General features: G+C 41.2%; 4 protein-coding genes across 4 annotated transcripts; 1 reads left to right on the top strand and 3 right to left on the bottom strand.

Annotated features, from left to right (window-relative positions):
• Nucleotides 1-303: 303 nt before the first annotated feature.
• On the bottom strand, nt 304-20629 carry LOC139454487 (bromodomain-containing protein 7-like). Its single transcript, XM_071236230.1, has 15 exons — nt 20529-20629; nt 17978-18180; nt 17255-17508; nt 15707-15851; nt 15264-15374; nt 14423-14583; nt 11786-11903; nt 9427-9499; nt 8663-8773; nt 8218-8353; nt 7277-7388; nt 6188-6244; nt 5323-5407; nt 3669-3824; nt 304-2997 (listed from the first exon to the last, which is right to left on the bottom strand). Exons 1-15 carry the CDS (start codon nt 20581-20583, stop codon nt 2696-2698), a joined length of 2079 nt encoding a protein of 692 aa, XP_071092331.1. The 5' UTR covers nt 20584-20629; the 3' UTR covers nt 304-2695.
• A 2459-nt stretch (nt 20630-23088) lies between these two features.
• Nucleotides 23089-32091, top strand: LOC139451917 (solute carrier family 52, riboflavin transporter, member 3-B-like). The gene is made up of 3 exons (XM_071233204.1): nt 23089-23264; nt 25945-27230; nt 31124-32091. The coding sequence occupies exons 2-3, from the start codon at nt 25968-25970 to the stop codon at nt 31319-31321; spliced, it is 1461 nt and encodes a 486-aa protein (XP_071089305.1). The 5' UTR covers nt 23089-23264; nt 25945-25967; the 3' UTR covers nt 31322-32091.
• Nucleotides 32092-48868: 16777 nt separating this feature from the next.
• Nucleotides 48869-53920, bottom strand: LOC139451928 (riboflavin transporter 2-like). Its single transcript, XM_071233215.1, has 3 exons — nt 52942-53920; nt 50326-50600; nt 48869-49123 (listed from the first exon to the last, which is right to left on the bottom strand). The coding sequence occupies exons 1-3, from the start codon at nt 53918-53920 to the stop codon at nt 48926-48928; spliced, it is 1452 nt and encodes a 483-aa protein (XP_071089316.1). The 3' UTR covers nt 48869-48925.
• A 12001-nt stretch (nt 53921-65921) lies between these two features.
• Nucleotides 65922-68032, bottom strand: LOC139451939 (riboflavin transporter 2-like). Its single transcript, XM_071233226.1, has 3 exons — nt 67156-68032; nt 66570-66844; nt 65922-66189 (listed from the first exon to the last, which is right to left on the bottom strand). The coding sequence occupies exons 1-3, from the start codon at nt 68030-68032 to the stop codon at nt 65992-65994; spliced, it is 1350 nt and encodes a 449-aa protein (XP_071089327.1). The 3' UTR covers nt 65922-65991.
• Between the last annotated feature and the right edge of the window lie 4057 nt (nt 68033-72089).

A 72089-nucleotide genomic window follows, 5' to 3' on the forward strand; every position in this document is an offset into this window, starting at 1 on the left:
ACTATCATGGGACTTGTGTGTTTGTTCTTTAAAGCCGAACACATCAATTTTCACGACTTCACCTGTAAATAAACAACTGGACCAGACAATCCAGGGAGAAACAATACACACTGTTTGGGTACGAAGACACAATCAACCAAATTCTTCACTTGTTCCTATATTTGTGGACTGACATCAGTTCAAATTCTTGTAATGTCTTCCTTCCCATGTTAACTTCAGAAACACACAAGTCTCAATATGTTCAAGTATGTTTAATATGCTGATTCCAGAAATGTACACGATACATGGTCAGTGAGGATGACCAGGACAATGACCAGGACAATGACATATGACCTATATAAATACAGATGTAGCGCCACAATGAACATGGAATGAGACTGTACACATACATGGGCAAGTGGTGCAGACAATGATGGATGAACGTGAGTGAGTGAGTTGGGTTTAACGCCGCTTTTAACAGTATTCCAGTTGCATTGCAGCGTGTCAGCTTAATGTGGGAGGAAAGCCCGAAGTGATGCAGGTCTTAAGACGTTTACCACTTCGGTGAAACCCCCGAGCATGGGTATGGTGCTGACAAACCTAGAAACATAATTGGGGCGAACCGGCATTCGAACCCACAATCATAGGTTTCTGGCGTGTCCAAGGGACGCAACTCTGCACAGTGAATCGCAGCGCTTTAGACGACTGGGCCACCCGTGCCCCCGAATGAACATGAAGGGTAAATGCCGTTCCAGCTCCATATTGGCACAAGGTACAGGCAAGGCAATGTTAATGTAAAGAAGTTCCACAGTCTCCTTACAGTTTGTCCTTGCAATGCCATTGTCACAAGTACACAAGCTATGACTGTTGTAGCAACATGAATGCCTCTTGAAATGAGACCCAGATGTAATACCGACCAGTTGCTGCAGCCTGAGAGGGGATCAGGTTCCTCTGTTGTGAGAGGAAAGCCGAAGTGATGCAGGTTGTAGATATTTACCACTTTGGTGATCCCCATGGGAAAGTAGGTACATAGCTGACAAAGACCATAATCAGAGTGAAATGATACTTCTATCTCCCTAGCAGCATATCCTGGCACAACTAAGGGATGCAACTCTGCACAGCAAATTGCAGTGCCAAAGCCCACTGGGCTCCCTTCTGCCCCACACTCCTAACAGGGCCATATGCAACCAACAGGCCGAGGAAGGCAGCTTCTTGGAGCATGGATGTTTGAATGGTGTGTGGATAAAAACAAACCTCTCACCAGCCTTAAACATGAGATTACCGGTAGCCTGTGAATACCCTCTCATTCCACTGACAACCTCACAATTAGTCCTGAGTTTCAGAATGGTTCCTTTCTGTGACACTGACCAATTGTCATCCAAAATGTCCACAGATGTTTTTTTTCAATTTTGGTAATATGAAACAATCCCCTATCAAATGCTGAATGAAATTGACCCAACACAAAATTGACCCAATTTGCCTCAAGATAAATTGCTGTAGTCTGTGCCAAAACCTTTCGAGACAATGGGACAAAAATCAGTACAGTAAATCAAAACATCAGTTTATGGACTAGTATTCAGTGATCTTACTCGACTAAAAGAAATGATAGCAGACTTGGACTTTGGAATAGTGGCTAAAGTCACAGACAGACACTCATCTTCTTTGTTTGTTTCATTATTTGTTGTTTAGCGCCTCAGCAATATTCCAGCTATATGACGGCGGTCTGTAAATAATCCAGTCTGGACCAGACAATCCAGTGATTGATATCATGAGCATCGATCTAAGCACATTGGGATACGATGACATGCATCAGCCAAGTCAGCAAGCCTGACTCCCTGATCCCGTTAGTTGCCTCTTACGAGAAGCATAGTCACCTTTCACAGCAAGCATGGGTTGCTGAAGACCTATTCTACCCCGGATCTTCACGGGAAGACATTATTGTTATACAAACCACATATATCATAGTGTGTGCTGGACTGTCTGTGTAAATGTTTCAGCTTCAGGGAACTCATCTCTATCAGTGTATCAATAAGAAGTTCATTTTATTGTGAAAGTAACACTGCGACATTGCTGTGTAAACTTATCTCACTTTGATCAGATCACTACATAAACATCCCCAGAACACAAATGTATATATGTTTTCCACTTGCTCGGAACATGAGCCTGTGTTTTGAGACTTGAGGAACAGAGGCAGATATCCAATTATTGTCAGTACAAGAGCTTTGTCAAGTTATCATTGTTGTTTGTGTGTTGTTTAACACCACTCTCAGCAATATTTCAGCTATATGATGGCAGTCTGCATATAAGTCTGGACCAGACAATCCAGTGACTGATATCATGATTTTGTTTATTTGTTTGTTGTTTAACGCCGCACTCAGCAATATTCCAGCTATATGATGGCAGTCTGTAAATAACAGTCTCGACCAGACAATCCAGTGATTGGCATCATGAGCATCAATCCACAAAATTGGGATACGATGACATGCATCAACAAAGTCAGTGAGACTGACATCATGAGCATCAATCTACTCAATTGTCAGCGAGCTGATCCCACTTCCAGTTACTTGCCTCCAAGATAATCATTTAGGCATTAAGCTTATAATTCATCAGAAACATTTTCTGTACATTGAAGAAACACACGCAATGATAAAATGCCTCCTGTAACTTCCTGTAAGTGATGCTATTTCTTTATTGTCCACGTGCACACACAGTCTCCCTAAGATGATGTCTCAATGCCTGCTGGAGATACTGAGTTGACTGCGGAGCCTTGCTGCAGAAACTCATGTAAATCTGTGTCGATGGTATTGTTATCATTGCCCTCATTGGCTGCCTGTGGCTGAGCAGCTTCACTGTCCACAACTTCCATTGGCTGGCTGCTAATTCCCTGGTTCGGAGTTGGAAAGGGGACAACTGGTTGCATGGTAATTCCCAGAGCTGAGCGCATGGCCTTTATACTGACGATGTCCTTCGGGGCAGCCTCACGGGCTAAGGCCTTCAGTTCCTTCGATACTTTCTCGGCTGAAAAAGCAAAGGAATATGAGTGAGGTGAGATGAGGTTTAACGTCGCGTCCAAGATTATTGCACTTATATAATGACATGCATGCACGTGTGTGTGTGGGGGGGGGTGGGTGGGTGGGTGTGTCTGCTTGTACTAGTCCAGACTGATGTTGATTTATAGCGCTAGCCCACTAAGATACCGTGCCGCAGTTTAACATGAATACCCCACTCAGACACAGTATACTGACTCCGAGCCGACCAGTCCTTGTTTAAGTCCCTTAATGCTGAGCACCAGGCAGGGTAACAACAAGTTTCATTTTTTGTGTCTTTTGGTATGATGCAGTTGGGGATCGAACCCCTGACCCTCTGCTCTCCGGGCAGATGCTCTACCACTAGACCATGGAGGCGGTCAATAAATACAAGTGAGCATTGTATATATACACATGAATATCATAAAACATAACTCGCAATAAAGCATTTAAAAAATATCCATCAAATTTTGATTAAATGAATGTTGTAAGCCCCCAGCATTGGTGATGGTATCACACTATCCCCCAGACACAAAGCCTGACTACCCAATCAATTAAGATGCCTCTAACGACCAGCAAAGTTCCTGGGTAGCAATTCTAACTCAGATTCCCACGGGGTACAAGTTGTGGAAACATCCACGTCTAGCATTGCTCTGTGCTCACCCAGCTCAGCCTCTCTGTCAGACGGCCCGAGAAGAAGTCCCAGATGTGCAGGCGGCTTCTGACTCAGCCTCTCCTTCTGCGTCTGCTGGAGGTCTGTGATGAGGCCGGCCGTCTGGTCCAAGCGTGCCTGCAGCTTCTCATTGCCAATCTCCTTCTCTGGAAGAAATATTGGAAGTTTGAATATTCAGTAACAATCAGTTCCTGTATCTTACACCATACTCACTGTGACGGATTTCACAGTTCAATCTTTTAGAAAACCTATGTGACCCGATAGATATCTCATGGTTACTACAGTCTGTGCCAAAAACATTTAACTCTACTAGCTCCAACTTGGCAGTTAGCATCATTTAAGTACATTGGTGTAACCATATGGTATTTTATTAGATGAACTTACTCATGTTGCTAGACCAAAGAGATTTTGACTAGGCTCGGGCATCGAACAAGTGGCTAAAGTCTATTACTACTATTACTTTGGGAAAAAGGTTGTAAATGTTTCTTATTATCCTAAGAAATCTGCGAGGTATTCGTCAGTGGATGAATGTTGTTTTACGCCACAGTCGGCAATATTCCAGCTACATTGTGGTTGGCTGTCAATAATGAACCAGGCAAACAAGTGGTTGACAGCATGAGCACGGATCCATCCAAACATGACACACAGTCATCCAGGTCACACATTAAGCCCTCACTGGGGACCCAACTCTGTCCCTGTGTCAGTGCATGGGTGTGTAATAACTCTTCTTCATCAGACTTAATGTTGGATGATGTTATGCCCTTTTTCTACCACAACATATCAATATATCGGTTTATCACAAGACAAACAAAGCAGAAAATATCTACCACTGAAGCAGATACTGCTATCTTAGAAATTTGGGTCACCAGATCAGTTCATTTTCTTGGAAATCCAGCATGTGCTAAAGATTTGTTTTCAGATTTGTTGATGATACAGATGAATGTCCAATAAATCAGTGATAAAATCATGGCATGTATCTCCTACAGAATTATTGACTAACAAAGGATCACATGTCAACATGGGACCCCATCACATGGCTTTACTAGTTACTGTATTCGACGTAATAAGCGCCCCACTCTAATAAGCGCCCACAGCAATATTTGCTATTATATTGGCTAGTGAACAATCCCAATTAGCACCCCTTGTGATTGATCAATGTACACAAGACTTATTTATTCGCGTATAATAGGCACTCGTGTGTTATATGCACCCTTAATTATGGGGAATAAAATTCTGGAAAAATATATCTGTCGTACATAAACATTTCAGGCTGTCAGCATAAACCACCAAATTTATCTATCAACTCTGGTTTTTTCACCAAAATAATATTCTAATAAGAGCCCCCTATTTCTAATTTTGAGAGCACCCAGGGCGCTAGTCCTGCACCATGACCGTGGAATATATTTATTTTATGAAAAAATAATAATCTAGAAATGCATACAAAAGCAAGTCTAGCCAGCTCAAGCTAGCTCTATGCCACAGCATAGGGAATTTTTTTATTTTTAGAGTCAAGAAGGATATTGTGTAATATAAGATTTCAGAGACTAAATGTTAGTCTACCAGGTGAGAAATGAACCCAGGACATGTCCATGTTGGGCAGCACTGTGTCTACTGAGCTACCCCTAGGTCATACAGCTCACTCACCAAAGTAGTCCACAAAAGAGACATCAAGTCCAAGGTCACCCAGGCTCCTAAGGGAGTTGAAATCAATGTTCTTTTTAACTTTAGCCTGGAAGGAAAACAAGAAGCCATTCAGATGGTGGTTGTTGAACACTCTCATAGTTACCATCACCATATGCTAAATTCTTTTCACAAAATGTCAACAGTTATGGTTTAAGTCATGACTAAACACACCAATTTGGTTGACAAAACTTCTAAACATCACAACACAAGTCAATTTTAATAAAGGACACAAATTGAATCTTCATTTCTAATTTTTACATTTTATAAAGTAAAATGTATTCCCTTTGGTTAAGAAAGTTGGTTGGTTTGACGGCGGTCTGTAAATAATCGAGTCTGGACCAGACAATCTAGTGATTAATATCATGAGCATCGATTGGGATCAATGACATGCATAAAACGATTCAGCGAGCCTGACCACCCAATCCCCTTAGTCGCCTCTTAAGACAAGCATAGTCACCTTTTTAAGGCAAGAATGGGTTGCTGAAGACCTATTCTACCCCAGATCTTCACAGGTCTGTTTGCTCTCATTAGACACGATATGATATAATTGAAATACTGTTCAAAGCGGGGTTAAACCCAACTCACTCACTCACTCTTCAGATGGTGGCTGTGCCTGTATTTGACAAAGTACGCAATTGGGATCGATGACATGCAACAACCAAGTCAGCGAGTCTGACCACCGATCCCGTTAGTCGCCTTTTACGACAAGCATAGTCGCCTTTTACGGCAAGCATGGGTTGCTGAAGACCTATTCTATCCCGGATCTTCACGGGTTCCAGGTAAGTGTATGGCTGGCAGTCCCGTCACTTAAAAAGCATTGACTTACCTCTTTCTCCTTCTGTTTCTCTTCTTCAGCCTTCTTGTCAGCTTCCACTTTCTTCTTCTGGAGAAAACAATAACTGAGTTAGTAATGTACCATCCACCGGAATGAATACACCCCAACATCACCATTTCAGATCATTTAAAAAACAAAATTTAAAATTCTGACACACGTAGAACAAAACAATACAAAAGTCTTTGACTGACTTGACTGAGAAGTTGGCAGAGCATGAAGACATGAAACCATTTTAGATGAGGTGAGGTGAAATGGGGTTTAACATCGCTTCCAAGATTATTGCAGTCTTATAGCGATGGCATGCCCTGTGTGTGTGTGTGTGTGTGTGTGTGTGTGTGTGGCTGCTTGTACTAGTCTGGACTGATGCTGATTTATAGTGCTATCCCACTGAGATACCATGCCGCAGTTTAACATGAATACCCCTTTTAGACACAGTATACTCCAAGCCGACCAGTCGTTGTTTTAGCCCCTTAATGCTGAGCGCCAGACAGGGTAACAACAAGTACCATCTTTTACCGTCTTTTGGTATGACGCGGCTGGGGATCGAATCCTGGACCTTCCACTCTCCGGGTGGAGGCTCCTTTTTAGGATAACAACCTCTTTATCGTTTGTAATAATTTCAGGACTACTTCTTGCCCCCTTCATCAGGAGCAGAAGTAGGGGTGGACAGCTACAAGCAGTCTTGACTGATACACAAGAAAGAAGTTCTCCATAAAAAAAGTTTCATGTCACAATTTCATGCACATCATACTCATATTACGTCTCATAAATCATAATTGTGTAATTAAAATATATTTCCAAAAATATTACAATACTTGAATAAATTACATAAAAAATAGCTTGTAGATGCATCATTTCCAGAGTGTCTCTGACTATGCTTTGTTTGTTTGTTTGTTTGTTGTTTTACGCCAAAGTCAGCAATAATCCAGCTATATGACGATGATCTGTAAATAATCGAGTCTGGACCTGACAATCCAGTGATTGAGCATCGACAATGCAATTGGAACAGGATTACATGCATCAACAAAGTCATCAGCCTGACCACCCGATCCCCTAGTCGCTGTAGTAGAGAGAGCCCACCTGTTCCAGGAGCCTCCTCGTCTTGCTGTGTTCCCCCTTGGTGAGGACGTCTAGGAGGACATCCACCATCTTCACACCGTAGTCCTCCGCACTCTCCACAAAACTCATTACACTGAAAACAACAGGATTGTGAATGAAGTCAGCTTAGGCAGTCTACAACCTTATTCATTAAGTGTGTGTGGCTGCTTGTACTAGTCCAGACTAATGCCGATTTTATAGTGCTAGCCCACTGAGATACCATGCTGCAGATTTACATGGATACCCCACTCGGACACAGTATACAGATGCCGAGCTGACCAGTCCTTGTTTTATCCAATTATTGCTGAGTGAGTGAGTTGGGTTTGACACCACTTTCAACAGTATTTCAGCCCCCTAACAGCGATAGATTTAACAACAAATTTGTATGGAGCCAGCAGAGTTTGTTCCTGTTAAAAGTTACTGGCGCTTCTCAAAAGTAACAGGCCTACAACTAAATAGTGGATGCCTAGAAGTGGCCAAACCTGAGATTGCATAGCCACCTAGCTTGGCATTGAAAATGTTAGAACTCTTTACCCCTAAAACGTTATTTCCCGGACTCTGAGATCAAATCTTCTTCCATTTGCCTCATTTCGTGGTGATTTATGACCAAATAAATAAGTTGTACACAAGATTACAAAATCAGTCGTCATTTTACAAAGATGATCCAATCAAAAAAATTAAACACACAGAGAAGGAGTAAAGTTTTGAGAACCAGACGGGCCATCTACTTTACATGTCAGCAAGCCCTTCATAATTTTAACTGGCCATGGGCCAATGAGCCAGTACGTAAATCGCCCCCTGCCGAACAGGCCAAGGATCACTAGTAAGGAGAATCATGTATCTGGACCTACTATCAGCGTATCCTGGCACAGATAAGGAACACAACTCTGACAACACAATAACTGATGCAGTTGTCTAATTACCTCTTGGCATACTGTGCGCCAGTATCATCTCCGTACGTAGACAGCAGGAGGTCGGACTCCTCCTTCGACACGCTGGAAAACGCTGAGTCGTACTGAGGGGCATAGCTACTGAAGGGCCCGTAGTTGAGGTAGGTAACTGAAGAGCAAGGTGGACATGATTACGCCAAACATTCCTAACTATCTAACAGTTACAACAAAAACATGAGCAGAGACGTAGCATTTAGAGGTATATCTTGGATGAGTTTTACCACAAGAGGGATGGATTATTCACTAGACCAAATAAATGAATCAGGCATCAAAACGAAAATACCATTTTTCCAAGCTGTAAAAGTTAACACAGAGAAACGAAAGTAACATCAAGGGAGATAACTTTACCAAATTATCTCCCTTATTGTGGGTTGCACAGATCGACAGCCAGGCTCTTCCTATAATACATGTGTTGTACCTGGTGATATTTTGTTTCTCTTGTCTTCCTTAAAGCCGGCCAGATTGCCAGATCCTGTGGTCAGTTTCCCGGTCAGTTCCCCCAGGGCTACAATCTTCTCTGTTTCACTCACTGTAACATAGTACAAACATACACACATTACAAATAATTACTCTGTACCATGTTGACGAGGTCAAAATGTGAAAACAATTACCCAAGGACCCGACCTTGAGGGGGTCTGACCGCCAAAGGGGTCGTGTCAGAGGGTCCTTGTTTTTGCATATTTACCTCGTCACGGGTATTCTTTCGTTATGTTACACCGAAATTCACTATAAAGATTATGAAGTCTTTAAACCATTACAGTAACTTAGCTGCGAATCATGAATTTTCATAACAGACGCCATCTTGTTTTCTAGCAGACGAGTCAATATTCATCATGTGACAAGTCAATACTGATCATGTGATGAATCAGTATTCAAGGTCAGTGTTGAAAATGTCATTGAAATGTATTGTTTCGTCACGTGGTACGGATTAACAACTGGAATTGCCAGATTCTTAATAGAGGTTTGTTGCTCAATTTCACCCTTTAATCATTTTCCAAGAAAATGATGACAGGCTGAATATGATTGCATCTGGACAGGACAAACCAGTAGATTAAACACAATGATCTACGCTGTCAGGGTGCACCATGCCTGACCACCAGATCCATGAAGTCACCTGGCACCAATTCTGACCCAGAACCCACACTGGGGTTTTCCTAACGTTTCTATGTTCTGCTGACGTACCTTTGCCATCATTGTCTGGGTTGACCACTGTGAGAGTTGTAGCTCCATCCTTCCTTCTCCTCAGGAATCCAAACTGTTCAACATGAAAATTGTCGACTTAGCATTCTGGGGGTAATATAGACAATAAAAAACTTCTTTCACTTCACCTGTCAATCAAACCGTGTGACTGACCAATCAGAAAGATTGGTGATACAAATTCCACCATTCAGACCTTTATCACAATGACATATATTATTCCTATAAGGGCAATCTGTTTTTCGGAAAATTGTAATTTTCACATTATATTGTATATTAATATACTGATCCCATTTCACACATTGCAATGCTTCATGCTTCTTTCGATCCTATGTGGAAACACGATCCAAAAAGGTTTCCAGCTTCTTAAAACAAATCACCCGAACACATCCCAGCATCACCATGGTCACCACCCAAACACACGAGTCAACCACTGTGATCCTGTGCATAGCAACCCACACAGCCTGATCACGTGCTTACTCCTGCCACATCATTCTCTTTTACAGAGCTAACAATCAATTCTACAAGACAGACCACACCACTCCCACAGACATAAGGGTGAGCAAGCATGGTATCTCTTTAAATGCTTTGTCTAAGCTATCAATCACGCCCGAGGGATTGAAGCATGCTAAGACGAGAAGAGGATCGACTGACAATATCAACAAGAGGATCTTCGAACCAATGCCAGGCTGCAAATGCTCAAAGCAGTGAGCGGTACATGGGTACAATGTGTGAAGCCCATTTCTGGTGTCCCCCACCGTGATAATGCTGGAATATTGCTAAAAGCGGCGTAAAACCGTACTCACTCACTCACTCCACTGGGTACTCAGTCTGGGAACCTGAATAATGACAATAAACAAAGGAAGGATGTTCCAATGATGATTCTGAATGCACAGGATACAGAGTACTGGGCTGCAGAAGCAGGTATGGTATCATCTGTCTGTATTGGTGTGTAGATGGAAATGAAATGAAATGATGTTCCCAGGAGGTAGACAGAGAGACCTCCATAGTAGCACACATCAAGGAAGCATTTCCTTAGTAGAAGTAGAGTACCCGTCGGTCAATCCGGGGTGAAGTCGGGAACTGTTACCGTCGACTTGGGAGCGACTGTGTCCTGAGACGAAGTGGCCAGTTGGGTGACAAATTAAACAACATGTGGATGGGTTGGGGACCATAAGCGACCACAGCTGACGATGGGGAAGCACTAGGAGGGTCAACAGTAAGGGCTGTCAAAGCTGGCTTGGGCAAGCCGTCCTTAGAAAGAACCATGCGGACGGCCCAGGCTATTGGTTGCTTCAATGAAGGCATGGACAAAGGCACACTGGGGGCAAACGGCTGGTCCGAATTGGCAGGAATGTTGTCAGTGAGAAAGGTGTCCATGATACCATCATCTTCAACTGACAAGGAGAGTATGGTGGATACTTGAGGTGATTTCATGACTGGAACTCTGATAGAGATGAACACACTGACATGCTGAAGTGGTCCTTGAAGTAGTTCCACTGTGAGATCGATCAGTAGATCCCTAATACCTTCGATCTCTTGAGTTTCGATTTCAGGAATGTCGATCCTTTGATCTAGAGAGTTAGAACTGTTTGGTTGATGTTGATAAAACGATAATACTTTGTTTGTTGTTTAACGCTGCACTCAGCAATGTTCCAGCTTTATGACGGCGGTCTGTAAATAATCCAGTCTGGATCAGACAATTCAGTGATTGACATTATCATGATTATGAGCATCAATCCACAGAACTGGGATATGATGACATGCATCAACCAAGTCAGCGAGCTTGACCACCCGATCCCGTAAGTCGACTCTTACGACAAGCATAGGTGCCTTAAAGCAAGCATGGGTTGCTGAAGACCTATTCTACCCCGGATCTTCACGGTCTATAAAACGATAATACAATTTTAATGGAAACTTAATCCTGGTAGAGACGGTAACCAGTCAGATAACAGTGCAAGCCTCAAAAGCCCTCAAGCAGACTATAACCAGGAGTCTCACAGATTTCGGGCACAAGAGAGTAAAAACCCTAGGTTACCATACAGTGAAATCTTGGTAGTCCAGAACCTGTTAATCTGGAAACCCCACCTTTGGAACACATACATGTATACAAGGTGATATTACACTGTAACCATGATTTGTTAATCCAGAAATTGTGTAATCTGGACGAACAACACTGTCTAGATTATAAGGGTTTCACTAAACATGTGTTGCCTCCAACTTACATTTTGCAGTTTGCTTGGATGGAAATACTTCATAGATCAACAGTTGAAAGATGGAAAAAGATTAAAAGAACAACCTGTTGAGTACATCAGCTATCCCATGCCAGTGTTACTATGGTTACCTTGCTCTTGTCTTTCCGTAGCGTGAGTTCCTCCTTCACCTCCTTGGCTGCAGCCTGGGCCTGGGCGAGGATCTGCTCCGGCGACATGTTGTCAGGGATGGCTTCAAACCGAGTCAAGCTGCAATGTCAAGCAAAATAATCATACCAACTTCCGCTTGAACATTCAGCAGCATTAGAAATTGGCACTAGTCCTGTAGTCCTTGCCAAACTGCCCAATCGTTAAGATATCACAAGGACCAGTAGACTTTGCAAGTTGGATGGGTTTGGGTATATGTTATCATCATAGGGACTAGTGGACTAAACGTGTTAGTTTCTACCACTGTTCAGGTGAGGTGAAATGGGGTTTAACGTCGCGTCCAAGATTATTGCACTTATATAGCATACGTGCATGTATGTGTGTGTGTCTGTGTGGCTGCTTGTACTAGTCTGGACTGATGCCGATTTATAGTGCTAGCTCACTCAGATACCATGCCGCAGTTTAACATGAATACCCCACTCAGACACAGTATTCTGACTCCGAGCCGACCAGTCCTTGTTTTAGTCCCTTAATGCCGAGCGCCAGACAGGGTAACAACAAGTACCATCTTTTAACGTCTTTTGGTATGATGCAGTCAGGGATCGAACCCCGGACCTTCCGCTCTCCGGGCGGATGCTCTACCACTAGACCACGGAGGTGGTCTACCACTGTTCAGTGTTAACACTGCCACAGAGTGGATTCATTTCACCTTTCCATTCAAAATTCCACTAGCCTCTTCAGCAAAGTCTGTAAAGACTAGACTTCCCCCAATAGAAACTCATGCTCCCAGTGCTTTTCAGCGGTTTCTAAATAGATAATGGCATATTTTGAATTGATTGCTATTCTGTTGTTTGTTTGTTTGTTGTTTAATGTAGCACTCAGCATATTCCAGCTCTATGATGGCAGTCTGTAAATAAGCCAGTCTGGCCTTTTACGGCAACAATGGGTTGCTGAAGACCTATTCTACCCCGGATTTTCACAGGTTTGCTACTCTGTATCTTGATCACATTGTAGTGTCACCCTCCAAGGGAGAGTGTTCCATTATGGCAAGAATGGGTTGCTGAAGACCTATTCTACCCCAGATCTTCACAGGTTTGCTATTCTGTATCTTGATCACATTGTAGTGTCACCCTCCAAGGGAGAGTGTTCCATTATGGCAACAATGGGTTGCTGAAGACCTATTCTACCCCAGATCTTAACAGGTTTGCTATTCTGTATCTTAATCACATTGTAGTGTCACCCTTCAAAGGACAGTGTTCCATTATGGCAACAATGGGTTGCTGAAGACCTATTCTACACCAGATCTTCACAGGTTTGCTATTCTGTATCTTAATCACATTGTAGTGTCACCCTTCAAGGGAGAGTGTTCCATTATGGCAACAATGGGTTGCTGAAGACCTATTCTACCCCAGATCTTCACAGGTTTGCTATTCTGTATCTTGATCACATTGTAGTGTCACCCTCCAAGGGAGAGTGTTCCATTATGGCAACAATGGGTTGCTGAAGACCTATTCTACCCCAGATCTTCACAGGTCTGCTATTCTGTATCTTAATCACATAGTAGTGACACCCTTCAAGGGAGAGTGTTCCATTATGGCAACAATGGGTTGCTGAAGACCTATTCTACCCCGGATGTTCACAGGTCTGCTTTTCTGTATCTTAATCACATTGTAGTGTCACCCTCCAAGGGAGAGTGTTCCATTATGGCAACAATGGGTTGCTGAAGACCTATTCTACCCCGGATGTTCACAGGTCTGCTATTCTGTATCTTAATCACATAGTAGTGTCACCCTCCAAGGGAGAGTGTTCCATTATGGCAAGAATGAGTTGCTGAAGACCTATTCTACCCCAGATCTTCACAGGTTTGCTATTCTGTATCTTGATCACATTGTAGTGTCACCCTCCAAGGGAGAGTGTTCCATTATGGCAACAATGGGTTGCTGAAGACCTATTCTACCCCAGATCTTCACAGGTCTGCTATTCTGTATCTTAATCACATAGTAGTGACACCCTTCAAGGGAGAGTGTTCCATTATGGCAACAATGGGTTGCTGAAGACCTATTCTACCCCGGATGTTCACAGGTCTGCTTTTCTGTATCTTAATCACATTGTAGTGTCACCCTTCAAGGGAGAGTGTTCCATTATGGCAACAATGGGTTGCTGAAGACCTATTCTACCCCGGATGTTCACAGGTCTGCTTTTCTGTATCTTAATCACATTGTAGTGTCACCCTCCAAGGGAGAGTGTTCCATTATGGCAACAATGGGTTGCTGAAGACCTATTCTACCCCAGATCTTCACAGGTCTGCTATTCTGTATCTTAATCACATAGTAGTGTCACCCTTCAAGGGAGAGTGTTCCATTATGGCAACAATGGGTTGCTGAAGACCTATTCTACCCCGGATCTTCACAGGTCTGCTATTCTGTATCTTAATTACATTGTAGTGTCACCCTTCAATGGACAGTGTTCTGACAGAACTTAACACGCTGTCATCCCTACACAGACATTCTCTATCTCAATTACATCGCTGTCTCAGCCTTCAAGTGGGCATACGCTGTGATAAAATGCAAATACTCTGATGCAAATACTCTGTCATCCCTGTACAGACAGTCTAGGCTCACCTCTTTGACTTCTGTATTTTCTTCAGCTCCTTCCTCCTCTGTTCTTCCTCATCGATCACCGTCACCATCTCGGCAACAGCGCCGTTCTCATGAAAGCCAATCTCCTCCAAGGTGATGTTTGCCATGAAGCTCTGGGTCTTCTTCATGTTGAGTATCTTCTCCTGGAACACAGAGACACGTCCAACTCACTCAACACTCTAGCAGCAAATAAATTTGTATTTGTTCTTGTTTGGTTGTTGTTGACTGTGCAATATTCCAGTTATATGACGGCCGTGTGTAAATAAACAAGTCTAGACCAGACGATCCAGTGATTGACATCACAAGCATCAAACTACTGGGATACGATGACATGCATCAACCAAGTCAGCGAGCCTGAGCAACCAATCCCATTAGTCGCCTCTTACGACAATCATGGGTTGCTGAAGATCGATTTTAACCCAGATATTCACAGTTAATTTTAACATAACAACAAAGCCATCTACTGCCATGTTCATTGAAGCCAGGGACTTTGGACCCATGACCAAGCTCATTGCAATCATTCCGCCATGCGTTATGTGTGGGACTCAAGTCTGACCCAGTGTTTAAGCACACATGGCAGTTGAAGCATCTTCCTGAGACAAGGGAGTTAATGGACTGTAAAAAATAGATTTTTCTTTGAGCAACAATTGTAGTCCCTCTATCATCAGCTCAATGAGGTAACATTGTGGAGGCTACAAGACTAGATCACTGTTGTTACCTTGCTTATAGGCTTCAAGCTACACTGTAGTAGCGGGGACCTACTCTACATGAATGTCAATGAGGTAACAATGTGGAGGTAAGAAGACTAAATCACTGTTGTTACCTTGCTGAGAAGCTTCAAGCCAGACTGCATTAGCCTCTTGGCTTCCTTGTAGTAGATTGTTTCCGGACGGTTGTATGTCATCGCATTGTTGCACATCGTAATGAAATCTTTCTGAAATTCCAAACAAATTAAACATAATCCAAGACAACAGCATTTTCAAGGGTGGATATTCTGTACCATTTTAGCAGGAAATGACAGTAAAACTTTATAAATTCCAATGACTTTGATTTACTGATAAGCAACAAAGGAACAATAAAAAGGAAACTGCTTGAATGATTAGTTTGACATTATTGTGTTACATACAATGTTACAATATCTCTAGATATATGAAAATATGAGACCTCTTCATAAAGTTCAATTATGGACAAAATAATTATCGCCCCCTCCCCCACCCCCAATTTGCCTGCCAAAATTGTGGGATGACAGATTAATCCCTGCGTTACCTTGTACTCCATGACATTGCGGTACTCGTCATCTTCAATCTTGGTGAGTATGGTGCTGAAGTCCATGGGGTAGGAGATGATGCTGGAGTAGCCGGGGGCAATTGCATCTGTGACTGGGTAGGCAAAGAAACCATTCAAGTCCTTCCTGAAACACCAATCACTGTCTGGTTTAATCTGTCTCCTTAATCCATACATTGTTTGACACCATGATGCATGTCCAGGTCCCAGCAACCAACTTGGCGGCACTATTGGCTCCATGCTCATTGGACATGGATAAGTTGATACAGTCAAGTCAGCGGTATAAACTAACAGTTTCAGTCCACTAGTCCTTATAATGATAACATGTAGCAAAACCCTTAAGAATGGCAAATTTCTACTCGTCCTTACGATACCTTAACTATTTGGCAGTTTGGCCAAGACTACAGGACTAGTGCCAATTTCTAACACTGTAAGTCTCGTTAATCCGACACTGGTTAATCCGACAATTGGCTTTATCCGACACAAATGATGGGAACCGATTAAATCAGTGCTATTTAGACCCGTTAATCCGACAGTCTCGCACTCTGATTCCGACACACCTAATTTGCAACAAATTGCTGAGATCATTTATTAATCAGTCTCATTAACCGACACGGTGATCAGCGTACTCTGTGGTCATCTGCCCACAAGTACACAGCCCTGTGTTGTGATGCAAGACGAGTCGGCGAGGAGCAGCATATTTCAACGGCAGCTGAGATAAACTTGCTTAACAATAAACAATTACTGCTTTAAATAAACAAAACAGGATGATTCACATGCGTAGATTACCCCAATCTCTTAAACATCGGATAGAAGTTCTCGCAACTGCTGAGGACATCCAATTACAGGTCACGTCAGAACGACCTTTCGCGAACTTTGATCGACCAATGAAATTACTAACAGGAAGTTGACATAAGTCACTAAGAAAGCAGCTTTCTTAAACATTGCAGCACTAGTTTGAAATTGGCGACTTTCATTCTAGGCTATGTTTTAAAATGCATTTTGAATCAGTCATACAGTTTGTAACAGTAGTTTTGTGTTAAACTTTGGAGGTTGCATGATTAGAAAACATATTCCGCTAACAATATAACATAACAAAATAAATATTTCCATTTTCCTTTTGTTTTATTACAAAATGTTTGAATCATTATCTATCGTGTAGTTGTCCGATTTTCAATCACGAACTTTGCTACTACCTAATTTCGTATATACTCGTTTATCCAACATAATCAAATGCAACCAATAATGTCGGATTAACGTGACTTGACAATATAAGTTTTATAGACCACACAGCTTAGATTTTAGGAGGTTTTATTGTGTATGGTATATAAATGCATTGATACCTCAACTTGGGTTTCATTAGCCCCTGGTGTAGTGGTTCTAACTGTGGTTCATGAAAAGAACATAGCATGCTTAGGGAAGTATAACATATATATCAACTCCTTTCATCATCCCAAGTTGTTATCAGATTTCTGTACAAACTGTTGGGGAATCCTGACACCTGAAGGCAGCATGTTCAACATCTCTTACCCCTGCAATTTCTTCTGTATGTAGTGCAGACACTGTCTAAGTATAGCATTGCTGTCCTCGCCCTGTACTGTACACTGCCGGGGCTCACGGGATACATCCTGCTCCTCCACCTCCATCTTGACTGGCTCCACCACCTGGGGCGGAGGTACGACAATGTGAGGCTGTTTCTCGGGGGGTTCCTCCGGTGGCAAGACTGTGGTGCTCTCATCTCCTCCCACGTACGTCTCTGCCTTCCTCTTGCTGCTGCTGCCCTCCTATGTACATACCAGAGAGTGTATTGGCTTCAGCCATAATAAATACATATATCAGTCAGTGATCATAGGATCATGTTATTGTTGTTTGGATTAATTGGAGCAACGGTTGTAAGACTGAGGGAGAGCGAGAGAGAGAGAGGGAAGAGAGAGGGGTAGCGTAGGGTAGCGTAGGGTAGGGTAGGGTAGGGTAGGGTAGGGTAGGGTAGGGTAGGGTAGGGTAGGGTAGGGTAGGGTAGGGTAGGGGTAGGGTAGGGTAGGGTAGGGTGGGATGGGGGCTTTTAGGGGTAGCGCTGACACCCTTTTTCAGACACCTGATATGTCATCCTATGTCCAGATGTCAGCCCCTTCATCATATATATACATCTCCATTCATTATAACTGTATTATCATATCAAAACATTTTATTGATGTGTACATCTATAACATAGGATAGTGTCTCAATTGTGAGAGCTATCATGAGTGATCATACCCCATCATGCTTGTGCCTGTCCTTGTCCTTATCCTTATCTCTATCCTTATCCTTCTTCTTTTTCTTCTTCTTATGCTTGTGTTTCTTCTCCTCGTGGTGGGGTGAGTGTGTGTACACATCCTGTATTGTCTCTGTGGGCTGCGAACCTCCAACTTTCAACACAAGCTTCAAGGGCTTCTCTACAACCTCCTGAGTGTAACCCTCTGAAACAGACACAGAATAATAATAGCTATATCTACTTTTTCCACTATAAAACAAAATGTCTCTTAGACAACATTTTAAATAGATTTTGATATAATTCTAATTATTAATTCATTGTGGCCTTATCATGATTATAGGCAGAAGGGAAGCTTTAACTGTTGTCATGTTGAAGGGCTTGATTGCCTACATTCTATCATGGATAAACATATTTAAAAATAAAAAGTGTTTGAGTTTACCTTAAAAAATATTACTTCTATAGCTGCATTTCTCAGTAGTTGCATCCAAATATTAAATTACAGAAAGGCATGCATGATAAGCCAAACTGAAGCCACCTACGGAAGTAATGTACATAACGTGCACACTTTTTCAGATTTCAATAACCGCTAGACGGAGGATCGAACTTGGCAGCTTGAAGCTAAGCTAGTATAATGGGTTAATCTAACTTGCCAAGATTTCACCATGGGACCAGTATCATAAATAATTAGTACTTGTTTAGCCAAGTCATCAGCACCCGATTGTTTACCTTTGTGTGTATGTGCAGTAGCTACTGTCTCTGTTTAACTGCAAAATTGTACAGATTTTCCTCAAATTAGATTGAATTAATTCATATCTATAACCCTAAGGATCGTAAAGGGGTGCCTAAGCCCAAGCCAGCCAAGGATAGTAAAGATGCGTGTGATTAGATTGAATTGATTCACATCTATAATAGGGCTGCAACGATACAGGAAGGTCACGATACGATACGCATCTCGATATTCTGGTCACGATACGATACGTATCTCGATACGCAATGATAAATAAAACAAGACTTAAAGCATGTCAAGATTGAACCTTTCATGATTTTGGAACAGTCAAAATTATTTTATAATAACAAAACTACTGAAGTTGGAACTTTCTCTAACTTTCCTTAAAAACAATTCAAAGTTCAAACACCAGAAAATAATTAATGTACCCCACCGGTGATACAACTTCAAAGAATTTTATCAGGAATAATATATTCCAATATCGTGTTACCTTAGTTGCAGCTTTTACTATATATATATATATATATATATATATATATATATATATATATATATATATATATATTTCAAATTATAAGAACCACAAGTGTAGCATTTTGGTACTGGTGATTGCTGTTGCAGGATATTTTTACGTATGGAACAATTTGATCAGTCACCCTAGGGACTTCCCGTGCTACATGTATTTCGATTGCGAAAACCTTATGTTGACATATATTCGCCAAATTGCCACACACATGACTTTTAAGGAGTCAAAGTATGGCATTTTTAATATATGTATCCATTCTCTAGCAACTAAAGTTCGTTTCAATACGTCAAAAGCGGTAATCTGACCGTGGTTGCAGTATCTCTTCACACACGATTTCACATAACTTAATGAAAAAAATATTAAATGAAATTTTGAATAAAATTAATAAAATATATTACAAACACAAGTCCAGATATATAATGAACACGTTTTAATAACAAGATAGTATAGTAATGGTATTTAATTGCGTACTTCAGTTCGGATTTGCTGACAGGTATTTCCGGTGTTATGTGCTTGCGGGGATCAGCTGATAATGTTTTTTGAGATGGGGAAAAACATGTCGGTGTAAAACCTGAGCTTATTAAAAATGTAAGTACGTTTTGGGGAGCCATGCGTTACCGCGCGCTTTAACCAATTTAGCGGTTTATTGAAAGGCACAATAGCGAGGAAACGCTTTACTTGAGATTTGCGTTCCGTATCGTGGCGTATCGATAAATGGGCCCACGTGTATCGTATATCGTATCGTGGGTCAAGTATCGCGATGCATCGGAATATCGGTGTATCGTTTCACCCTTAATCTATAACCATACGGATCGTAAAGGGGTGCCTAAGCCCAAGCCAGCCAAGGATAGTAAACGTGCGTGTGATTAGCAAGTGGAGTCTCCAACTCTAAGGATCATGAAGGGGTGTTTGATCAGAAGGGGGTACCTAACCATAATGATCGTAAAGGTGATCCAACTGCTATGGATAGAGTTGGCCCTAACTAACCTAACCCTTAGGCCAAGAGTCGAAGAGGCTGGCGAGATCTATGAAACGAGAGGTGCAACCGGCAGCTTAAGGTCACTTAGCACTGCAAAAGCTGCACCCGGTAAACTGCATTGTTGCCCCAAAAAGAATGTAATGATTCATGAATGTGTGTACTAAAGTAAAAGTACCACAAACTTGACAATATGCATCCTAGACTGCGAGAAATGAGGTGACGCTACTGATATTTCACCAGTTCAAGTTGCTACAAACACCAAAAGGACGAAAGAAAATATGTTAAAAGTGCAGAACTAATTCATAATACACGTATTCTCACCTTCTGCGTCGAGGGATTTCTTTTCTGATTTATGTTTCTTGTGTTTTTTACCCATATTTGTTGTTTAGATCTAGATCACAAATAAAGCTTTGTCAAGAAACCGGAAGTACCCGGCATCTGACTAAAAGACGGACAGTACGGCACGCGCAATAGCTTTGTAGACATTATTCAGTCTCCTTGATATTTCTTTTATCAAGCGATACAGGCGTACTGTTTGAAAGTCTCAGCTTAGCACCTGTTGATGTTAAATATTTTCCTGAATAAGGTCTATATCGGTGGTTAAAATCAGGACCTTGCGGCCACCTAATCCATGACGTCAGGGTTGGATTGGCTACAAACTATAAGATTTCTAAACAATATATGAACTTAGTGAAACCCAAGAGCGACCACAGAATATAGGATGATAAATGTTGCTGTGGGTGAATAGTGTAGTCAACACAATATTTTTTTACAGGTTATCAATTTATGAGAATGTAAACAGACTCTTGAATTGTGAGATTGTTTCAGTTATTTGATCTTGGCAGAAACACAAAGTATCGCCAAACCCCTGCCTGGTAACTGAATACAGGCAATTACAGGAACTATTCTAACCATATCGGAGTAAAAGAGTTGATTTTAATGCGATTGAGGAACTGTTGCAATTTACCACTTTTTTAATGGAGCATATTTTCGTATCAAAATAATAAACATCAGCATCGGCGAAAAACAAAAATCCTCAGATAGTAGAGGGAGCCAAGAGCAATGGAGTGTGGATGGAGAACTAGGCTAAAATGCTAAAATGTTTTAATAAGATAGTATATTCAAGCATGATGCCAAGCTTCTATGTGCCTGATACACTGCAGTTACTGCACACCGGAGCGGTCGGGTAGCCTAGTGGTTAAAGCGTTCGCTCGTCACGCCGAAGACCAGGGTTCGATTCCCGACATGGGCACAATGTGTAAAGCCCATTTCTGGTGACCCCCGCCGTGATATTGCTGGAATATTGCTAAAAGCGGCGTAAAACCATACGCTCTCACTCACTCACTACTGCACCCCGCCTCTGGATCCGCCAGTGAATAGGTGTCAATTAGTTTCCTATTTAAACTTTTAAGTCATATATGGCATCACAGGGTGATTTAGGACGGACAAATATGATAGGTCTTCAGCAATCCATGCTTGCCGTAATAGGTGACTATGCTTGTCGTAAGGGGCGATTAACGGGACCGGGTGGTCAGGCTCGCTGACTTGGTTGAGGCATGTCATCGTATCCCAATTGCGTGGATCGATGTCCATGGTGTCAATCACTGGACTGTCTGGTCCAGACTCGATTATTTACAGACCGCCGTCATATAGCTGGAATATTGCTGGGGTGTTAAACAACAAACAAACAAAAATGGTTAACGACGTATGGGACATGCAGTTTTTGTGAAGCAAACCGAACTAAACAGACAATGGTGAGTAAAATCAGTACTGCCTGTCTTGGCTCACCTTATCACAATTTACAAATAACGTATTCGCTCTAATTCAATATGCGTCGCGCTCCGAGCAACGTCAAGACCAATCTGGAAGTAATCTTTGTGTGTTACCCTCACAAAGACTGAAAATTTAAGTGACAATCCCTTTTTGCGGTCTGTATTACGTATTTCCTTTACTTTTTGCCTAGAATATTATCAAAACTAGACTTGCTATGTCAGCATTACGGTAAGGACAGGGCGTAAAGAGGAACAAATATGGTTCAGGCCTATAAAACATGTCAGACAGACCAGCTTGGAATGTGTGCATGAGGTGTGATATTACGTGTGCCTCAACCATTTGTAATAGGGTAAGATATGTATATTAAAACTACATTTTCAACCCCTGATTAAACAAATGTTATTTTACATGTTGATGAATGACTGGCCCTTTGACGTGAAGCTGTGATGTGTAACATCCGCGTTTTGCCGAAGGACCAACAATCACGGAAGTATAGTGTACTTCCGTGATTGTTCGTCCCGGACCTACCTGTACTGTACAGGTAGATCCTGGTCGCCCCTTTATTGATTTTACCCCGCATTCGTAATGGGGTTGCGACAATGCGCCGCAGGGAGGTTCAAGATGAATTGTTACATGCACCGACTGAGTGGTTATGTTATATATCACCACATGTCTGAGTATAACAGACGATGACGAAATACACCGAGTGATGAAATATATAAGAAAACACGGACCATGCAATCCAGATCTATCTTCATAATCTTGGTATTACCCTGGCTAACAAAGTGAGGGCAAATTATTGATCCAAAATTTGTAACGTGAATAGAAGTAAAACTAGTTCAAGGTTAGTGTTAAGGCTCTTTAGAAGCGTTGAATGGGAATTCTCCATAAAAGAACCCAAACGACACACACAGGCACTGATCCGGGTGCAAGTTCCGGTTTAATTGCAAAGCTCATCACTTGGTCGAACTGAATCAGCCCCTGTGAGGAGTATACGCTGACATGCCATTCGGATTCTTTCGGATGATTCCGATATTTAACGTTAACGCTATCTGCTGTCAACTAGATCTAGACCAGAAATAGCCAGTTGGTAGTTCAGATTGCTTACACGTTTTGCGTTGGCATCGTCTAACTACCTCGCACAACGTGAGCGGCTTATGAAACAGGCTGAGGTTTTCTTGAGGATATTTAAGGTCAAATCTTACCCCGGAAATGCACTGGACGTTCTAATAGTATAGATCTACCATGACCAAAGTCATTTACAGTGCTGACCACTGACGGAAGGTAATTATAATTCATTTTTATTTGATTTCGAATAAGTATCTAGGAATCCTAGACTATCGAATAGTACATGATTGTAAACAAGCCGTCATAAACAACATGTCATCGAACAGATTGTGGAATATAATTGTTATTTTGTTTTTTTAATAAATGGACTGACTCATCATTTCATGACAAGACTTAATATGCATGACGAACAAGTCCTTCAAACACTTGACTGCTATACAGTAAACTACGGTTATAACGAACTCAAAGGAACTACTAATTTTAGTTCGTTATAACCGTAGTTCGTTATAAGCTTATATACAGCATAACTACAGCAAATAGTCGGGACCAGAAAAGTAAGGTCGTTATATCCGTCAGTTTGTTATAAGCGTGTTCGTTATAACCATGGTTTACTGTATCTGCAACCAAGGAAAAACTGACGTTTCATATTCTAGATCGAAGTAGCAATAAACGATCGCCCAAATTACATAGAGACAGTGTTTCAATTCCACCCACTAACTGAAATTTTAGATTCACGTTCAGATCACTAACCACACAGTGCTGTCGGTGGAGCCTAGACAAGTAACACCTGCCGCTGTCATCACATGGCACACTGTAGCAGGGCAGTGCGTTACTATTTCTGCTCTAAGATAGGGTTGTTTATCATCATGTACAAACCAATATATGCATGTATGTGTCAATTTCTGGTTCAACTGGAATTTAGGATCATGCTTTTAATTATCACAAAATATGGAGCACCTTTAGAATGCTTCATATCCATAACTTGTGAGGACGATCTTTGCTGTAGATCACATGTCACATCACAGAGACATTAATATTAGATATGAATGAACTTGTCATTGTTGGATCAGCAGTGTTCTCTACAACATTGGAAGGTGAAATACGGATCAGAGTTGATTTTGTAACCGAGTACACAAACTCATGTTGTAAAGATATCTCAGGCATTTAATCCTTCTCTGAACATTCACTAGCTATGTATCGGTAAGACAGTGAGTGAGTGGGTTGGGTTTAGCTCTGGCCTAAACAGTCTATCAGCATCCTCAGTATAATTACATATCACAGCATGTCTAGTTAGTTTGATTGTAGTTTAATGCTGCACTCAGCAATATTCCAGCTATATGATAGCGGTCTGTAAATGATCGAGTGTGGAGGACCAGACAATCCAGTGATTGAGATCATGAGCATTGATCTATATGATGACATGCATCAACCAAGTCGGCGAGTCTGACCATTAGTCGCCTCTTACGACAAGCTGTGGTGAAGCCCAGGTTGTTGAAGACCAATTCTAACCCGCATCTTCACCATGTTCACAGGTCTGATCTAGTTAGTATTCAGATAAGCATTAAGGCTAATGAACCTAATTAATAATCCTTATGTTCGTATCAAATTCTATTGAAAAGATTCTCCAGCACAATTTCTGGCAAGTTGCTGCTAGTCGACACAAAGGTTTTGACTGTTGATCCTATTCTGATCATGGTTGAAAGATACTATGCTAACATGGCTAATGCCATGCACACACATCAAACAAACAGCTTGTTTGTCATAGCTCTATCACTTTTTTATTACATTTTGTCCTTTCAGCAGGGGGCACGGGTGGCCCAGTCGTCTAAGGCGTTGCGATTCACTGTGAAGAGTTGCGTCCCTTGGACACGCCAGAAACCTATGATTATGGTTTCGAATCCCAGTTCGCCCCAGTTATGTTTCTAGGTTTGTCAGCACCATACCCATGCTCGTGGGTTTTACCGAAGTGGTAAACGTCTGAGACCCGCATCACTTCGGTCTTTCCTTCCACATTAAGCTGACACAACGTGATATAACTGGAATACTGTTAGAAGTGGCATTAAACCCAACTCACTCACTCACTATCCTTTCAGCCATAATCATATTAATCATGTCCAAAGGGCATTTAGAGGTGGTTGAGTGGTAGTAGTTAATAAGATAAGATAAGGCAACCTTTTAGTATCCCGAAGGAAATCAGCACAAGGTCACAGCTAATTGATAAACACAAATACAAACAAATAACAACATTACAAACATTATTAACATTAAATGTGGCACTAGCGAATAGATACTCAACAATTACTTATCACAAAACTTGTTATATAACGTGGTGCTAGTTGGTATTCATTTGCTCATCATCCTGAAAGTTGAGCTTGATTGCCTCCATGGATACAATGTGTGAAGCCCATTTCTGGTGTCCCCCGTCATGATGTTTTGATGGAATATTACTACAAAGTGATCCTAGCTCTAAGCATGCTAAGACGGTCATAACCCCCATCAGGATATTATTCTGGAATATCGCTAGGAGCATTCTAAAACCATTGTCACTCACTGCCCAAAGGCATTCATGATTAGGAACTTATCTGGGTCCTGTTCCACAAAGTGATCTTAGTGCTAAGACGGTCCTAACACCCATTATGATGATTATTCCGGAATATTGCTAAAAGAAGTCTAAAAAACCATTGTCACTCACTGCCCAAAGGCATTCATGATTACGAACTTATCTGGGTTCTGTTCCACGAAGTGATCTTAGTACTAAGACGATGCTAACACCTATGCTTTAACATGGGATTTTGATAGTTGTAGCACTGGAATCGCTATGTGAAAAAGGGACTTGAATATTATGTTGTCATCACCGTTATCATCATTTATATGCTATGTTTTTTATTCATTTCAGCAAAACTCTGACAGACCATCACCATGGCACAGATCTGCTGCATACACAACAATGTGAATGTGTGTGTCTATATCTTAGTAATTCTGTTTGGAATAGCATCATGGATCGACATAAATGGCCTTTGGGTGGAGCTGCCGATTCTTGTCCAGAAATTGCCAGAAGGATGGGATCTTCCTTCATATATGGTCATCATAATTCAGCTGGCTAATATAGGACCGCTCTTCTACACCTTGTCCAAGTTAAGATGGCCACGCAGACTGAACGAAGTCCCAATAATTTATTTAATAATCGGTATAGGAGGGACTTCATGCTTACTGTTGGCTTTCTTCTGGAACACGACATCATACATCGCAGGGGCCAACCACAGTACTGCTCTCCTCATCCTCAACTTCTTCCTAGCTTTTGTGGACTGTACATCATCTGTTGTCTTCCTGCCATACATGGCTCACTTCAAGCCAGAATACATCACTGCTTTCTTCATCGGAGAAGGATTCAGCGGCCTCCTGCCTGGCCTCGTAGCACTAGGACAAGGAGCCGGTCAAACAACCTGTGTGAATCAAACAGTGCACAATAATGTCACCGTCAATGGAACATCCATTAACGAAACTTCGTATGTCATCTTTCCTCAATATCAAACTCCAAAATTCTCGATTGAAGTATTTTTCTTCCTTCTCTTTGGAATGTTGGTGACTTGTGGCGCTGCCTTTACCATTTTGCATTACTGTGAGTTTGCAAGGCTGGAGCAGCTCAAGACGAGGGATGAAGTTGATGAATCGACTGACGTCACAGCTCAGACAGACCTCATGTCCAGCTATGAACTCAGTGGGCCTACAGCTAATCCTGCAAGCGACAACTTCCTTGACGCAGCTGATAACATTCATTCCAGGACTCACTTAATAACTGGGAAGAAACGGCCAGAAATCTCAATACAGAAAGACATCTCCTTGGAGACGACTCGGCGCCAAACCTGCATGACAAGGACCAACTTTTTCTTCTTCCTATTTCTCACAGCATGGATCAACGGACTTGGTAATGGGGTGTTGCCGTCTATACAGTCGTACTCCGCCTTACCGTTTGGCAACACAGTGTACCACCTGACAGTTACACTAGGAAGCATTGCTAACCCTCTGTCCTGCCTCGTGGCCTTCTTCCTGCCTGTGTCATCCACCATTGCCATCACGATACTGACACTCCTTGGGACCGGCTTTGCTGCGTACTGCATTGGTCTTGCTGCAATGAGCCCCGACCCGCTGCTTGTTGGAGAGCTGCTTGGAAATATTCTTGTAGTGAGTACATTTTGGTTTTTCATATATCTTTTTGTCACATAAACCAAACTACCTATGGCCCAATTTGATTAACTCCCCCTGCCATTTCCATTATTAGTGTCTTAAATGAATGCTTTTTGAAAGTGGCCCTTTTTAGAATGGTGTCACGATGAATCGAAATATCGATATATTACTATTGGTAAGCACTTAAAGTCAATAAATCGATTGTTAAATCAGTTTTCGTTCAATAGTATCGATTTCAGTTAGGAATATCGATAGTTTAGATTGTACTTACCATATCATGCGATTGAGTCAAATGCTGTTCAAATTTGTTTTTCTTTTGATCATGAGTGGTAGTAATTTACACATGGTAATGTAGGAGTTTCTTATTCTTAAATTATTAAGGTAAAGAAAAAACAAATCAGTCATATCTCAAACTTTACTTTTTATTTGTTGTTACGGTTATCACATTCAAAGGAAACTTCAGTTCCATCTAAAATGATACACTGAAAACTATCAATATTTATCGCAGTAGTTGCTTGCAATATCAGCATTTATCGCAATAGTTTCTTTCAATATCAATAGTTATTGCAATAGTAATTTCCAGACCAATAGTCACCCCTATTTATAGAGTTAATGTAGACTGGACCAATGATTCATTTCTATGGCGGCATAATCATGATAATTGCTCATCAAAGTCCAGACTTAGAAGGATGCTTGTATAATAGAAAATTAAAATGGAAGAATAGCATTGTGCTTACAAGGATTTACCATGTTTACTGAGGCATTATCATTAGTCTGATGTCTGGGAGTTGTCCCAAAGTCAAACAAGTCTGCAAAAAATGACAGCAAAAATTACCAAACAGGGAAGTCAATATTTCCCGATTCAAATTTTCATAATTATAGTGAGAGAGTGAGTTTGGTTTAACGCCGCTGTTAACAGTATTCCAGTTATATCGCGGCGTGTCAGCTTAATGTGGGAGGAAAGCCCCAAGTGATGCAGGTCTCAGACGTTTACCACTTCGGTGAAACCCACTCGCACGGGTATGGTGCTGACAAACCTAGAAACATAACCGGGATTCGAACCCACAATCATAGGTTTCTGGCATGCCCAAGGGACGCAACTCTGCACAGCAAATCATGGCGCCTTAGACGACTAGGCCACCCGTGACCCACTCATAATTATAATATGTATATTTGATCGATGTTTTAGCTTTGACTTCCACTGCTCGAATTAAGGAACCTGGTGTAACTTGCATCAGGTGCTTGTTGACATGAAAACCGCGTTGCACCAATCAAAACCAGGTTGCACCCTGATCCCACAAATTGATCAAAGGTGAAACAGGCGTGTCTGTCAAAAGTTATAGGAACATGTTCACTTGAACTTGAAGTACCCACACTTTGATGATGGGGAGCATAAGAAAGCATGACAAATTACACCTGACACAGGGATTAGTGATGAATTATGGTGACAAAACTTTAGAGGTGCCCAGTCGTCTAAGGCACCACGATTTGCTGTGCAGAGTTGCGACCCTTGGGCATGCCAGAAACCTATGATTGTGGGTTCAAATCCAGGTTCGCCCCGATTATGTTTCTAGGTTTGTCAGCACCATACCAGCGCTCAGGGTTTCACCAAAGTGGTAAACGTCTAAGACCTGCATCACTTCGGGCTTTCCTCCCACATTAAGCTGACACGCTGTGATATAACTGAAATATTGTTAAAAGCAGCGTTAAATCCAACTCACTCACTCTATGCTGTGTGGGCAAGTAAGGGTTAATCAGACTCAAATTTAAGTTTATGTCATGCACTTGGTGCATGTGGACGTAGTATTAGGTTGCATTTCTCAATCGAAGGTTGCACTTGTGCATGTTTTATATAGTTGAATTGAACCCTTGTATTTCGCTACTAGCACAACCAAAGGCGTTAATCATGTCAACAAATGGTTAATAAGTTCACTAGCCATGCCAACCTGAACTTGTCTATTGGCATAATTTTCAGTAGATTGTCGTGGTAACCATGGTAACTGAGTTAGTTAAGCATGATTAATAGTTGCTGTAATCAGGCTTTGGAAAATGGCTACCGTCACAGATGGTTACTTTAATATGTTGTGGCGAGTTGAGCATGCTAATTGCACTCGTTCAGAGAGCTGACAGTTCACATGTGGTGATTGAATGTTCACAAGCTATGAGGAGGCTGTGTAATTGTTTCATATCCCAACCTTAACGTCATCAAATCATGTGTCAGTCCACAAGTGTCATCATTTGATAATTAGTAGTCTATGACTCTCTTAAGGTAGCCAAATGTCCCGTTATCTCATTATTGATGAGCATGAATGGTTAAACAAGATGACTGTCCCTGTCACCACAAAATAATGTCCACCTATGCCACAACTAAGACACACCTAGTGTTTTCAAGACAAATTCCCAAACACCTGTGTGATCTGACCATGCTAAATACAGCATACAGCCCATGATGTAGAACAACAGTGTAACTGTTGTTTGACATCTTTGCAATTATTAATGTCTGTTTTGGAGTACATGGTGTCTCATCAACATAATTTGTTAGATGCTGAGTTTCAGATGACCAAAGGTCATGAGTCATAGACTGTTAAAATTCAATTTGGCCGTTGGTTTGTTTAAGTAGTCTGACTTTTGACCAATAGAAATGCTAAGCAAGGCCTCAAACGTTTCATAATTTCATAATTAAGAATAAGTAATAAGGATTAGTCCTGCTTACTGTATCAATTACAGTATTTTACAACAAACAAATGCACAGTCATCAAAATTTCAATCCCATTAAAATCGACCTTAGTTCTCGCTACTGCTAAACAAAGATCTGAAGACATCCCTTTAGGGGTCACGTCAGAATGACCTTTCATCAACCAATGAGAGCGTCGCTTACCAGAAAGTGACTGTCAAAATGTGAGTTCTAATCATGCAACCTCGAAAACTTTAACACGGGGTATTCCAAACGATAGTTACAGGTTTAACGACTGAATCCATACAATCCTGGCCATCTATTAGCCATTCCAGAATGTTCTTTTGTTTAGGTTTCAAATTTGTAATCGTGAATTTGTCAAAATATGTTTCGAAGCACAGCGCCAATTTGAAATTAGTTCCGTAAAGCACGAGAAAGCTGCCTTCTGATTGGTCATTCTATTGGTCGGTCAAAGTTTGCGCAAGGTCGGTCTGATGTGGCCCATAATGGGATGTCCTCAGATCTTTGTTTAGCGGTAGCGAGAACTAAGGTCTGATTTTAATGAGATTGTCAATATTTGTAATTGAAATTCTTGGCAGCACAAGTCTTCACATCATACTTTCTGTATCAAAGGGCAACACTGACTTGACTAAGTCAAGTGCTTTTCTTATCGCATAGCCAGATGGTATATATTCATCCAATCACAAATGGTTTTGCATTGATCATTACGGTTCGTCTACCATTTTTGTTGATTTGTCTTACTGACTTTTGCCACTGACTTATTACATTTCTTGGGTCCAAGTCATTGACCAACATGAAGCTTTTAGTGTCAAAATCACAGCATAAGGGAGAAATCAGGAGAATGTGTGGATTCTGGTTCTGGAGTCAACAAGCCATAAGGTGCTGAGTTGATTCTTCTCCTGGAATCAACAGAATCTAGTGATTTCTCCGACTTCAACCATGTTTTGGTTGAAATAAAATTTCTCATTTTTCATAATGACCTGATGACCTCTAGTTGCATCAGTTTTACTTGACAAAATGCACGTTCAGAACAGCCAGTGAATTCCTGGCTCAGAATCAACTACATCAACAATAACTAGGGACATCATTATGTTCAAATGACAGTGATTCATGACTTGATAACGTGAGCTCCATGACTTCCTGTCCAGTTATTTTTCTGTTCCTGTGTCTGCAATGATGTGTTTTTTGTTTCTAGGTTGCAGCCTGGTTTTTTGTGACTTTCTTGTTGACCTTCACCAAGGTGAGCATTGCGTCACTGCTGCGTGTAGAGGGGAAGCGTGCGCTTTTGTGGTGTGGGGCCATGACACAGGTCGGGTCAGCAGTTGGAGCACTAGCTATGTTTCTTCTTGTCAACGTGTTCAAAATGTTCAAACAAGGCTCGCCGTGTCGCTAGACATGGACGTGTCATTGTGACATATCACTGTAGCACCAAATTGATCATATCGTCTAGAGGCTGTTTTCTCAGGGACCATCCATTTTATTTTTTGAGGAATGGGACTGAATTTTCTTTGTTTTTATTTTGTAGGTGTGGCATACAATTTCCAATGCGTAAGACTTTATGCATATTTAAAAATCAATTCCATCAATTAGAATGTTTTATTTTTTTTCAATTTGTTTTGTATTTGTTACACATTCCAGAGAATTCAATTATTTTTTTCAGAACAATGCCAGTAGCAACCACCATGACAATCATTTGTATTTTGTCAGAACTAACAATTAGCATTACAAGTAATTATTTACTACAAAAATAACACATTTCCACTCGTTCAAAGGCCTACAAAGGTTGGGCATATTGTTTCAAGATCGGGTGTGACATTCTCCATGTCTCAGCCACATTCATTAAGATAAAATGGTTGGTCCCTGGGACCATGTTAAAATGAAAATTGTCATATGTTGTCAATTTTTCAACATGTTTAGCATTTGTGTATTTTATTTTGTATTGTGCTTGTTATACTGGTTGTAGCGGTGAAGACACTGAACTTTGTTTACCATGTTTACCATGTTTACCATGTTTTCATGTTCTTAGCTTGGCTTCCCTTCACAAGTAGTTACAAGCTTTTCCAAGCTGATGTCTCTATTGCAGTAGACTGGGGCACAGGTGGCCCAGTCGTTTAAGGCGCCGCGATTCCCTGTGCAGAGTTGCGTCCCTTGGGCACGCCAGAAACCTATGATTGTGGGTTCGAATCCCGGTCCGCCCCGATTATGTTTCTAGGTTTGTCAGTACCATACCCGTGCTCGTGGGTTTCACCGAAGTGGTAAATGTCTGAGACCTGCATCACTTGGGGCTTTCCTCCCACATTAAGCTGACACGCCGCGATATAACTGGAATACTGTTAAAAGCGGCGTTAAACCCAACTCACTCACTCACTCACTGTATACATGGTATAACAGGGTCTAAGCGAAGGGTCTAAGTGAAGGGTCTAAGCGAAGTTTCTAACTGACTTTTGTTATAAGTCACCCATTGTGTGTGATATAGCCATGACACTGTATTTCATGTTGTGCTAACATTTACCATGTCAACACATGTACTTGTGAGTCACCTCTAGTCTCAGGATCAACAGGGCACAGGGCAGCGACATGAACTTTGTAATGTAGACTTGATAGGGGAAAGTAACATTATTAAGCTTATTAACTAAAGGTGGATCCAGCATTTTTAGAAGGGAGGGGTCCAAAATATACAAATCCTCCCCCCGATAATTTTACTGATGAAAACATAGTACATTAGTTTGCGTGCGTGCGGGCGTGCAGGCGGGCGGGAATGGGGGGTAGAAGGGTCGTATAACCCAGTGGTTGCACCTATGTCAACTAAGAAATTAAGAAATTTGCCCAATGAGATTTCTCTTCAATCTGAAGAATATTAGACATGTTTTACCCCTCTGATTTACAAAATGGAGTAGTAGAGTAGTTTCTCAAGGGAATAGCAAAGTGATGTATGTCATAGATGTTACCATCATTTTACATTTTACTTCCAATATTTTATTATTTTCTTTGAAAAATTAGACATTCTAAAATCATTTTACCAGAGCCCTGTTCCACTTCCATCAATCTTAGTGCTACGATTGTCATAAGTCTTAGCCCTAAGACTGCTTTGTGGAGTGGAGCCCTGGTTAAGCCCCCATGGTTTCCATGCTATTTTTCTCTAAAAAAACAAAGGGAGGCTGTCAGACCACTTTTCAGTAGTTAGTGACTCAGATATAGAACATGGCTGTATTTTGTCAGCCTTTTATGTATTATATTATTATGATCACCAATCGACAAATGCTATATTTAGGATAACTCTTTCTTAGTAAAGTACAGATTCTAGTACTTTTGATGGTTAAGTCCCATCCAGGATTCAAACCCACACTGCCAGCACACAAAGTCAGCGATTAGGTGCCTCACTCTGGCAGTGTGGGTTGGAATCCCGGATGGGACTCACCCGCCTACCCCAAAACTACTAGAATCTGTACTTTACTAAGAAGGTGTTATCAGATATTACATTTGACCACTTTCTAAATGGCATTGTGTGTTCATCACCAAAAGGCATTGTGTGTTTAAGATTGCAAGTAAAGTGCAATGTGTGAACGTTTACAGGTGAAGCTGTTTCAGGTCTGATTGGGTAGTAATGTAAAGAGGTGTGAATGTCAGTACATACACAGTTTTCCAAGTCATGCAGTGTCATCATGATCAGACAGAAGGAGATTCATTGATGCACTTGTGATCAAATGCACAAGATCGTTTCTGTTTCACAAGTTGACATACATTGCTGTACCTAATCATACTAGTTATTGCTATCATTTGCTTCAGGTTTAACAATCAATAATCATGCATGCATATTGGTCTCCAGTACAAGCTTTGTGGGTTAGTATTTAAATGATATACACAGGATATACTGTGGAAAACAGGGCAGACTTTACATGTTAATGTCATTTATTATGTGGAATTTACTTTATTGGTATGCCACCAAAAGGCAAGGGAGTTAACTGAATGTAGAAGTCCTGTTTCCACTCTTGTCAAACTAGGATGGAATTTCTGGCGTCGATTGAGCGCCACCAGTGGCTATTACAAGTTATGACGCCCCTATGTCCCACCTATTGACCTATTAGATTCTAAATCTGCTATGACTTGCAATTGCTTCAAACAAAATGGCGGCACCCTGTCAAGATGATCTGATCGATAATCCAGATCTATCATGTAATAAAATATTTATAAAGAACATAAAAAGATCTGAAAAATATCTGTTGACATCCAATTGGCAGTACACATACTCTGCAAATCTTTCAGTCGACCGAAATCTGCACAACAGTCGCCATGTTGCATATAAACCGGATGTCAATTTTGTTACATGTTTTTTATAGGACTATGCACTCACTTGTCTAGCCAAAATAAAGCTCCTTTATTCCAGCCAAGTTCTGCAAGGGTGGAAATTGGACTTTTATAGTCAGTTAACTCCCTTGCCATGCAAAAAGGCCAAAGGCAATAAAATAAGTCTCATGTTTTGTTTAAGTCTAATTTCCTGAGAATAAGCGTAGAAACAAGTTTCATCATGAACACAAAGTTATTTTCATATACATTTGACAAATCATATAAATTTTTAAAAAAAACAAAAAAAACAACATTAGTTATGGTGTTTTGAGTTATTGGTAGTAACTTCATTTGTAGCTGCATCTTTGAAATCATGCATCCTCCATTTATCAACAACCATGACAGATGGGTGATGGTGCAAGGATGGCGAACTATTGAATGGTATCACAGTCATGAAACAATTGTAGTGATTCATCTGTGTCATGACAATCTTATATACAAGTAGACCTTGACCTTGCTGATATTGTGATAGTATTGACACTAACTGTGACAACTGGTCATAGGTTCAGTGCCCCCTATATCAAGAAATGACAGTCAGTCCAGTGTGTCTGGTGTGGCCATGACAAATCCTATTTTCAGAGCAATCCCCCTAATATGAGTATGAAATTTCATAATTTCAAAAGTCAAAATTCATATTGTCTGTGCAGTCACTTATTCTCATTGTATGATAATTAAGTGCATGGTTGATTTTTTTTCACCCTTTCCTCACAATCGACAAAATTGCTAAAATATATGGATGTGGATGGAGTTGTCTCCCTTTGGTCATGTTAGTTAGATCCACAAGTTTAATTACTTGAATAAGAATGAGGGCCCAGATGTTATATATTTATGGTTCATTTAATTAATGACAGAACAGGTGAAGCCTTCACAATCGCCTCTCTATAATAATATTTGGTCAGTGATGTTAATATTTGGACCCTTAGTATGGATTATATCCCCAGCTGTCACTGACACTCATGCACCAGTGCCTCGATGAACCCATGTTCATGTGTCAGTATGGAATATACCGTATTTAGCATAATAAGCGCCCGGCTCTAATAAACGCCCACGGCGATATTTGCTAATATATTGGCAAGTGAACAATCCCAATTAGCACTCCTTCTGATTGATTAATGTACACAAGATTTATTTATTTGCGTATAATACTCACTCGTGTGTTATGTGCACACTTAATTATGGGCAATTAAATTCTGGAAAAATATATCTGTCGTACATAAACATTTCAGACTGTCAGCATGAACCACGAAATTTATCTTTCAACGTAACTTTTTTTTCACCAAAATAATATTCTAATTTTGACAGCGCCCAGGGTGCTTATTACGTTGAATACGGTACTTTAGTACTCCTATAGGGTTCATAAAAATTCTCCTATAGAGTTCATAAAAATTGTATGTGCACTAGTGATGAAGTCACTTCACGCCCACCTGTGTATTTTCTACGTCATCTGGACAGCATTCTTGCCGTTGTTTGAATCTTATTGTGTCGGAATGATGTCACACTAGAAACGACGTCATAGCTGAAGATTGATGACGTCATTCGACAATTGTGTTTTTTCTAAGACGAGGCTCATGATCTATGTATTTTTCTAAAGGGGAGCTCAAAAGGATTAAGAAATAATGGGTAATAAAGAAATTATTACACTTGTGTGTCATACTGATTTTTACGAAACTACTGTAAGAATTCATGTATTAATTTCGCTTGTGAAATATAATGAATCTGACACTCGCTTCGTAAAATCATTATAACACACATGCTCGTTTAGTAATCTCTTTGTATCATATGTATGTCACAGATGGGAAGCTTTGTATTATTGATATGATCAATGATGAATAGAGATACCGGTACACAAGCTGAAGGGGACTGGTCATTTAGGAAGGGAGGATGGCCCTGACAATATGTTACATCAGATAGACAGGGGTTGCAAAATATAATACAATCTTAAGACTAATCCATAATGTACTATTAATGTTTTTTGTTCTGATGGAAATTTTCAAAACATGAACAGAGGTGTTGTAGAATTTAGGGGTCCAAAAATAACAACAGTTTACAAAAGTTAGAATGTATTAAAGTAAAATCATTTTTAAAAGCGTCTTTATGATATGTGAACATGTTTAGGTATTGTAAAAGCTTTGAAAATTTTTGTGAAGTTTAGAAGGGGACTTTTATGATTGAGAAATATTGAAGGTAGGTGGCAAAACATTGATGGATGTATGAGGTATGTGATCGAGATATAGAGGATGCATATCAGTTTTTACTTGTTTGTACTACTGCTGATGCTATTAGAATTATTAGAAGATCCGGAGTAGACTAGGTCTTCAGCAACCCATGCTTGCTGAAACAGGCGACTATACTTGTCGTAGGAGGCGACTTACGGGATCGGGTGGTCAGGCTGGCTGTCTTGGTTGATGCATGTCATCGATCCCAATTGCGTGGATTGATGCTCGTGATATCAATCACTGGATTGCCTGGTCCAGACTCGAATATTTAAAGACCACCGTCATATAGCTGGAATATTGCTGAGAGAGGCGTAAAACAACAAATCAACCAACCAACCATTAGAAAAAATATTTACCAAAGACATCTAATGTAAATATGCATATATTTAAAAATGTAATTGCACATACAATCTGGAGCATGTCATGTTTATTTACCACGCTTGGGAAAGAAGAAAGTAATTGTTAAACACTGTTTAGAATTATGTACATTGCCACGACCATATTTGTAAATTGTTTTTTGTGTATGGACATATGACCTTCATACAGCATAAAGTATTGATGGATATTGTTAAGAGCAATATTAATTATTTTTATCTTTTTTTTGTGTGACAGTTTGGTGTAAACAATTTCCGTGGTAATTGTACTTTTCTGTTTAAGGAGATCAGGATGTTGTTTTCTATTTTCTATTATTTCTATGATTACTGACCATTTAAAAAAGATTGCCGAGGTATTGATCACTGTTGAGGTCTGCAGGCAAGGAAATACAACAGACGATATAGATACTTTGTAAGTTTCTTTGTTACCATGGTTACTGGAAAATATGCATGATGTGAGCATTATATCCAACCCTGTTTTGCATTGTAAGTGATGGTGTGACATGGGTTTTCTAAATGGTTCTGAGTTAAAACGTGTAGGGATGGAGGAGTGGTTAACTGACTACAAAAGTCAAATTGCCACCCTTGCCGAACTTGGCTGGATTTCTGGGCTTGATCATAGTGCCACCAGTGATTATTAAACTGGACTTTTGTAGTCAGTTAACTCACTTGCTTCGGGAAGATGCATGTAAGACAACAACAAATGTATTATTTGTCAATGTTTGAAAAAAAGGATCATATCTTTTTGTGGATACTCTGAGCATTGTTAATTGAATTATTCTACCCAACATTTGAGAGGGAAATAAGACTACTTCATACTGTTACGTAACAGGAGGACAACAACTTATCCATATGAAAATTGTGTCATCGATAAAATCTTACGCAAATTTTTGTGATGAAATAAAGTTTTAATTTACCCAAGCAGGCTTGTTTTTTACCATTGCTGAATGAGTGCCATTGAGTGCCGCCACTCACAAGTGATGTGAAATATGTTGTTTTGTCTCTGAGCTTTTTGTATATTTGCTCAAAGTTACTTCACCGATATTTATCGATAACTGATCATTATTTAGTGAAAGATTATCGATCTCTAAGATTTATATAGATAGCCAGCACTTATAAATCATATATAAGTGTATAAGTGCTGGCTATCTATATAAATTAACATATTTTTGTATAAGATTTTATCGATGACCCATTTTTTCATATCGATAATGGTTAATGTTTCTTCCCATCAACGATAATTCTGAATTATCTTTTTATCCAGCCCTATCATTTATGACGTGTCAATTTCCTCGACTAATATTGGGATTCCCTGACATTCTGAAGTAATAAAAGTAGTGGGCCTCGGTGGGCGTGGCTTAATTTTTTACATTCATTGGGAAATGAATGCAATAACAAGTGACCAATTGTCAGTTTATGGAAAGTTAGCATCTGCCATGATAAGGGAAAGTGTATGTAGCTTATTTGTACATGCTAATGTCAACAGTTTAAAGACAACATAACATTGCGTTTTCAAATGAAACATTAATTTGACATCAGAGTGTGTGCTTTATAATACCGTATTCGACGTAATAAGCGCCCAGGGCGCTCTCAAAATTAGGAATAGGGGGCTCTTATTAGAATATTATTTTGGTGGAAAAAGTTGAAAGATAAATTTTGTGGTTTAAGGTGACAACCTAAAATGTTTATGTATGACAGATATATTTTTCCAGAATTAAATTGCCCATAATTAAGGGTGCATATAACACACAAGTGTGAATAAATAAGTCTTGTGTACATTGATCAGTTCGAAGGGGAGCTAATTGGGATTGTTCACTTGCCAATATATTAACAAATATCTCCCTGGGTGCTTATTGGAACAGGGCGCTTATTACGTCGAATACGGTAACTAAATTGTATTTATTATTTTTATTTTGTGAAATGTTTGAAACTATATAATTATAGTCATTCATTTCATGTTTATGCCTGGTATGCCTGGTACATGTATATATATACTTGCTTTCTTGTTTTTTGAGTTTTGAGTGAACAGATCTGCTATCTGATTGGTTGATTTGCTTGTGGAGATATCAGTTCTCAGTGTGACTGTATACATGGCCTAACTACAAGAACACGGAGATCCGGGGAAGAATAGGTCTTCAGCAACCCATGCCTGCCATAAAAGGCGACTATACTTGTCGACTATCGGGACCTGGTGGTCAGGCTCGTTGACTTGGTTGATGCATGTCATTGTATCCCAAATGCGTAGATCAATGCTCATGATGTCAATCACTGGATTGTCTGGTCCGGACCAGTTTATTTACAGACCGCTGTCATATAGGTGGAATATTGCTGAGTGCAGCGTTAAACAACAAACAAACAAAACAACAACAAGAACATGGGTTACCATATCCAATGATAGTGTTCATTGTCAGTAATTAAAATAAGATCATAGGGCTCACTACCGCAACACATATTAATGAGATTGGATTGTTGTACAATGAGAAGAAAGTTATTCTTGTACTTGAACCATATATTTCATCTCTTACTTCTTAATGCAATTGACAAGCACCATTCTTTGACCATGTTTACAAGATGAATAGCAAAATAGTAATCAAGAGTTATTTCCCTTGGTCATGTTACTGATCATGCTGATTGTATTGATTGTCTGTCGAACAGAGATTGTCATATTATACACGTTTGAAAAGGTGTATATTTTTTATTTATTTACTCAAACTGTTTCATGAAAAGTCTTAATCTTTTTACCTTAATAAGCTCATGATAGGAGGTCTGGGTGAATATGTCTCCTGTGAAGAAATGAGTAGTGAGCATCACTTATATTTGAGGGATAGTTAATAGATAGTGTATATTTTTAAATGTTTCTACATGTCAAAATGGGGGCACAGGTGGCCCAGCCGTCCATGGGCCCCGGATTTGCTGTGCAGAGTTGGGTCCCTTGGGCGTGTCAAAAATCTATGATTGTGGGTTCGAATCCCGGTTCGCCCCGATTATATTTCTAGGTTTGTCAGCACCATACCCGTGCTCATGGGTTTCCCCGAAGTGGAAAACGTCTGAGACCTGCATCACTTCGGGCTTTCCTCCCTCATCATTTATTTTTACTTATTTGCCAACTTCTAGAACAGGTAGAATGCCAATCAAAAAGTTGGTAAACAAGTAATTCCTTGTTTTCATGTAGGTGTTGTATTTAGTACAATGAAACTGATATTTTATGAAGTGAGTGAGTGAGTTTGGTTTTATGCCTCTTTTGGCAATATTCCAGCAATATCACGTCGGGGGACACCAGAAATGGGCTTCACACATTGTACCCATGTAGGGAATCGAACCTGGGTCTTCGGCGTGACGATGGAACGCTTTAACCACAAGGCTACCCGACCGCCCCTATTTTATGAAGAGATATTTGTGAATTATATTTCTTAAGACACCCATATCGGTACTGTTGTAAATACATGTTGACATTCTTGATGTACATCTGTTCTCGACAGGATCTTTTTATCCTGATCATCTGAGTCTTGTATTTTGTGAGTATTGTTTTGTTGTTTTCGAGAGCTGTCAAGTTAGGCCATGATGAATCTCTGTGTATGCTTGCTTGTTGAGATGTGACATATGGTATGTGGGGTGTATTGTTGATCTGAATTGTTATTTTCAGTGCTGTTGTAATAAATATTATATTTTCACATACAGCTGATTCTGTGTTTGTTCACTTCAAGAGGGGGCATGGATGGCCAGTTGTCTGTGGGATGCAGTTCACCGTGCAAGAGTTGCGTACCTTTGGGGTGCCAGAACACTATGATCATTGGTTCAAATCATGGTTTCTAGGTTTTTCAAAACCATCTAAATGCATGGATGTTTCACAAAAATGGTAAATGTAAAAGATCTGCATCACTTTGGTCTTTGGGTGGCTACAATTGGAACAAGGCTGACCTGGCATCATGGTTCTTGGGCGACTATTGATTAGTGGATTGGGTGGCAACACTGTAACAAGGCTGACTTCATACCATGGTACTCTGGTGACCTGATTAGTGGATTGGGTGGCGGAATGTGTAACAAGACTGACTTGTTATCATGGTACCCCGGTGACCTGATAAGTGGATTGGGTGGCAAGAATGTTACAAGGCTAACTCTGTATCATGGTACCCCAGTGACCAGATTAGTGGATTGGGTGGCAAGACTGTAACACGGCTGACTCTGTATCATGGCACCCTGGTGACCTGACTAGTGGATTGGTTGGCAGAATGTGTAACAAAACTGACTTGGTATCATGGTACTCTGGTGATTACTGACTAGTGGATTGGGTGGCAGAATGTGTAACAAGGCTGAATGGTATCATGGCACCCTGGTGACCTGATTAGTGGATTGGGTGGTAGAATGTGTAACAAGGCTGAATGGTACCCTGGTGACCTGACTAGTGGATTGGGTGGTAGAATGTGTAATAAGGCTGAATGGTATCATGGCACCCTGGTGACCTGATTAGTGGATTGGGTGGTAGAATGTGTAATAAGGCTGAATGGTATCATGGCACCCTGGTGACCTGATTAGTGGATTGGGTGGCAGAATGTGTAACAAGGTGAATGGTATCATGGTACCTTGGTACCTGACTAGTGGATTGGTTGGCAGAATGTGTAACAAGGCTGAATGGTAGCATGGTACCCTGGTGACCTGACTAGTGGATTGGGTGGCAGAATGTGTAATAAGGCTGAATGGTATCATGGCACCCTGGTGACCTGATTAGTGGATTGGGTGGCAGAATCTGTAACAAGGTGAATGGTATCATGGTACCCTGGTGACCTGATTAGTGGATTGGGTGGCGGAATGTGTAACAAAACTGACTTTTATCATGGTACCCTGGTGACCTGATTAGTAGATTGGGTGGCAACACTGTAACAAGGCAGACTATGTATCATTGTACTCCAATGACCTGATTAGTTTATCGCTATTATGGAACAACAACACCACCACGGCCATGTCTGATAATACAGAAGGCGCCTGGTCCCGACTGTTTACAGGTCAGTGTTAGCTGTCCGTACTTTTGTTGACACATCTTTCACTCACAATCTAAAGGTCACGGGCTTCTAGAGTAGAACTGATCCCCTGCTGCCTGTGCTTGATCTAAAGTTGGGTTCACATGGGCAACAGAAGTTTGAAAACACAAGTTTGCAAATCCAAAACGTTTGCCAACTTATGTTTTCATTGCCAAATATGTTTTGTTTTTACGTAGTCAGACATGTTTATTCAATATTTCGGCCTTGATGCCCAGAGTACAATTCAGTGAACAGAATAAAGTTGGTAGTCACGTGACTGACAGGGCATTTGTTAATTAACGACTTACTTGTTACTTAATTAGTTCCTCTTCAGGTCTCAGATGATTGATTGATTGATTGATTGATTGATTGCCTCAAAACCTTTCAGCCACCACTCATACTTTGGGTGAAATTGGTCCATGTGTCCAGTAGGGCTGGGACCAGTCCAAATTTACTACCCGGGTACCCGACCCCCTATTAAGTCACAAGAGTAGGGAACAAAATGTCTGATTGGTACTTATTTTACAGCAGCCCTGGCTAAAACTATTTAGATACATGTATCGAACAATCAGATCATGCGTTCACTGAAGTTGACTGAAGCTTTATCTTTACTCAAACATATACAAGTCAAAAGGAATGTCACATTAGTGACTTGTAGTGAAACCACTGAGCTACAATACGTTTTTGTCATTAAACAATATGTCACGTGACTTACCACGGGTCCGGGTAGTCCTATGGGTACCCGGGTCCTATTCACGACCCACCCGACCCGAGAACCCGAGTTACCCGTCTCAGCCCTAGTGTCCAGGTTATGCCCAATTTTGAAATAATTGATGGTTACCCAGGACCATGGTGTATCCGAGTTGAGCAAATGTTTGCTGGTCAAACGGAAAGCCTGGGTTCGTTTCCCAACGTGAGTATAATGTGTGAACACCCTTTTTATATTGTACGTAGGTGAGACATGAATAAACTGTCTGTCTGTCTGTCTGGCCTTGGCGGAATTCCCTTCTCTACCTTGATGACAAAACAGTTTCGCGAAAAACTCTGTCTGTCTGTCTGGCCATGACGGAATTCCCTTCTCTACCTTGATGACAAAACAGTTTCGCGAAAAACGTATGTCGCCAGCGGGATTCGACCCCGTGAAAATTTATGAACTAACAACTTCAACGATTAGGCACCAGGTTCTCCAACCTACATACCCACTCATGCGTTGATATCTATGGAATACTGTAAGGGACATTCTCGCGATCTTGGCCTTTGGAAACGAGCTAAATACTGTAAATATTGAAATTAACGCGACCTCGAATTAAATGCGAAAAATGCGCATTAATTTCCAGATTTACAGTATGCCAAAAACACGAGAATGCGAGATTGTGGCCAAATGTCGCATTCTCGTGTTTTGGCCACATCTCGCGATCTCACATTCTCGTGTGTTTTGGCATATTGTGGCACGTTTTCCAAAGGTCGTGTTTGCTAGAATGCCCCTTACAGTATTCCATAGATAAAATTGCTGTTTGTTATGACGCCGACATTCACAGACACGGCCTTGATGGTGTAGATGCCCTCAGAAGTGTTGTTCCACAATGGTGTAATTAGTACTCACTGACATACAACAAATAAACAAAACTCCATGAAGTATATTTAGTTGTTAAACAGCAAATAGGTTTTTTTAAAGAACCTTGTTAATTAGTTTAATTTCGAACGCTGGTGAAGGGTAATCATATCTAGTGCTCATTCCAAGAGCTGCAATAAAAGTCACTCAGTCTCCATAACATCAAGATAGACACAATTTTATAGATAACAACTTCTTTAATACTGTGAAAAGCGACGTTCCGGTATAGATCCGTATATCGTTATCAAGCAAGACTGATGCCCATGACATCATTTCTTCAGTGCTGGCAACCGCTACACTAGACGAACGCTTAGTCTTTGAAAGTATATTATTGGAAAGAAACAAAAAAACTCCATTTAAACTGAAAAGGGCCCCCATTGAGATGGGACATTCAGAACCTGAACCTGAGGAATATCTAGAATTGCATCATTTAGGGTTTTGGCATTACATTTAGGGTTGGGCGGAAGGGGAGACAATTCAGGGACTGTGAGTCAGACTCGAGCAACACAGTAGCAGTAGTAAGCATTTGGATCTGATTTTTTGTTTTTTTGTTTTTTTGTTTAACGCTGCACTCAGCAATATTCCAGCTATATGACGGCGGTCTGTATGTAATCGGATCTGGACCAGACAATCCGGTGATTGACATCATGAGCATCGATCCACTCAATTGGGATACGATGTCTGCGTCAACGAAGTCAGCGAGCCTGACCACCCGATCCCGTTAGTCGCCTCTTACGACGATCACAGTCGCCTTTTACGACAAGGTTGCTGAAGACCTATTCTACCCCGGATCTTCACGGGTCGGATATGATTTTAATTAGATTCTGCGTCACAGGTTGTTAATTCCACATACTTCCTGACTTGTAATTATAACACTGGTGGCGTAAGCAGAAAGGAATTACCGTGTCTTTGGTGGGGTCACGTGTTATTGTCTACCAACCCATGGACATCGTTCGATGACGTCGATGTGAATAACAACAAATTCCTGGACTAATTCGCCACCATAGCTTCGTCATGTACCAGATCCGAATGACACCACGCGGAATATACCCTTATAACATGTCGCTCATTAGGATACATTCTGTTCCTGAAAATAGGGTTGGAGATGGTGACTTCATTTAATAATAAAGCAATGGTGCGAATCTGTCCCGACAGTTAAAAATATATGAATTTATTATACACTTGGTAATCGAGTTTGGCTCATCGGAGGATTGCATTCTTATGAGTACCCATGGTGTTGTGTCTAGCTCATCGCTAAGATAACCATCATCATTTGAGTTGCAAAGAGCTGAAAATATTGCGTCAGAAAGCAATATTCACTCGCTTAAGTTTCCATTTACCTAGAATGTAGTCGTCGACGCAGGTTCGATGATATCAACCCATTATGTGAATATTGTCGCACTTTTGTCCTAAGTTAGGAAAAGAATTTATGGATGAACAACTTCTTTATTACAATTAAGAGCGACGTTTCGGTGTAGGTTCTAACACCGTTATCAAGCAAGTGATATACATAGTTACTTACTTACTTACTTTGGAGATTTAACGTGCGCTTTCCGACTGATGCGTATTTCGCACACGGGCCCGGCCAGGACATTTAATGTGTTTCCGAAAGGGGCGAAAGTGGTGTGTGCAACCCAAGAGGGGGCTTTAGGGGTTGCTTATATAGAATTTGGGAATTTTGAGATTTGGAATAGATGCCGATGGGATTTGGGAGGAGAACTAAGGGAGATGGGTATGGTGGATGTTTGTTTGTTTATGTAATTTTGATTTGGTATATTATATTGTTTTTAGATGCGTTTTATTAGTTCCGTTTTTATTAAGAATACGCCTAAGGCCTTGAAGTTTTCTAGTTTATTTTGTAGGTTTAGTATTGCTTCTAGAGTGAGAGCCTTGTTTAGATTGAGGGTGGTTTGTAATGCGGTTCGATGTGTTGGGTAGTGTGTGCAGTGGATGAGTGCGTGTTCTGGGGTTTCTAGTTGTTTGCAGTGTGGGCAGTTACCTGTAGTATGTTGTTTTTTTTAAATTAGGTGGTTATTTAGGTTGGTGTGTCCTGTTTGGAATTTAGTGATTACTCTGTCGATTTTTTTTTTATGGATGGAGAATTTTGGTTTGTTTAGTGGTTTGCTGAGTACTTTTTTGATTTGGCTATTTGAGTTTAGATATAGGTTATGCCATTTTTTGGTGATTTTTTGCTTGTTTACGCTTTTATAATTTCTGATTTTGAGATGGGTAAGTTTAAGCTTATTTCTGGGATTTTGAGGGATAGTTTAGCTGCCTTATCGGCGTTTTCATTACCGTATATTCCTACGTGGGCTGGTATCCACAAGAAGGTTATTTGTTTGCCTGCCTTAGTTAGGTCGTTGGAGCTTTTAAGTATTTGATTTATTAATTTAGGTCGGTTTTTGGTATTTTTGTTTTGGAGGGCTTGTAGTCCACTTAGGGAGTCGGTAAGTATTAGGATTTTTTTTGTGGTTTTTGGATTCTTGATTATGGAGGGCTGAAGCCATGCCCATTAGTTCTGCCGTGAATATTGATTGGCTGTTTGGGAGTCGGAGGATTGTGTGGTTTTAGTTGGTTGTGTGGTATGGACTCCGAAACCTGTGTGTTTGGAGGTCGGATCTGAAGATCCATCCGTGTAAATGTGACATCAATTTGGCCAATTTTCGTGTATGTATGCTAGTGTGGTGGTTTTAGCTATGTTTGGGTCGGTTTGTTTATTTATTTGGCTAGCTAGTGTCTATTTGGGGTATTTTAAGTTTAGGGGTGAAGATATTTGATTGTTTGCAGTTTTGTTTAAGATTTTTAATTTGGTGTTCATTTAGGTAGTTTGTTATTCTTTGGGATATTGGGGTAAGTAAGGGGTGTTTACGAGCTAGAGCTTGGTTTTTGGGGCTGATATTTTGGTTTATTAAGTTTTGGATGAGAGGGTTTGATTGGGACGCGGCCCAGAAATTTAAGCTTAGCTGTTCCCTGCGTAGGCTTAGTGGCATTTCTCCTGTTAAGGCGTGAAGTGTAGGAGGTGACATGTTGGGTGCGTGTAATTAGTTTGAGAGCCTGATATTGTATTGTGTCAAGTTTTTTAGATAGAGAGTTGTTTAGGGTGTTGTATATGGCGCAGCCGTAGTCTAGTTTTGATCTAATTAGTGATATGTAGAGAGAGAGGAGGGTATCTTTGGAGGCTCCCCAGTTAGAGCCAGTTAGGCATCTTAGGGTGTTTAGGTCTTTACTGCATTTAGTTGTTAAGTTTTGGATGTGAGCATCCCAGGTGAGATGTTCATCGAAAATAAGTCCTAAGAATTTGGTTTGTTTTTTAAATTTGATTATTTGGTTGTTTAGCTGGAGGATTGGGGAGGCGGGTTTCATGTTTTTATGTTTGAATACTATTCCTGTTAAGGGAGTTAAGGGAGAGTGTGGTTGGTAAGTATATATACAAGTAGGAGGCAATGTTTATACAGCAGAGTAGATATTGTTATACTAGAGTAGAGAAGCCTGTTATGTACACACAAGGGTAGTAATGACAATCATCGGTGAAGTCAGTGACATAAACAAAGGATGAAGTCAGTAATATAAACAACGGGATTATGGCTGTTTGGGGTCTTTGATGAGTTGATGGTACAATAGTACACATGTACATTATATTGAACAACGTTAAGTTTATTTGCCAACTACATATAAAAATTCAAAAGTTTGTTGTGTACAACTCATTATGATGTATTAACACGTCTGCAATATTATGTATATTATGCATACAAAGAAAGACATGACGTCGTAAAATCCATTTAATGTGTTTCAGTTTGTACTATTGGCATTGCATTTCTTGTATATGGGCCAAAGGCCTACACACAAATTAACTAATTTTGACTTTTTTGATTCCCCACATCGATGCAATTTGGCTAATATTGCTAAAAACGGCGCAACACGATACTCACTCTCTCCGATGACGTGGATCGTTGTTCACCCCACCTACTACGGGTACGTCGATGAGCTGTTGTCATGACGTAGTCATAGTTAATAAACCACGGAGGAACACACAGTACTGAGGTGGGAGAATGGGGACACGGGCCTTGGGCAGCCATTGTCTTCAATCGTCCTCCTCCTCAGTTACTAAGATGTCTCATAAGGATAAATTAACGTTCTAGTGAAAGTACTGAGGTGTGGAATTTGGTGGTCTCTGCCCTGTCCGTGTTTCCTTCTCGCCAAACTAAGTGAGTGAGTTGGGTTTTACACTGCTTTGAACAGAATCTCAGTTTTATAACAACGTGTGAGCTTGATGTGGGAGGAAAACCCGAAGTGATGCAGGTCTTAGACATCTACCATATTTGCGAATCCCCCGAGCACGGGTGTGGTGGTGACTCTCTTGCAAACACAATTAAGGTCATATGTTTCTGGCACACCCAAGGGACGTAACTCCCAGCGCCTTAGACGCCTCATTAAAATCAGATCTTAGTTCTCGCTATCGCTTTGTATTGCGGAAGCGAGAACTTGGATTCTGATTTTAATGAGCTTGAGACGCATAGAACGACTGGGTCAACCTTGACCTCTGATGGCACAAGCTGCCAGGGATTTCACCTTGTGCAAGAGGCGACTACATGGTTGGTCAGGCTCGGTGTTGGTTGATTGCCTTGACCATGTCGGGCGTTGCTCGTGATATGATCCACTGGTTTGGTCAGGATCGATGGTTTGGTTGATTGCCGCCACCAATGTGCGTTGCTCGTGATATCATCCACTGGATTGGTCCGACTCGGTGGTTTGGTTTATTGCCTCCACTATGTGGGACGTTGCTTATGATATCATCCACTGGTGTGTATTACCGGTATGTACATGTGGTTATAACTAATATACGTAGAATAATGCTGACTGCGGCTTTAAACATCATTCGCTTATTCTAGAACATACTGAAACTTGAAAATCTGGCCTTGCAGTATTAGTCCCGTTGGGTTTATGTACGCATTTTGATAAGTCCCAAGCTGGTGTTTATACTACTCAAAAGAAGTTAAACAACACCGGGTTTTTTCAAATTACAATAGTTAATCATGCCATGACAGATTAACTATAATAATATAATTAATCGGGTTTTCTTGAACTTCTTTCATATTATCATAGTCAATTTGTCATGGCTAATTAACTATTGTAATATGAAAGAAGGGGCGTTGTTTAACTTCTTTCGAGTGATATATAACTTCACCTGTCTCATGACCAGTAAGCATCAAATCTTGATATCATCTAAAGTTATATTTTTCGATAGATTAGTTTTGGTAAATGGGCCGTTCATGACTATCATGATTATGAACGTCACAAAAAACACACACAAGAGAGTGGCTTCACAGCATTTAATCAGGTCGAATCTTTAAAAATATTATACATAAAATAGAGCTGTAGCAGTCCTGGCGTAGTCTCGTGAAATATATAACAAACCAAGCCTTTTTTGTGAACGATCTAAGAACAGGGATCGACAGTCTTGAACAGATTAAGTATGTTAACGAAGACGAACATGGAAACACCTCCAATGGCGGAACCGACTTGTGTTGCTACGCCACAGTGAAGCAGACCTTTCTTGCCCTCCGCCCTGAAGAGCGACGCCAGTGACACCTTGACGTAGGTGAGGATGAATACACAGACGACCCACACTGACACCTGTAACAGAACGAGTGAGTGAGTAAGTTGGGTTCAACGCCGCTTTGAACTCTAATTCAATTATATCACGCCGTGTCAGCTTAATGTCGGAGGATGCAGGGACCCGTTCTACAAAGCAACCTTTGCGCTTAGGCGATCATAACTCCATACTTTACCATAGACTTACGATGGTCGTAGAGCTGAGTTCGGTATGTTGAACAGGGCCCAGTGTGCCGTTGTACAAAACAACCTCAGCGCTACGACTGTCGTAAGTCTATGTTAAGATATGGGAGCTACGATCACCTTAGTGCTAAGATCGCTTTGTACAACGGCACCCTTGTACCGATATGATGTTGACACAATTCAGGACTAAATGGAGATTTGAACAAACGTTCCTGGGACATTCAAGAGACTACCCTGCATATAGAACTGTGGCGCCCTCGATGACTGGGCCACCCCTGACCCCTAAAACACGTTAACCATGACATACATCTGTTTCACTAGTGTTTAACAGTGTGTAGCTTTAGCGTTCATTCCTAGTCTAGAAACATATGCTGGGATTATTGTCGTGTGAATGTCAGACATAGCCTCCATAGTAAGGAGGCTAATTGTTAACCATTGCATTTGTAAGAGTGATCATTAAATTTGCCTGGTCATAAAAGAGAAATGTATTTGAATAATATGAATGAAAATCGTTTTGGCTGCAAATTGGCTCGAGCCTAGTGTCCAATTAGAGTCCCGTGTATTCCCAAATTAAAGGTAGGAATATTTCGACTTTAACTAACGATTTACGAAGGGGGACATCGTGAAAGCTTCATGCAAAACATGGACTTGCTCCTGATGCGTGTTGCGATAGGTCTTCAGCAACCCCAGACCCTAAAAGGCGACTATGCTTGCCGTAAGAGGCGACTAACGGGATCGGGTTGTCAGGCTCGCTGACTTGGTTGATGCATGTCATCGATCCCAATTGCGTGGATCGATGCTAATGATGTCAATCACTGGATTGTCTGGTTCAGACTCGATTATTTACAGACCGCCGTCATATCACCGGACTATTGCTGAGTGCGGCCTTAAACAACAAACAAACATGAATTGAACATGATTTAATTAGAGGTACGTTATGAAACAATAAAACAGAAATATATACCACAGGTAAGCTTGACGACACTACTTTACTGTGTCATTGCTTACGCCTTGGTGGACATAAAAACCTAATATCTTACAATCAAGATGGATCCAGCCAGTGTTCCCACAAGAACTGGCACTGGGCTCATCACAGCCGCCGCCATGATGTAAACCCCGAGTAGGGAGCCCAGCAGAGTCAGGGAGGATAGCGCAGGAACGGAAGTGACGTGGATGAAAAGGTCAAAGAAACACGCCAGTGGATTGGCTAGATTTGCTAGCGTTACAGCCAGATGGTACTGGGTGACACCGTAAGGTAGACAAGAGTAGGACTGAACGGCCAACAGCGCCGAGTTCCTCAAACAGTTCACCCAACCTGAAAGTAAAGACATCTTTATTTATTTGCATTAGTGTTCGAAATAAGTGCTGGCCCGTAGGCCCGTGACAGGTAGAATTCTTATCGGGTCCAGAGTTTCAAATTTGTATCGGTTTTATGGCCTGCAGCAGAGACCACATGGTCTCTGCCTGCAGTAAATTTAGGTCTTGATTTATCTTTCACAATAAGCTGCAGGGTTTTTTTTAAAAACGAGGGCCTGAAGAGTTTAGTCAGGGCCTGAAGAGTTTGTTCAGGGCCTGCAGCTTCTGAAGTTTGTGGGTCCTGATGGCAGCCTAGCATTATATTTTTATTTCGAAAACTGATTTGCATAAATATCTGCCTTGTTAAATCACTGACTGTCTATGTAAGAGAGGACACAGCACGATTTAAGGGTGTGCTGGGCTAGAATTAGTTTCCTCTTCAAATAATTCAACCAACATGAATCATGAATAGTTACAATTTTTCTCATGTAAAACAGAGGTGTGCGCACCATTTTTCAAGCATCAGATACATGATTACAACGTCAGTTGGAGGACTTGCTTTAAACAATATTGCAATCATTTTTTCCGAATTATGTAAATACCTAAAGCACGATGTATGCTAAGAGCACCGCCCTTTCGAAAGCTTGCATTCGCGCTTGTAGTCCCATGAATCGCTTGTAGCCCTATTCCTCGCTTGTAGCCCTATTCCTCGCTTGTAGCACTATTCTTAGCTTGTAGCCCTATTCCTCGCTTGTAGCACTATTCTTAGCTTGCAGCCCAATTCCTCGCTTGTAGAACTATGCCTCGCCTGTAGCCCTATTCCTCGCTTGTATCTCTATTCCTCACTTGTAGCACTGTTCTTAGCTTGTAGCCCTATTCCTCGCTTGTAGCCATATTCTTAGCTTGTAGCCCTATTCCTCGCTTGTAGCCCTATTCCTCGCTTGTAGCCCTATTCCTCACATGTAGCCCGATTCTTCGCTTGTAGCACTATTCCTAGCTTGTAGCACAATGCCTCGCCTGTAGCCCTATTCCTCGCTTGTAGCCCGATTCCTCGCTTGTAGCCCTATTCCTCGCTTGTAGCCCGATTCCTCGCTTGTAGCACTATTCCTAGCTTGTAGCACTATGCCCCACCTGTAGCCCTATTCCTCGCTTGTAGCCCTATTCCTCGCTTGTAGCCCTATTCCTCGCTTGTAGCACTATGCCTCGCTTGTAGCCCTATTCCTCGCCTGTAACCCCATGCCTCGCTTGTTGTCCTATATGTCTCGCCTGTAACCCTATGCCTCGCTTGTAGCACTAGGACTCGCTCGTAGCCCTGTGTCTCGCCTTTAGCCCTATGCCTCGCTTGTAGCCCTAATGCCTCGCTTGTAGCCCTATTCCTAGCTTGTAGCCCTAATACCTTGCCGCACTCAATGTTCCAGCTATATGACGGCCATCTTCCCGAGGCAAGAGCGTTAACTGACTATAAAAGTTCAGTTTCCACCCTTGCCGAACTAGGCTGGTATTATGGAGTTACAATTTGGCTGGACTAACGAGTCTATGCATAGTCCAATCAAATTCGCGCACCGAAATCGAAATCCGGTTCATAAACTGTCGTGCAGATTTCGGTCGATTGCAGGATTTGCAAAGCATGTGCACCACCAACTCGTTGTCAGCAGATATTTTCCAAATCTTTTCATGCTTTTAATCAAGGTGCTCACGTGATTTGATGCATTTCGCGATGTAAGACCCGTTTTATCACAATATAGATCTTGATTATCGATCAGATCGTATTGACTGGGCGCCACCATTTTGTGTGAAGCAAACACAAGTGATACGAGAGGTGGAATTTGATTGGTCCATAGGAGAGGCTTAGAAGGGACATAGCTGGTAATAGCCACTGGTGGCGCTACGTTCGAGCCCAGTAATTCCAGCCTAGTTCGGCAAGGGTGGAAACTGGACTTTTATAGTCAGTTAACACTCTTGCCTCGGGAAGATGTATGACGGCAGTCTGTCAATAATCGAGTCTGGACCAGACAGTCCAGTGATTGACATCACTAGCATCGATCCATGCATCAACCAAGCCTGACAACAGGATGCCGTAAGCGGCCTTTTACGACAAGCATGGAATGCTGGAGACCGATTCTAATCCTGATCTTCACGGGTATCGAGTGAAAGTAATTACGTTTCAAACACCCATTATTTTAAGAATGGCATACATGTACCTTTAATGATAAAGAAAATTTTATCTTCGCGTGTTTCTCTATCGTAAATACCATCGATTAGGAATAAAATGTATGTATTATGCGAGTCAATTTACCTTCCTTAGATATTATATTTACGATAGGAAACACACGACTAATAATCTCTATACATGCACATACCTGTTAATAGAAGCGAAATGATGTACTCTGTTCCAGTCGTTGCCTTTACGTCACAAGTTTTGTCCTTCATATTTGTGCTACCTTCTTCACTGACAACTGACGTCTTAATACCGTCAGTATCGTTCTTGATGTCAATTCCAACCGGTTCGTCAGGGTGTTTTCTTTCATAACCGGTCAGTTCTATTTGGCATTTTCTCTGATCCGCTGGAAGCTCCATAGATGCTTGAGAATCACGTTCCTGGGAAGTCTTCTTTGTCTGTTTGTGTGTTTGTTGGACATGCTCCTCTTTACACAGTGGATGGAACGCGAGGAAGGTGAAGGCCACCCCGGACATGACAATGATGCCGGAGATGATGGCAAAATAAACCTCGAATGAGAAATTATTATCTTCGTATATCGCTCTCATGGTTGTCACGGCTTCTAGTGACTCCGTCGTGTTGATGGTTGCATTAACGTATTCTGTAACATTGAGGCAGACAATACGGCCTGCCCCTTGGGCGAGTCCTAATAACCCTGAAAGAAGGCCACCAAGACCTTCTCCGCTGAAGTAGGCACTCATATACACAGGTTTAAACGTAGCCATGAAGGGGAAGAAGACGACAGTGGATGTACAGTCCACAAGCGCCAGGATAAAATTCAAAATAAACATGGCGGTGCTGTGGGGAGCTCCAGCAACGATGGTTGTCGTCTGCCAGAAGAATACCAACAGGAGACACGTTAAGGCCCCGATGCCAATGATGAAGTAAATGACCAATTTCTCCGACACACGGTTCGAACACAGTAAACTGTAAATAACTGGTCCAATGTTTGCAAGCTGGGTCAGAACGACAATATACGAGGGTAGATTCCACCCTTCTGGAAGCTCCTGGACCATGATGGGTAGCTCCACCCACAAACCATTGATGTCCACCCAGGAGGACACCCCAAACATTATCATCAAAATGTAGACGAGCACAGCCGCGCCTTGTCTGGTCGCCATCCTGGATTTGACCTGGCTGTTGGATCTAAACATTATATATAAACATGATAAAGGACACTGCGTGTTATTCCTGGATATATATGGTAACATCTGTTTTGTTTGATTATTCGGATCTACGTAAGCATAATGTTATTCCATGATGGAATCATTAATACAAATCTTCACGCCAGGATTAACCCATACAGCACCGACCAGGAACGAGCGAGTCAAGCGAGATGGTACAGAGGATGAAACATCATTTATACACCACTCGGTGGTAGACTCTGATCTTGGCTAAACATAATACTGATGCATAGGCTAAAACTATGGAATACGGCAAGGGACATTCTCGCGATCTCGACCTTTGGAAACGAGCTGTATATGCAACAAACACGAGAATGCGAGATCGCGGGAATGTCCCTTACAGCGTTCCATATAAAACACGTAGTGTTTACTCCAGACTGTGGATCTTTACCATCCCAACACACAAACACACACACACACACACACACACACACACACACACACACACACACACACACACACACACACACACACACACACACTGGAGCCTCTTTATCGTATTATGTCATTCTTGAATTCTACCATCGAAATACACAAACGGCACCTAAACATTTATAGTTTTCCTAAAATGTGCGCAAAGCTCTCTGAATACAATGTATATTCCTAATACAGGATATTTATAATTACAAAACACACGCGTGACAACCTCCATAATATATAATGAAATACACTACTGAACTCAACTCACACACACACACACACACACACACACACACACACACACACACACACACACACACACACACACACACACAGAGACTATACAAACTACGGAGTGAGTGAGTGAGATATTAAGCCGCTTTGAACTGGTTTCAGTTTTATCACGGTGTGTCAGCTTAGTGTGGGAGGATGCCCGAATCAGTCTTCACCAATGTCCTGAATCCAAGAATGTCACATCAACACACCCTGCTCCAAATACACAATCCATATTGGAACTACATTAACTAGTTTCACTAGTTCACCTGACTATCACATTACACAGCATAACTGGCGGTACCGGTAGTCGTGTCCATTTAACAAATACTGCTTGATCAAATTGTACAAACAAACATTCTAATCGGCCGTCATGGTGTACGAGCGAGTTAATATCTAACGTCAAATTCGGCAATAGTTGAGCCATATAGCGACTCACACTGTATCACCCAGGATCAGGGTTAGAATTTGTCTTCAGCAACACATGCTTGTCGTAAGAGGCAACTAATGGGATCGGGTACTCAGGCTCGCTCATTTGGTTGATTCATGTCATCATCCCAATTGCGAAGATCGCATCTTCCCGAGACCAGGGAGTCAACTGACTGTAAAAGTCCAGTTTCGATGCTCATGGTATCAATCACTGGATTATCTGCTCCAGTCTCGAATATTAACAGACCGTCGTCATATGGCTGGAATATTGCCGTATGTGGCGTTAAAAAACATACAAACAAACTGTATCATCTATATGCGAAGGGATCGGTCGATACGCAGGCGGTTTTCAGAGGAATCGTGTAAATTCAGAAAATTCGGTATTAGAGCTGTGTCCCTGAGCACGCTAGAAACCTATAATCGTGGGTTCGAATCCCGGTTCGCTCCGATCGTGTTTCTAGGTTTGTCAGCACCAAGTCCTTCTTCGTGGGTTTCAGCAAAGTGGTAAACGTCTAAGACCTGCATCATGGGGGCTTTCCCCTACGCTGACACGTCGTGATATGACTGGAATACTGTTCAAAGCGGTGTTAAACCCACCCCACTCACTCAATGTATTACGTCGATTGATAAAGGGGATTAAGCCGAGGTCTATTTTATACTGACATCACATCACAGCATTCAGAATCTAACTTACCCTCTATCCCTGGAGTAGGCAGTGTTGGATAACGAGTTGATGAAGCTGACTAGCCGGCTCCAGGCCACAGGATGAACCAGGATACATCTACAAATACACATGCATGCCGTAAATCGATGATATTTACGATACAGAAACACGTGAGGATAATCATCTCTTTATCATAAAAAGTATGTACCTCTTAAAATAATGGGTGTTTGAAACGTAATTACTTTCACTCTACCCGTGAAGATCCGGGGTAGAATCGGTCTTCAGCAACCCGTGCTTGCCGTAAAAGACGACTATGCTTGTCATAAGAGGCGACTAACGGGATCGGATGGTCAGGCTCGCTGACTTGGTTGATGCATGTCATCGTATCCCAATTGCGTGTATCGATGCTCATGATGTCAATCATTGGATTGTCCGGTCCAGACTCAATTATTTACAGACCGCCGCCATATAGCTGGAATATTTCTTAGTGCGGCGGTAAACAACAAACGAACAAGCAAAACTTCAAATCACTCCTATGATTTAATACCCTTTGTTCAGACTCTACGCCGTTAGGAAACCGCCCTGTAGACACATCTAAAATACTTTTCGTTTGATACAAAAGTCTCAAATATAACACGTTTCGTTTATTGATAGCTCTAACTCCTTTAATGGCCGTTTGTAGTGTTACTGTGTTGTTTCAGGAACCTGTTTCCTAAACCGGTCTCAGCGCTACGACTAACTCCAACGAGTAACGTATACTCACCGACAAAAGAAATGCGAATACAATACATGCTGGTTAATAGATGAAGAATTACTCATATTAAAGAGATATTAGATTGGTTCGATCATACTGGTATGTTGTGTAAATCGACGCTCATAAACGTATCACATGTGACGTCATAGATCCATGACTCGAGATGCACAATTTGTCTCGTGCAGGATTAGGGTTTGGAAATCACGTGCAGCACATTGTGGTAAGAGGATACACTCTGGGGTAACACTTGACTGATTGTATGTTTTGTCTTTAAGTGGTATACATAGGAAACATTTCTTCTTAACGTACACACCTCTCTTTATGCTTTTATAGTTAGAGTTTCTTTTGGCGGTGAGTATATTTTAGGACGGTCGTGACACTAAGATAGCTTTGTGACACCGGGCTCAGATGTTTGACCTTGTCTGGCCGCGACTGCTGCTGGGTTGCCCATCCTTTTTTTGCAAGTTATGACGGTAGGTAGTTTATTAGAATATATGAATGCAATCTGCGTATAGTACTCGAGCACCACTGCACCACCTGTTGCCAATACAAATAGTTTGTATGGAGCGTTGTGTGCGAGTACTCATGCATACACTGTAGTTCTTTGTTTGTTTGTTTGTTGTTTAACGCCGCACTCAGCAATATTACAGCTATACAACGCGGTCTGTGAATAATCGAGTCTGGACCAGACAATCCAGTGATTAATATCATGAGCATCGATCCACGCAATTGGGATCGATGACATGCATCAACCAAGTCAGCGAGCCTGACCACCCGATCCCGTTAGTCGCTTCTCACGACAAGCATAGTCGCCTTATACGGCAAGCACGGGTTGCTGAAGACCTATTCTACCCCGGATCTTCACGGGTTGCATACATTGTAAATATATGTTTAGATCCTACATACAAACCTTAACACGTTCCTTAGGTCTAAACATGTTTAGGATTGCGTTTAACAGTTAAATATGTTAAGGGTTTAAATGTGAGAAAGACCCGTATAACCCCTTAAAACGTAATACTTCATACCTCTATTGCGGGTAAGTTAGAGAAAGGGTCGCTTTCTATGTGTTTTTTAGTGTTTAATGGGGATACAGAAATGTTGGTGGGTGGAGGAGTTAGAGAAGTTAAGTGTCTATCATAGTAATCAAATATATACTTTCATTTTCTCTTCCGATTCCTGTATGAGAGAAATATTAGGGTATATTATGAACACAAAAAGTTCTTGACGGGATACGAACCTGCAACCTCTTGAACTGTAGTTCTTCACGTTACCACCAGTGCCACGGAATCTGTTGTCGTAACAAGTGTCAATTATCTTGGTCACCTAGCCTGGGGTATTTGTACATTCTTATATCGATAATGTACCAAGTTCGTTGTAAACCCTGATGGTACATGTGTGATGCTGGTTCCTGTGAATCTGATTGTACATCCAATTTCAATATACAGTCAAGTCTCGTTAATCCGACTTCGTTGGTTGCACATGCTTGTGTCGGATTAACGACTATGTCGGATTAATGAAATTAAGTGATTTGTGATCGAAAATCGGACGTCTTCACGATAGATAATAACCGTGTGTACCTTGTAATAAAATGATTAAAAAGGAAATATTTATATTGTTATGTTGTTTATTCATTCATTCCTTAATTTATAATTAATGACATTGCAAAAATGATAATAATTTTCCCATTTATACATAACAATAGAGTCATTACTCACTGAATTTATCACATGATCAACGACACACGTTTCCTCGTGTAAATGCAAGTGATACTGTCTTAACAACTTGCTTCATCTACTTAAAATAGTCTGTCAGTGTTTTCTGTTTCTCACATTTTGAAGGCACATTTCTCAAAGTCTCCTGCTCGCTTGACAATGTATACTATACATATTATCCATATTTGACTTAATGCCTAATGGCATGCACTTTATTTAAACATGTTTCAACATGTTTAGATTATGGGGAGTTTGAGTTTAGGTGGTGTTTAGGGTGCGAGACGATATTTATTTCATGTGTTTAGACCCTGAACGTGTTTAGGTAGAACACACCCAATGTGTATTCCGTTTTGAATGTAAACACATGCCTGACATGTTTATAGATCTAAACATGACTTGTGTGCGTTTACCTTCTAAACACATGTTTACAATGTACAGGCACACAATGTACATTAATGTTTATAACAACAGTGAAAGATGACAATGGAAGGTATTACTGGTTTGAAAACCCTTTTCTCATTCTGTCTTATTTTTATACAATTCAAAAACTTACGAAAAATGTAATAACTGGAATATAAATACGAATATGTTTGTGACTCCATGTTTGCTTGCGTGTCTGTGTGTGCTTGGGTGAGAGTTTTTGTTCTGAATTAAAAAGAAATGTATAGTATATAATATCGTCAATGGGAACATTTGCAGAATTTAAACTACAGTAAACTACGGTTATAACGAACTCAAAGGGACTACGAATTTTAGTTCGTTATAACCGTAGTTCGTTATAAGTACATATACAGCATGACTACAGCAAGTAGTCGGGACCAAAAAGTAAGTTCGTTATATCCGTCAGTTCGTTATAAGCGTGTTCGTTATAACCGTAGTTTACTGTGTGTTTAACTTTTCAGATCTCCGTCAATTGCCTTGTCGTTTTGATACTTCCCCTAGACGCCAAGCATCCCTTGTCAATCTGGATTCTGTTGTGACAAAGCACATGTGTATGTTATTGTGTCTGACCATAACATAGGTTAGGTTCTCACAGGAATGCATTGTTGCTACATCCACGAGTGATATATAGCCATACACCACGAGGAAGCTGTGGGAAATATGACTCTTTACGCTAGGCTTTTTTGACGACTCCCAAAAATGTGAACAAATAAATTAAAAAATGAAAAGTAGTGGGTTTTTTATTCCGCCGACTAAAAAAAGTAAAATATAAACTCAGGTGAATATACAGTCTCGATTATCCGTTGAAACGGATTCCAGTGGGTGTACAGGATAAAATAGTCGACGAAAATTATATAAATGGATCACTGAAAATCAGTGATGACACCAGGTGTTCGCAGAAATAATTTATTTAAATTACTTACATTACTACAATTAAAACCTGTTGAAAATATATCATGAAGGCCACAACGATTTTAAAATTATTTTTACTCACTCACTCTTCTTGTTCATCTCACCTTCTTGTGATGAGATGCCATTGGGACTATCACACTTAAGCGAGCGTCATACACGCATGAGTTTAATATGTAGGGAAAGCACGGCGTCAGGTCGGAGATGTTTATCACGTAGGGGTATAGTAACATCAAAGCATCTTACGCAGGGGCAATGTATGAGTCGAACCCATCATCAACGGACCACAGTATGAAAACGTGACCTTGCGATCAAACACAAGTCACGGAGTCTTTCCTACGGCGTCGGTGTGTTAACAGTGTTCTATCTTGAAAACAACGAAGTTTTTAATTTCATTATACTTCTGATGCTCCTTCTTGTCAGGTAAACCGCACATTCACACGATAAAGATTAACGTACATATTACCACCCTCAACATAGAGACATTTGCGGGTTACCTACCTTCAGTAACCCACCTTTCACAGGTTGAACACCTACATGTGTAGTCCTCCCTCCACCAGATCAACACCTGTTGTCCTCAGTACCAGCATCACGCTAGCACATCAACACAGGGTCATGGATAATGTAGCTTCCTTCTTTGACCGGCTTCATTAACATTACGTCACTGATTATATCTATAACTGGTTTCTGTGTCACCAAACGGGTTAAGGAAATGAATACCCAATGTTATGTAATATACGGACTCGCGTTTGGTTCCACCCAGATGGTTCCGATTAACCTACGACTGAGAGTAAAAGAAGTTAAGCAATATTCCAGGTATATGGCGGCGGTCGGTAAATAATCGAGTGTGGACCTGACAATACAAAGAGAGAGAGAGAGAGAGAGAGAGAGAGAGAGAGAGAGAGAGAGAGAGAGAGAGAGAGAGAGAGAGAGAGAGATAAACATGATACATACTGTAAATGGTGGACAGGCTATGTGATACGGACTCAGAGAGAGAAAGAGAGAGAGAGAAAGAGAGAGATAAACATGATACATACTGTAAATGGTGGACAGGCTATGTGATACGGACTCAGAGAGAGAAAGAGAGAGAGAGAAAGAGAGAGATAAACATGATACATACTGTAAATGGTGGACAGGCTATGTGATACGGACTCAGAGAGAGAGAGAGAGAGAGAGAGAGAGAGAGAGAGATAAACATGATACATACTGTAAATGGTGGACAGGCTATGTGATACGGACTCAGAGAGAGAGAGAGAGAGAAAGAGAGAGAGAGAGAGAGAGATAAACATGATACATACTGTAAATGGTGGACAGGCTATGTGATACGGAATGAGAGAGAGAGACGTCGTGTAGGCAATTAATCTAAGGGGCGAGAGAGACGTGTAAACATGATGCATACTGTAAATGGTGGACAGGCTATGTGATACGGACTCAGAGAGAGAAAGAGAGAGATAAACATGACACATACTGTAAATGGTGGACAGGCTATGTGATACGGACTCAGAGAGAGAGAGAGAGAGAGAGAGAGATAAACATGATACATCCTGTAAATGGTGGACAGGCTATGTGATACGGACTCAGAGAGAGAGAGAGAGAGAGATAAACATGATAAATACTGTAAATGGTGGACAGGCTATGTGATACGGAATGAGAGAGAGAAAGAGAGAGGAGAGAGAGATAGATAAATATGATACATACTGTAAATGGTGGACAGGCTATGTGATACGGACTCAGAGAGAGAAAGAGAGAGAGAGAAAGAGAGAGATAAACATGATACATACTGTAAATAGTGGACAGGCTATGTGATACGGACTCAGAGAGAGAGAGAGAGAGAGAGAGAGAGAGAGAGAGAGAGAGAGAGACGTGTAGGCAATTAATCTAAGGGGCGAGAGAGACGTGTAAACATGATGCATACTGTGAATGGTGGACAGGCTATGTGATACGGAATGAGAGAGAGAGAGAGAGAGGAGAGAGAGAGATAGATAAATATGATACATACTGTAAATGGTGGACAGGCTATGTGATACGGAATGAGAGAGAGAGAGAGAGAGAGAGAGAGAGAGAGAGAGAGAGAGAGATAAACATGATAAATCCTGTAAATGGTGGACAGGCTATGTGATACGGACTCAGAGAGAGAGAGAGAGAGAGAGAGAGAGAGAGAGAGAGAAATAAACATGATAAATACTGTAAATGGTGGACAGGCTATGTGATACGGAATGAGAGAGAGAAAGAGAGAGGAGAGAGAGATAGATAAATATGATACATACTGTAAATGGTGGACAGGCTATGTGATACGGAATGAGAGAGAGAGAGAGAGAGAGAGAGAGAGAGAGAGAGAGAGAGAGAGAGAGAGAGAGAGAGAGAGATAAACATGATACATACTGTAAATGGTGGACAGGCTATGTGATACGGACTCAGAGAGAGAAAGAGAGAGAGAGAAAGAGAGAGATAAACATGATACATACTGTAAATAGTGGACAGGCTATGTGATACGGACTCAGAGAGAGAGAGAGAGAGAAAGAGAGAGATAAACATGATACATACTGTAAATGGTGGACAGGCTATGTGATACGGACTCAAAGAGAGAGAGAGAGAGAGAGAGAGATAAACATGATACATACTTTAAATGGTTGACAGGCTATGTGATACGGAATGAGAGAGAGAGACGTCGTGTAGGCAATTAATCTAAGGGGCGAGAGAGACGTGTAAACATGATGCATACTGTAAATGGTGGACAGGCTATGTGATACGGACTCAGAGAGAGAGAGAGAGAGAGAGAGAGAGAGAGAGAGAGAGAGAGATAAACATGATACATACTGTAAATGGTGGACAGGCTATGTGATACGGAATGAGAGAGAGAGAGAGAGAGAGAGAGAGAGAGAGAGAGAGAGAGAGAGAGAGAGAGAGAGACGTGTAGGCAATTAATCTAAGGGGCGAGAGAGACGTGTAAACATGATGCATACTGTAAATGGTGGACAGGCTATGTGATACGGACTCAGAAAGAGAGAGAGAGAGAGAGAGATAAACATGATACATCCTGTAAATGGTGGACAGGCTATGTGATACGGACTCAGAGAGAGAGAAAGAGAGAGGAGAGAGAGAGATAGATAAATATGATACATACTGTAAATGGTGGACAGGCTATGTGATACGGAATGAGAGAGAGAGAGAGAGAGAGAGAGAGAGAGAGAGAGAGAGAGAGAGAGAGAGAGAGAGAGAGATAAACATGATAAATCCTGTAAATGGTGGACAGGCTATGTGATACGGACTGAGAGAGAGAAAGAGAGAGAGAGAGAGAGAGAGAGAGATAAACATGATAAATACTGTAAATGGTGGACAGGCTATGTGATACGGAATGAGAGAGAGAAAGAGAGAGGAGAGAGAGATAGATAAATATGATACATACTGTAAATGGTGGACAGGCTATGTGATACGGAATGAGAGAGAGAGAGAGAGAGAGAGAGAGAGAGAGAGAGAGAGAGAGAGAGAGAGACGTGTAGGCAATTAATGTAAGGGGCGAGAGAGACGTGTAAACATGATGCATACTGTAAATGGTGGACAGGCTATGTGATACGGACTCAGAGAGAGAGAGAGAGAGACAGAGAGAGAGAGAGAGAGATAAACATGATACATACTGTACATAGAGGAGAGAGAGAGAGATAGATAAATATGATACATACTGTAAATGGTGGACTGGCTATGTGATACGGAATGAGAGAGAGAGAGAGAGAGAGAGAGAGATTGAGAGAGAGAGAGAGAGAGAGAGCGAGAGAGAGAGAGAGAGAGACGTGTAGGCAATTAATCTAAGGGGCGAGAGAGACGTGTAAACATGATGAATACTGTAAATGATGGACAGGCTATGTGATACGGACTCAGAGAGAGAAAGAGAGAAAGAGAGAGATAAACATGATACATACTGTAAATGGTGGACAGGCTATGTGATACGGACTCAGAGAGAGAAAGAGAGAGAGAGAGAAAGAGAAAGAGAGAGATAAACATTATACATACTGTAAATGGTGGACAGACTATGTGATACGGACTCAGAGAGAGAAAGAGAGAGATAAACATGATACATACTGTAAATGGTGGACAGGCTATGTGATACGGACTCAGAGAGAGAAAGAGAGAGAGAGAGAGAGAGAGAGAGATAAACATGATACATACTGTAAATGGTGGACAGGCTATGTGATACGGACTCAGAGAGAGAAAGAGAGAGATAAACATGACACATACTGTAAATGGTGGACAGGCTATGTGATACGGACTCAGAGAGAGAAAGAGAGAGGAGAGAGAGAGAGAGACAAAAACACAAGTGATTTTTGAAGTGATACACATAAGGGAGAGAGTTTACGGATGTCAACTATTTTGTTATGAGGCACAACGTTTCGGAGAATACATTTTCTGCCTAACATTTATTTCATAGATTCATTCACATCAGAATAGGTATATGAATTCTCGTATGTTTTTGGAACACATATTTTTCAGATTATACAAGTACTTCAAGTCACACTGGTGGGTGAGTGAGTGAGTTGGTTGTTGGGTGTTTGCGTGGATGAGTGAGTGAGTGAGCGAGCGAGTTTGAAGCTGTCTGGAACAGATTTCAGCTATATCACGGCGTGCCAGCTTGATGTGAAAGGACATCCTGAAGTGATGTACGTGTACGGTATGGTGCTGAAAACATAGACAAATCGAACACACTGTCATTGGTTCCTGGCACATCTAAGGGACATAACTCTGTACATTGAGGTGTGGCGCCTTTGACGACAGGGTCACCCGTCCCCTGTCTCATTATTGTTTGTCTGTTGTTTAACGCCGCACTCAGCAATATTCCAGCTATATGGGTTCCAGGGGCCCGGTCCCACCCCACCCCACTCTTTTGAAAACCAAATGTAGTATGCTGTAGGCAGTAAAACTATCTGAGAGAGGAATGTGATATTTTGGACCATCCCTATTAAAATGCTGGATCCGCCCTTGAGGAGCTGCTGTAAATAATGTTGTTACTGTCATCGGGTGCGAATATAGAAAGATACCACCAATTTTTTCACAAATATTTTATCACAGCGAATGGTTAGCTTGTATTATGGTAATAAGGCAACACAATTACATTCAGTGTGATGGAATCTGGGGAACAGATGGAGAGTGCCGGTACTTCATATGATGTGAGGGGACGAGATGACGTCAGACCATATTATTACGAGTGTATAAGACACAATATTGGTCACGGAAGTCATGAATACAAACAATATTTCGTATGACTTGGAATTTGGGATCGAAATGAATACAAACGAATATGCATGTGACCTGGAAGTTGTGACGGTTGGTAAAGACAAAACATATTGCATACGACCTGGAAGTTGTGAAAGTTGGTAAAGGCAAAACATACTGCATGTGACCTGGAAGTCGTGAATGTTAGTAAAGACAAAACATATTGCATACGACCTGGAAGTCGTGAAAGTTGGTAAAGACAAAACATACTGCATGTGACCTTGAAGTCGTGAAAGGTGGTAATTGCAAAAGTTATTGCATATGCTATTATAGATGGAGATACCTAAAGGTTGCAGCTAGACTTCATAAATACAAAGACAATCTTGCTTTTACATATCACCAATGAATATCACGTGGGTCTAAGTGATGGTGTTCTGCTGATCTTGCCGTCATGGTGTTACAGACACCTGACTGCTACACTCTTCCAGATCCCTCCTTAGTAATGTTTAAGATAGACCTGAGTGAGTGAGTGAGTTGGGTTTAACGCCGATTTTAACAGTTTTCCAGTTAATATCGCGGCGTGTCAGCTTAATGTGGGAGGAAAGCCCGAGGTGATGCAGGTCTAAGACGTTTACCACTTCTGTGAAACCCACGAGCACAGGTATGGTGCTGACAAACCTAGAAACATAATTGGGGCGAACCGGGATTCGAACCCACAATCACAGGTTCCTGGCGTGCCCAAGGGACGCAACTCTGCACAGCGAATTGCGGCGCCATAGACGACTGGGCCACCCGTGCCCCCAAGATAGACCTGACATAGCATGAACACTAAACAACAGACCTAGGATAGCATGAGCACTAAACAACAAATCTGGGATAGCATGAGCACTAGACAACAGATCCAGGATAGCGTGCGCACTAGACAACAGATCCGGGATAGTATGAGCACTAAACAATATGTCTGAGATAGTATGAGCACATAGACAACAGATCTGAGATAAGAGCACTAAACAACAGATCTGGGCTAGCCAGGCACTCAGCTCTTTCACGGCTATGACCTTCTAGGTAGCAAATATATTTTGTATTTATACCCTACGTTACGCGGGAAGAGAGCGGATGTAGCAGGGGGTTGTGGGATATGATACAAGTGCTTGGACATCCTGTAACAAATAGTTTTCGGGCGTGTTTCGCATTGGCAAAATCAAGAACAAGGGTTAGCAGATTTAAAGAGATTCAAAACATTGACAAGGACAAACATGGCGGCACCTCCAATGGCGGAGCCGACTTGTGTTGCTACGCCACAGTGAAGCAAACCCTTCTTGCCTTCCACCCTGAAGAGCGACGCCAGTGACACCTTGACGTAGCTGAGGATGAATACGCAGACCACCCATGCCGTCACCTGGAACACAGAGAAATAATTTGTTCCAGAATATATTGGATAAAAATAGTTTTGCCTTAAGGATGTTCTGAAGGACATTAGCTGTACTACATAGAGATAGGTTGGCACTCATTTCAGAAATAAATGGTAGTGGCCTTTAAATATCTTGCTACCCTCAATACAAATGATAACTATGTTATAGAGGCTTGTACCAAGCGAACCAGATTTGTCACTGATCACACCATGGGAGTACGATAACACATGGCCCAATCAACAACGAACTGCCCTTTTAGCCTCAATCTAAATGCAATACAAAACATATAACATAGAGATGCCAAATTAACACCTTCGGTCGAATTAATTCCATTTTATTTCAAAACACTAATGTTTACGATACTTACAATCAAGATGGATCCAGCCAATGTTCCCACAAGAACTGGCACTGGACTCATCACCGCCGCCGCCATGATGTAAGCCCCGAGTAGGGAGCCCAGCAGAGTCAGGGAGGACAGCGCAGGAACGGAAGTGACGTGGATGAAAAGGTCAAAGAAACACGCCAGTGGATTGGCTAGGTTTGCTAGCGTTACAGCCAGATGGTACTGGGTGACACCGTAAGGTAGACAAGAGTAGGACTGAACGGCCAACAGCGCCGAGTTCCTCAAACAGTTCACCCATCCTGAAAGTAAAGACATCTTTATTTATTGAAAGAAAAGGGTTTTGCTCAATTCAGAGAGAGCTCCCAATACTTGAAGAATGTGCCCGGCTTGGGTTATTTTTCATTGGCATAAAAGTAAACAGAATGTGAGAAATATTTTAAAAAAGGTTGAACATATCGCATTCTATTTCCACTTCAAAATACTTCTAAGGCCTCCAATCAAGCATGGTTACTGATATCAAGTGTACCTTATAAGCTGGCCACAGGTTCCTCGGCACAGGCGGATCCAGGGGGCTCAATCAAATTAATTTCCAAGGATCAGAGGTACTTACCAACTAATGCGAGCAGGTATAATTTTCGTCCAAAACGTCCGGCCTCGGTTTGTTGGTCAGCTTCAGTCATGTGCAACTTCTGCTCATTCAATGGTAACATACTATCCTTCTCAACAGGATCCACCTTTGCACAGCTGTCTTCCGTATTCTCATTCAGCTTTAAAGGTGATAGATTCTCCGGCTTCTCTTGACGCTTAACAAATTCCTTCCTGCTCATTGGATGAAAAATTAGAAAGGTAAATGACATCCCAGAAATCACAATAATACCACAGATTATAGACATAAAAACTTCGAAAGAGAAATTTTCATCCATGAAATCCGGCCTAATGGACACTGATCCGTTGACGGTGACGTTAGGCGTCGTGACGTTGAGGCAGACGACGCGTCCTGCGCCTTGAGCAAGACCAATGAGTCCTGGTAACAGTCCACTGAAACCTTCCCCTATGAAGTATGCTGTGAGATAAGCTGGTTTAAAGATGGCCATGAAAGGGAAGAGAACTACGTTTGACGCACAGTCTACGAGAGACAGGACGAAGTATAGCGCCATCATGGCGGTGCTGTGAGGACCACCGGCAACTACGGTCGTCGCCTCCCAGAAAAACACAAGCAACAGGCACGATATCGCTCCAATAGCGATGATGATGTAGATTACCACCTTCTCCGGAACACGGTTGGCAACAATGGCGTAGAGCAAGGGTCCAATGTTTGCGAGCTGGGTTAAGGCAACCATAACCGAAGGCAGATTCCATCCTTCTGGGAGCTTCTGGACCATGATGGGAAGCTGCACCCACATTCCGTTGATGTCCACCCAGGAAGACACCCCGAATAGAATAATGCAGATATAGACAAGGACATTTACACTCTTGGAGCACGCCATCTTGGAAGGAGCGCTGACTGATACTGAAGGAACACACGTCAAGTATATCAATCAAGCATCGGCCTGAAACGAAATAAAGCCAAACAATATTATTTGGACATTGTGGATGAGTGAGTGAGTTGTGTCTTACGCCGCTTTGAATGGTATTTCTGTTATACAGGCGTGTCAGCTTACGTTTGGAGGGACCCGTGAAGATCCTGGGTAGAATAGGTCTTCAGCAACCCATGCTTGCTGTAACAGGCTAGGGATCGGGTGGTCAGGCTCGCTGACTGGGTGGATGCATGTCATCGTATCACAATTGTGTTGATCGATACTCATGATGTCAATCACTGGATTGTCTGGTCCAAACTCGATTATTTACAGACCGCCGTCATATAGGTGGAAAATTGCTGAGTGCTGCGTTAAACAACAAACAAACAAACAAACAAATACTGTTGAAGGAATGTTCAATGTGCGGGTCTCAGATGTTTACCGACCTGGTGAAACCAACAAGTACTGGTATGGTGATAACATGCTTAAGATCATAGAGGGTGAATATGGGATTTGAAACCACAAAAATAGAATCCTGGAACGAGTAAGGGACGCAACTCTGTACAACGGATTCCAACATCTATGCGACCTGTGCTTTTGTGATATCATGAAACACAACCAATGTTAACTGCGCACTGTTGAAGTTTGGATCGAGATAAAGATAGACGTAATCTACATGCTTTCATTAAATTTGGAAACGAAATAAAAGAAAAACGTTCATATGATTTGTTAAATAATAAATGAAGTAAGACTTTCAGAATACATTTTAGAATATAGGCACATACGTACACATGTAATAAACACGAACGATAAATCCGTATACTCCTTGAGGTATGTTTGAGTATTTAAATGATCCCAACATGTAACAACGTCAGTTTATATTTGGATGTTACTAGTACAATAACAACAGGTTGCATTTGCGGTTCGCATAATTATTGACCGCCACCGTGGTCTAGTTGTAGAGCGTCCACCCGGAGAGAGGACGGTCCGGGGTACGATCCCCGGTCGCGTCTTACATAAAGACGTCAAAAGATAGTACTTGTTGTTACCCTCGCTCGGCATTAACTGGTCCACTCGGAGTCAGTATACTGTGTCTGAGTTAGGTATTCATGGTTTCACAGTGGGCTAGCACTATAAAATCGGTATTAGAAATCGGCCTAGAACACACACACACACACACACACACACACACACACACGTATATATTCAATAATCTTGGACGCGACGTTATACCCCTTTTCACCCCACCTCTCGTAATCATCCGCTTATTCCAGGTACCCTCAGTTTATGTTTGAACAATACTGGTCTGGATAATCAACATTTTTTTATCTAGATTATCTTCTCCCAGCTGGGTAACTTTTAATCGTGTAGGTTGGAACAATCTTGGCTCCAAGCCCCTTCCTAAGTTTCAGTACGATACTTTTAGATAGGCGAGAACTGCAAAATCGGTTACGAATACAGTAAGCGATGGCACATCACACAGGTAAATTGTCTTTATTGGTTTATCAATACTCGTATTACGTCAATCATTCTAACGTGTGACCTACCTGTTTACCACTGCATCGCCTTCCCTCCAGGTAATTTACATGAAAAATACACACTAGTTATTCAGAAGCATGGCGTGTCATACCCAAGTAACCGCATGCGCTTTAACATCGTCGTGCTGAGGTCAATGTCAGGTTGTCCCTGTGTACCTTGGTAAGATAGGTAGAGTTCATGAACTTTGGAGGTACCCGTGATGTGTGACTGGTGTGTGACCTATTTACATGTAATTGATTATCTGCCTGTTTCAATGCGTTTCTGTTTCTCATTTGCGTCTCATAAGTTGCTGCTTTAATGTTCAAAATCCAATTTGCTTTCTGGGACAAATGATGTCAGATTGACCTATGGACACGGCTAATTCTAGTATCATAAATCGACGCGTGTCACAGTAATTTCGCCTTTGGTTTCATTGAGGTTGTTAAAATGTGGCTTTGTCTGGGGTTTGCTAACTTACGAAGTCTTTGTACGACACGTTTATAGATACTTTTTAATTGTTATCCGACATCAAATGCGAAAAAATCTTATTTTTCAAAGGATTATGTATGGTTGGTTGTTGGTTTGTTGTTTAACGCCGCACTCAGCAATATTTCAGCTGTATGACGGCGGTCTGAAAATGATCCAGTCTGGACCAGACAATCCAGTAATTAACATTATGAGCATGTATCCACGCAATTGGGATCGATGACATGCATCAACCAAGTCAGCGAGCCTGACCACCCGAAAGCATAGTCGGCTTTTACGGCAAGCATGACAAGGTCCGGATTGTGGGCACTGGAAATAAACACATTAAAAAGTTTCTGAAATATTTGTAACATTGTTATAAGCCATACCGGACACGTTTCTAGAGTGTCTGTTGAAGACTCGATTGTTTACAGGTCGTCATTGTCGAAGTACGGTTGTGCGGCGTCAAGCAACAAACAAGCTTTATGGTATGCAAGTTGTCTGAGTGGCGGTTGCTACCCGTAGAGCAGGTCAACTGTACCAAATTACCGTGTAACCAATGGGAAATTGCTAACCACGATAACACCTTTCTTTTCAAAATGTTATCTTCGTTTGAGTTGTGCGTCAAAATTTAGGCAAAACGTTTTCTGGACCTAAACAAGTTACATTAATGGCACACGACACTAGCGGTATTTTAACATGTTTAGGATTGTGTTTAACAGCTAAACGTGTTTAGGGTAAAAATGTGGGAAAGCCCGGTATTCCCCCTTGGCTTTCCTTGTGGGTACTATGCCTTTTTAGCGTTTAATGGGGATATAGAAGTAAGAGGCAACTTAAAAAAGGTAAGGGTCTATCGCATTAATTAGATATACTTTCATCGCCATCTTCCGTTTTCTGTATGATTAAATTTTGTTGTACGCCTAACTCAGCAATATTCCAGCTGTATGACGGCGGTCTGTAAATAATCGAGCCTGGTCCAGACAATCCGGTGATTGACATCATGAACATCGATCCACGCAATTGGGATACGATGACATGCATCAACCAAGTCAGCGAACCTGACCAGCCGATCCCTTTAGTCGCCTCTTACACAAGCACAGTCTCCTTTTACAACAAGAATGGGTTGCTGAAGACCTAGTCTACCCCGCATCTTCACGGATATTTTCTGTATGAGAGCAATACAAATTAGTCAACAGCAACAACGCCATTTATGAACACAAGACTTAAAAAAACCTTTGCGGTATACGAGCCTGCAACCTCTTGAATTGAAAACCTCCACGCTTCAACCAATGCTATAGAGGTTGTTCTCATCACAAGTGTCATTTTTCCTAGGCACCATTAGGGTGTCCTCCCATTAGTTAGACGTCCCAATAGTTAGACAGCTTATAACAACACTTTAAACGATTGAGTGCACACTAATCCTTATGCTTGTTAACTCAGACTTTAAAATGAAATAGTCCAGATAAGATCTGACAAACAAAGCAAAGCAGCTTTAAACAGATACTTTAATATTATACTTAAAATTTAATGACACTAATTTTATACAGTTTGTAACAACACTTTCTGACAGTTTTTGGTAATGTACACTTTACATTTAATAACTTTTACAGCGGTTTCTGTTGTAAATATATCCATCTAATATCAACTGCTCACTTCCACGCCGAAAGGTGATGTACTCTACTTTCCTTAAATCAGCCATATCGATACTGATGATGATATGTACCCAGGGATGTGAAATCTCCGCGGAAACGCGGAAAATCGCGTTTTTTAAAACAGTAGTCCTTGGAAAAAATCATCTTCCGCGTAAAAATATAATCAAAGATTTTTTTAAAAAAAACACTCTGAAAAATATGATCGAAAACGGGACAACCGTCGCGGATTGTCCTGTTTTCGATCAGAGCTTTCAGCAGCGTAGGTTTTCGGGTATCATACGTTTTCTATCACGAATACTTGCCCTATAACGTGGGGTGTGGCGTCACACAGAAATTGTAAATACTCTGAGTCAGATGATGGCTTATTTTTTAAGATAAATTAGTCTTTTAGC

This window comes from Haliotis cracherodii, unplaced genomic scaffold (assembly GCF_022045235.1).
Source record: "Haliotis cracherodii isolate W230 unplaced genomic scaffold, xgHalCrac1.p SCAF_10, whole genome shotgun sequence".
NCBI classification, from domain to species: domain Eukaryota; kingdom Metazoa; phylum Mollusca; class Gastropoda; order Lepetellida; family Haliotidae; genus Haliotis; species Haliotis cracherodii.

Excerpts from the sequence above, each read along its gene's own strand:
- LOC139454487 (XM_071236230.1), bottom strand. The coding sequence starts at position 20,583 with ATGGGTAAAAAACACAAGAAACATAAATCAGAAAAGAAATCCCTCGAC. Across the intron at positions 11,904-14,422 it reads AAAATACAGAAGTCAAAGAG|CTTGACTCGGTTTGAAGCCA; the intron begins GTGAGCCTAGAC and ends TTGACATTGCAG. Across the intron at positions 7,389-8,217 it reads GGCGCACAGTATGCCAAGAG|TGTAATGAGTTTTGTGGAGA; the intron begins GTAATTAGACAA and ends TGTTGTTTTCAG.
- LOC139451917 (XM_071233204.1), top strand. The coding sequence starts at position 25,968 with ATGGCACAGATCTGCTGCATACACAACAATGTGAATGTGTGTGTCTAT. Across the intron at positions 27,231-31,123 it reads TGCTTGGAAATATTCTTGTA|GTTGCAGCCTGGTTTTTTGT; the intron begins GTGAGTACATTT and ends TTTTGTTTCTAG.
- LOC139451928 (XM_071233215.1), bottom strand. The coding sequence starts at position 53,920 with ATGGCGACCAGACAAGGCGCGGCTGTGCTCGTCTACATTTTGATGATA. Across the intron at positions 50,601-52,941 it reads CATTTCGCTTCTATTAACAG|GTTGGGTGAACTGTTTGAGG; the intron begins GTATGTGCATGT and ends CTTTACTTTCAG. Across the intron at positions 49,124-50,325 it reads TGGCTGGATCCATCTTGATT|GTGTCAGTGTGGGTCGTCTG; the intron begins GTAAGATATTAG and ends GTTCTGTTACAG.
- LOC139451939 (XM_071233226.1), bottom strand. The coding sequence starts at position 68,032 with ATGGCGTGCTCCAAGAGTGTAAATGTCCTTGTCTATATCTGCATTATT. Across the intron at positions 66,845-67,155 it reads ATACCTGCTCGCATTAGTTG|GATGGGTGAACTGTTTGAGG; the intron begins GTAAGTACCTCT and ends CTTTACTTTCAG. Across the intron at positions 66,190-66,569 it reads TGGCTGGATCCATCTTGATT|GTGACGGCATGGGTGGTCTG; the intron begins GTAAGTATCGTA and ends TCTGTGTTCCAG.